A 72,089-nucleotide genomic window follows, 5' to 3' on the forward strand; every position below is an offset into this window, starting at 1 on the left:
AAAGATTAATGACCTTAGACGTGATGCTTTCTGACTCTATTCCGTGCCAGGCATCTCTTTGTCAGCTGGGGTCATCTCCCTAGTGTAAGACACAGGAAGGTAGTTTTCCACAAGGCAATACATTTGGTTTGATGGGACCCCATCAATATTTCCTATGCAGATTGCCAGTATATGTAATTTGATTTCCACTTCAATTATAGGTACTTAGTGACTGTAACCTTTGGTATGATAGAAGATCACTGGGATTGAAAAGGACTGTGGATATGACCCTCATGCTTCACTTTTAACAGAGACTGAATAACAAACCGTAAACTAATGGAATGTAAAGAATACAGTGGGCCAGAATAAATTTCCCTACCCAGTAACCAAAGTGACGCACCTAGAATCGAAGATGTGCAAGTTGGGTTTTTCATATGTAGAGCAATTTTTCCACAAAACAAGACTGGGTCTGCTGACCATCCAGTATGCCGTAGCACTGTCATTGCTTGAAGGGGGGAAAAATCTGAGCTGTTTAGAGGATGAGCCATATGGTGGGGAGTAAGATAAAATCAAATACGCATTTCCTAAGGGCTTTATCTAGCAATGGGCTATACACCTCCTGTAAGGCACTAAGCAACCTTGATTCTCATTGAAGTCAGTGTGGAATTGAGGGTGCCCAGAAACTTGCAGCATCACATCCTAAGTGATCCGTGGAAGTAGAGGAGGAAGACAGACTATTACATACTTGTTGCTCTTTGTCTATGAGAAACTTATTTCCAGTGAACTATATATGTGAGCCAGATCCCCATCTGGTGTAAATCAGCCTACTTCCTGAAGCTAGTGGCGGTACAGCAGTTACATCAGTTGAAGATCTGGCCTTGTTATTGCTCTTCATATAGTTTCAGCATTCCCGTTATTCAGAAAATAATTAAAGGCCATTCTAAGAGAAGTGCCTGGAGCAACTGCTCAAGCAAATTTTCAAGATTGCTCTCTAGCTGACTGTTCAGCACTTCAGAAACCCAAGAGCTGGTTTTCAGCAGGAGTCGTAGATGATCATCATTTCTGAAAACAGGTCTTACTGGAGGGGTGTATAAATTAGGACATCTGAAAATTGAAAATGTGGCTATAGTTTAAGCACAATCCTTTGTTGCTTTATTGTGTTAACAGCTTTGTCTGATACAACATGTTTTAATTAGGCTGCAGTCTATCTAGGAAAGGAGGAGGCAAACAGGACTTTTTGGAAGAACCACTGTGGATCCTATGCTTGGAGGAAGGAACGTGACTATGGCATGTGTGTCTGTGGCTGGTGTCTGTCTGTGAAGGTTATGTGGTTGGTGTATTACTGTTTATGGCAAGGGCCATGTGGCGGAGCTCTCTGGTCTGATCAGACCTTCGATCGGGCCCTGTATGTGTTCTCTCTGGCCATGTGACCCCCTCCCGTTAGCAACTGGGTTGGTGCCAACTCAGGTAGGCTAGCTATGTAAGCAGCTGAAAAGCGAATTTGGGAGCAGGTGAACAAAAGACAGCAAATAGGGGAGTTTTTACAGGAAGTTTGGGGAAGGGAGTGTTTTGTTTTTTCTCTCTCTGACAATTGGAGGCCAGGGACCTTTATGCATTGGGTGAGGGTCAGGCAGGAAAGGATTCTATAAATTGTGGAAATGGGACTGAGTCACTCTGAAATTTGTGATCCGATATATGGCCCTTGCCCCCATACACACCATACCATACCATGGGTATCTGACCATGGCACAGCAGAGGCATGTACATACCCACACCCCTCATGCATGCTAGCTTTTTCACTGTGCTCCTTCATGCATGGGCTTTAGTGGTTCAGATGTGGACAATAGAGGGGTTATGGCACAATAACACACATAGGCATGTACAGTCACTAGGGTAGACATAGCTTCAAAGAGATGCTGTAGTTCAAACAGGAATTAATTCCGGGAAGTTCTATGGCAAGTCATCCAGGACAGTGGCTCTCAACCTTTCCAGACTACTGTACCCCTTTCAGGAGTCTGATTTGTCTTGTGTACCTGCAAGTTTCACCTCATTTAAAGGTTTCAGAGTAATAACCGTGTTAGTCTGTATTCGCAAAAAGAAAAGGAGTACTTGTGGCACCTTAGAGACTAACGCATTTATTTGAGCATAAGCTTTCGTGAGCTACAGCTCACTTGATCGGATGAAGCATAAGCTTTCGTGAGCTACAGCTCACTTCACCCGATGAAGTGAGCTGTAGCTCACGAAAGCTTATGCTCAAACAAATTGGTTAGTCTCTAAGGTGCCACAAGTACTCCTTTTCTTTTTACCTCATTTAAAAACTGCTTGCTTACAAAATCAGACATAAAAATACAAAAGTGTCACAGCACACTATTACTGGAAGTTTGCTTACTTTCTCATTTTTACCCTATAATTATAAAATAAATCAGCTGGAATATAAATATTGTACTTACATTTCAGTGTATAGTATATAGAGAAGTATAAACAAGTCATTTTTTGCATGAAATTTTAGTTTGTACTGACTTTGCTAGTGCTTTTTATGTAGCCTGTTGTAAAACTAGGCAAATATCTAGATACTCTGTAGTATCTGGCTGATGAATCTTGCCCATATGCTCAGGGTTTAGCTGATCGCCATATTTGGGGTCGGGAAGGAATTTTCCTCCAGGGCAGATTGGAAGAGGCCCTGGAGGTTTTTCGCCTTCCTCTGTAGCATGGGGCACGGGTCACTTGCTGGAGGATTCTCTGCTCCTTGAGGTCTTTAAACTACAATTTGAGGACTTCAATAGCACAGATATAGGTGTGAGGTTTTTTTTGTAGGAGTGGTGGGTGAAATTCTGTGGCCTGCGTTGTGCAGGAGGTCAGACTAGATGATCATAATGGTCCCTTCTGACCTAAATATCTATGAATCTATGAATCTATGAGTTGATGTACCACCGGAAGACCTCTGTGTTCCCCCAGGGGTACACATACCCCTGGTTGAGAACCACTGATGCAGGAGATCAGATTAGATGATCACAGTTGTCCCTTATGGCCTTAGAAGCTATGGATAGGAACAAGATCTAAATTCTTTCCAATTAGCTGCTCCTTCCCTGGTGGTGACATGAGCTTCTTGTGTTTATAAATACCTGAGTAATTCTGCGTTCACAGTGTTGTTGTAACCATGTTGGTCACAGAATATTATAGAAACAAGGTGGGGGAGGTAATATCTCTTATTGGGTCAGAGTCTGTTGGTGAGAGAAGCAAGCTTCATAATCATTGCGAATTAGCTTAGTTCATCTATCGCTGCAGCAGTCAAAAAGTTAAAATGCTACTAATTTGGTTGGGGTCCGTTAGCTTTGACTGTGAAGATTTATTATGTATATATTTTTGAGATACAGGAAGTCAGGTATATGGTGTGATAATAGATTTTCACCTGCATTTTAACAGGGTGTAATGGATAAAGAGAAAGTTTTTTCCTTTTGTTTTGTTATCTGGGCTTGAAAACCTCAGCTGGGCTTGCTTCCTCAGCTGTTCTTAAGGTTTTGCCAACAAAATGGAATGTAGGTAGCTGTAAGTTATGAGTGAGAATGAAAGTATTCCAAGAAAGCATGTCATGTCTAATTGAAACATAACGAGAACATGGCAACGGAGGTATTATTTAATCTGGTAGATTCAGAACAAAGGGATATTTTGGAAAGAACACTCTAGCTTATAACTAGGAGCAAGTTGTTTTAACAGAAACTATTCAGATTTTAACCTTTTTAACTTTACTCTACATTGCATCAGCTGAAGCCCATATTTCTGTAAATGTCTGATATATTTACTCTGCCCTCTCTAGAATACTTTGATCAAAAGCTATTTTACCTTGGCTCACAAGGTATCAATATATATCAACAGTTACCAAACAGAGGTCTAAAGTAGATAATCATTTACAAATGCTATACTGTAGAAAACTATATTTTGCTGTAGGGCTTCATGTCATTGCAGGGAAATAGTTCTTATAAGACAAAATAAGTGAATGGACTTTTTACTGAACAGTTAATTGTGTACTCAAATGCAGGTGCATGGGGGTCTGAAATGGCTCACAGTATTTTTGGAAGTATTGGCATTGTTTGATTTCCAGGCTGTGTTTTGGTTAGTCATTCAAACACTGTACTGTACAATACAAAACTCATCCATTACCAGACACAGAGATTGTATTCTAAGAATTATTTTCGAGCAACAATAGTTTCTCATTTCCAATAGATCTTCAAAACAGTTCTCTATAGAACTGGTTTATTCATGATTTGTTCTCATATTGGTTTTTATTCTTATAGCATTATTCAGAGAATTTGATCACTCTAAAATGACTTGCATGCCTAATAATATCTTACCTTCAGAACCCTTTAGAATTGCATCAATATTATGAAATGAGGCAGGACAAACCGTTGTAAATATAGCCAGAAACTAAGAATTATAATGGAAAATGTGTGTACATACTATTCATTATCAAGAATGCACCAAAGAACAAACCAAAAAACTAGCCAAATCTGGAAAAAAGATGACATGTTCCATGGAAATGAGGCAGAAGGCAAAGTTTGTGCACACAGTAGATTAAAGGAATCCCTTGACACACAACAATATTGGTTGATGTTTTTTATTTTGAAGAGAAAACTGAAGCCAGGTGTTCAAGCATTCTTAGGCAATATTGGGTGCACTGCAGGAAAAGAACTTTATTGTGGAACAGAATCTAAGCAATCTCCTCTGAAACAACTTTCCACAGAAAAGCAGAGAGGAACATGAGAGCATATCTCAGGAGCAAATTGTGATAATTCATTTCCAGAAAGAAATGAAAAAAACTAATAGCACTTTTGGAGAATATGAGGCTCTTACTGCAGATCTAAAATTATCGACAGAGAAAAAACATATAGGACCAGATCCTCAGCTGGTGAAAATTAATATAGCTCCACTGAAGCTAATGGATCTATGCCAATGTCCACCATCTGGAGATATGGCCCACAGGACTTCTAGAAGATTACTTACATGGCAACACAGATAAATGAACAAAAATGCTTCAATTTAGTTGGAAAAGAAAAGTAATCTATGTTCTGTCTACAGGAAAAGTATTTTCCATCATATGTTTGTCAATAATTTAATATTTACACTTATCACAACAAAGGTGCCTCAGATCCTCAGAATTTCCCTGAGGAAATTTTATATTTTATACCCCAATCATACACCATTGTAATCAATTGTAGCTTTACCAAAAAGAAAAGGAGTCCTTGTGGCACCTTAGAGACTAACCAATTTATTTGTTTAATTTAGTCTCTAAGGTGCCACAAGGACTCCTTTTCTTTTTGCGAATACAGACTAACACGGCTGTTACTCTGAAACCTGTAGCTTTACCATTGATTGTAGCTTCACCTGTTCAGTCACAACAGGATAAGGCTTTATATTACTAGGTATTTTCTTTAATAACAGTAAGAGCAGAACTTTGAAAGCCTTTCTGATCTCTGTTTTCATGCCCTTCTGTGAACCTTCTCTTAGTCTGGTTTACAAGATGTATTTTTTATATCTTACATATTTAGCCTTTAAAATATCATTTATGCTTAATTTTCTTAAGACAATAGACATTACTGATGATTAGAATGAATCTGTTTATAACCCAATTTATGTGGTTAAAGATACCAAAGCAGGACTAATCCACTTCTTTGGGGGGGCTGGGGTAACTAGATATGTACATTGAAGTCCTGGCCTATTAAAGTCATTGGGAGATTTATCATTGACTTTGCTGGGGTTAGGGTTTCACTCATAAACTTATTTGTGATATATAATAGACAGATTTCTTCCTCTCCCTCCCGCCCCTTCTTTCTTGTTTGTTTTGTTTTGTTTGGCTTGAAGTGCTGTTATAGCTGTGTTGATCCCAGGTTTTTAGAGTGACCAGGATGGTTTGATAGGAACAACTTCTGTTGGTGAAAGAGACAAGCTTTCAGGCTACATCTGTATAGTTCAAAAGCTTGTCTCTTTCACCAACAGAACTTGGTCCACTAAAAGATATTACCTCAAACACCTTGTCTGACATTTTTATGTCATTCCACCTTCTCTGGTTTAAATGTGTGTGATACAGAACCTCAATTCTGCATCTAGAGTGGAGAAAACACCAAACACAGCATAACACGGTCATGGGAACTATGAATTTGAATAGAATAGAAATGCTCAAATAAAAGATTTGCAGGTCTCTCTGGCTGGTAGGGTACTCCTGCCATATCACTTATATTTGACTTTCCTGTATACTTGACCTGTTGCCTTCAAGCCAAAGGTATTTTTGAAGAGACTCATGGAAATCCTATTCGGTGTTTCTATTGTTCACAGCACAGTCTGATATTTAATGGTTTCTGTATGAACTTCAAACACAACATGTTCCCAAGACAGTGGGCTGATATCTGAGAGAAGGCTATACAAGTATCATTTTAAACTTTCCTTCAGTGTATGCATAATACTGTGCCAACTAGAATTGCTCTGCCTCTCTTCTCCTCTATCACCCTCACCTTAGCTGAACCTTTGGAAGCAAGTGAAAAGATAGCTTGTCTACTTATATCATTTTATTGAAAGGGAATATTATTGTTGCTGGCATTGAATGACAAATGGCATTGACAAAGCTGGTAAAACCATTCGAGATTTGATATAAATGTAGGTGGTTCACACAATGAATGCAATCAAGAAGTTAATTCTTCTTCTCTAAATTTACTGGCATATAGGATTTATTGACATAGAAAATGTACATTGGCACAAATAGTACCCATACTTTTTCTGAAGACTTGACAAATCCAACCAAAACCGAGAGATATCTTCTCTCACCATCCAATCAGGGAATGAGATATCAGATTTTATCGGGCACGTAGGAATGAAATCAGAGGGCCAAATCACACCTGGAGCTGCAGCCAGCAAGAGATGTCAAGAGTAACAAGAAGGGTTTCTTCAGGTATGTTGGCAACAAGAAGAAAGCCAAGGAAAGTGTGGGCCCCTTACTGAATGAGGGAGGCAACCTAGTGACAGAGGATGTGGAAAAAGCTAATGTACTCAATGCTTTTTTTGCCTCTCTCTTCGCTAACAAGGTCAGCTCCCAGACTGCTGCGCTGGGCATCACAACATGGGGAGTAGATGGCCAGCCCTCTGTGGAGAAAGAAGTGGTTAGGGACTATTTAGAAAAGCTGGATGTGCACAAGTCCATGGGGCCGGACGAGTTGCATCCGAGAGTGCTAAAGGAATTGGCGGCTGTGATTGCAGAGCCATTGGCCATTATCTTTGAAAACTCATGGCGGATGGGGGAAGTCCCAGATGACTGGAAAAAGGCTAATGTAGTGCCAATCTTTAAAAAAGGGAAGAAGGAGGATCCTGGGAACTACAGGCCAGTCAGCCTCACCTCAGTCCCCAGAAAAATCATGGAGCAGGTCCTCAAAGAATCAATCCTGAAGCACTTACATGAGAGGAAAGCGATCAGGAACAGTGAGCATGGATTCACCAAGGGAAGGTCATGCCTGACTAATCTAATCGCCTTCTATGATGAGATTACTGGTTTTGTGGATGAAGGGAAAGCAGTGGATGTATTGTTTCTTGACTTTAGCAAAGCTTTTGACACGGTCTCCCACAGTATTCTTGTCAGCAAGTTAAAGAAGTATGGGCTGGATGAATGCACTATAAGGTGGGTAGAAAGTTGGCTAGATTGTCGGGCTCAACGGGTAGTGATCAATGGCTCCATGTCTAGTTGGCAGCCGGTGTCAAGTGGAGTCGGTCCTGGGGCCGGTTTTGTTCAATATCTTCATAAATGATCTGGAAGATGGTGTGGATTGCACTCTCAGCAAATTTGCGGATGATACTAAACTAGGAGGAGCGGTAGATATGCTGGAGGGCAGGGATAGGATACAGAGGGACCTAGACAAATTGGAGGATTGGGCCAAAAGAAATCTGATGAGGTTCAATAAGGATAAGTGCAGGGTCCTGCACTTAGGACGGAAGAACCCAATGCACAGCTACAGACTAGGGACCCAATGGCTAGGCAGCAGTTCTGCGGAAAAGGACCTAGGGGTGACAGTGGATGAGAAGCTGGATATGAGTCAGCAGTGTGCCCTTGTTGCCAAGAAGGCCAATGGCATTTTGGGATGTATAAGTAGGGGCATAGCGAGCAGATCGAGGGACGTGATCGTCCCCCTCTATTCGACATTGATGAGGCCTCATCTGGAGTACTGTGTCCAGTTTTGGGCCCCACGCTACAAGAAGGATGTGGATAAATTGGAGAGAGTCCAGCGAAGGGCAACAAAAATGATTAGGGTTCTGGAACACATGACTTATGAGGAGAGGTTGTGGGAACTGGGATTGTTTAGTTTGCAGAAGAGAAGAATGAGGGGGGATTTGATAGCTGCTTTCAACTACGTGAGAGGTGGTTCCAGAGAGGATGGTTTTAGACTATTCTCAGTGGTAGAAGAGGACAGGACAAGGAGTAATGGTCTCAAGTTGCAGTGGGGGAGGTTTAGGTTGGATATTAGGAAAAACTTTTTCACTATGAGGGTGGTCAAACACTGGAATGCGTTATCTAGGGAGGTGGTAGAATCTCCTTCCTTAGAAGTTTTTAAGGTCATGATTTAATTGGGGATTGGTCCTGCTTTGAGCAGGGGGTTGGACTAGATGACCTCGTGAGGTCCCTTCCAACCCTGATATTCTATGATTCTATGATTCTGAGTTCATGCAACTGGGACTGGAAGTTTCCAGTTTCTTTGTGCAACACATGTTGTCACGCCAGCTGGTGTAAGACAAATTAGGTCCGAACTGTTGGTACAGCCATCTTGGTGCATAGCTTGAATACCAATTGGGTTGCTCTAGTTAGCAACTTACCTCTCTGTAAGTCGCTTTCCACGGGCCCCTTGTAGTGTATCCCTTGGCCAACTTTTCCATTAAACCTGCGCAAGTTTTAATTTCTCCAACAACATTCTGCTAGCTGCTGAAATGTCTAGTTAAAGTTCACATAATTTATATGAAGTCAGTCCATATTTCTTTAAACTTGTTTTAACAATCCATTCTACAGTCTGGCAGTCCAGAACAGCTGTATAAATCTTCCATTTCTGTTTTCCTTGTTTTAACAACAAAGGTGGGACTTTGGTGGGTATGCCTGAACTGAGTCTCTGCATTATTAATCAAACTGTTACTTTTCTTATTATTCCACTCTGTGGTCAAGTGTCCTTATAAACATGGTATTTGGTTTCAGTTCCTTTTTCCTGCCTTTTTTAGCACAGGTGTATTTTGTTAACTTGATAGCATAAGCATGCTCAGTTGGAAACATTAGCTGTATTTCTTCACTTTATCACTTAAACTAAAAGAAATCAATATGAATCAATATGAATCCTTTTCTTTCCTTATAGGGGTGCTCATGAGGTAAACCTTGTCATTAAAATTTATAATATTTTGCCCAAATCTATCATTTATAGCTAACTTCCCTTTTACACTCATTTTAATTATAACATTAGAGTCCAAGTTCCCAATTTTATTACTGTACCTGACACATCATACAATATCAATTTGATATTAATTTAATAAGATTAAGGGGAAAAATGGGAAATCTTTTTTTTAGCCGCACCAGCTGTACACTCTTGCAAAAAGCAGCAACTCTAGTTTCCTCAGACTTTTGAAGAAATCTAGCCATTAGACCTTGGGCTTTTATTCTTTTAGCCCTCCATTCTAGCTTTTCTAAAAAGGCCTTGATCTCTGGGCAATTTTTAAATAGTAATAACTCATAATTTTAGACCCTTAGTTGCTACACAAATATGGAGAAGTTCTTTCATTCATTTCTCCTGTTATGGACAAGCACTTGTTTTTCTCTGACTTTGAAGTATCCTTAAATTGTTTGAGGTCCATTAATAGATTCTAAGGTCAGAAGGGACCATTATGATCATCTAGTCTGATCTCCTGTATAACACAGGCCATATAACTTCCATAAAGAAATTTCTAAAGCTTATGTTTTAGAAAAACATCCTGTCTTGATTTGATCGAGTTCTGTATCAGCCACTCCATTATCTTGTCCAGGATTAATGTCAGGATGACAGGCCTCAAATTACGCAGGTCATAATGTTTACCCTTTTAAAAAAAATTGGCCCAACATTATCTTTCTTCCAGTCTTCTGGAACTCCCCCAGTGTTCCAAGACTTATTAAAAATCAGCATTAATGATCCAGCAAGCCCTTGTTCTAGCTCTTTTAAAACTCTTGGATCCAAGTTATCTGGACCTGCTGATTTTAAAATGTTTAACTTTAGTAGCTTCTGTTTACCATTCTTAGTGGACTGGAAAGAGTGTACTGTCACCACATAATGAGACTATACTATCTTTTTTTCCCAAATGCAGAACAGAAATATCTATTGAACACTTCTGCCTTTTCTACTATTTCCATATGTCAGGATTTTTTTTGTTCCTATTATATTTAAACAACTCCTTCTCATTGTCCTTAACTCTGCTGGCCATAGATTTCTCCTTGTGTCCCTTGGCTTCCCTTATCATTTTTCAACAGTTCCTAACTTTTGCTTTACTTCATTACTATCAACTTTCCCTTTCTTCCATTTGTTACATATTATTTATTTTTTACAGCTATCTTCACTTTTTAACCAGTTTTTTAACCAGCACATCCACCTTCCTCAATCATGGGATTGTGGGTTTGGGGGTATCTGGTAAGGTTTTCTTAAATAATTCACAACTATCATTCACATTTTTCTGATTTAATTCTTCCTCCCAGCTGACTTGGCTCATAATTGTTTTCAGCTTTGTGAAATTGGCCCTATTAAAACACCAAGTATATATATTACTGTTCTGGACTTTATTCTGCTTGTACAGAAGAAATTTGATCAAGTCATGATCACTTGTACCCAATTCTGTGATCAGTTCTTCTTTATCTGGTAGGACAAGGTCTAATATAGAATTCCCCCATGCTGGCTGCAACACTATTTGCATTAGGAAATGGTCATCTATTAAGGAATTCCAATTATCAAGTTAATGTTTTTGTGGGTGAGTTAGACTGTTGATCATCTCTAATGATCTTCAGTTACATTTCTTGATGGTGGGGAAAGACATCCACCCTAAAGCAATCCATTTTATTTAGTTAATTGAAATATGTCATTGCTGGGTCAGTGTTTTAGTTTGAGAGATTGAACTAGGCTCAACCAGAGCTAGCAAGGTGCTTCAGCTAGCAAGCTCCCATTGAGACACTGCCACAGTAGCTGTTTCTGAACCTGTTATAAGTTTTCAATGAGGGAAAACAGTCCTGCGGGTTCCACACATTAAACATCTGAGATAATTAGAGCTTGGAGGACTGGGGGAGAAAGGCCTTAAAATAAAAGTTAAAGACAGCCCTGTGGACACAGTAGCTGATCAACGCAGGACCAAAAGATGTGTCCACTGCACAGCTAGGTCCCTGTACCTGTACTATACTGGATATAGGCTACAGATTTCCTATCTCACCAGAAATTGAGAAGACCAGTTAACTATTAAGCCAAGGGCTGGAATGCTGTTAGCTGTAAGGATCTGCAGATTTCTGCTTGCTGATTAGGCTCTGTGTTTAGAAAACAATAGAGATGCTGCCATTCTTCTCAAGCTCTGAAAATTCCAGGGAACACACACTACATATTATGGACATGCTATAGAAATGGAGAAATCATCTCTGAAAGAAGAACCAAGTGGAACATGTTAATATGTATGCACTAAAAATATACATTTAAATATATGCAACAGCCACAAAGTGGGTAAGTCTGTATAGGGAGAAGGACCAGTAGATCTGCTACCTAATAGTTTTGTTTAAAAGTAATTAAGTTTTCTAAATAGTATTTATAATGCTTGTGTGTGCATTAAATGTTTGTTTCATAAGGCCAGGTCTACACTTGGAAAGCTTTGACAGTATGGCCGTACTGGCATTCTATACTGGCAAAGTGCTCCTAGTGTGGCCACAGCCTACACAACTTTTGGCCTCCCTCCCTGCTGAAGTGAAGTAACCTATACGAGGAACAGTATTCCTATACAAGATGGCATAGGGACAGAGAATCGAAACCACATGAAGCAGATACAAATAAACCAGAGGTAGTAGGCATCTAAAAATACGACACCTCATCTTTTCCTGCCTCTGATGTCTAGAAGACGTAATAGCAATACCAGCCCATACCAAAGTGTGTGTGAGTGTGTGAGACAGAGATGTAGTAGGAAAGAGACTGGCTGCAGGGAAATGTAACCTGTAACTCTTTACCATTATAGTAACTGTTTTAAATCCAAATCTTTCATCTGTCCATGCTGGCATCACTCAGTAGCTGAATCTCAGCAATTTAATAATTATGTTCAAATAAAGTGGGCTCCATAGGCATTTTGTTGACTATTCCCCCAGCTGTGAAAATGCAGACATTGTCTGACGCGCAAGTAAATTATCCTAATAGGCTTTATTATCTCTTTATCTAAGTTTGTCATAGTGTTTCAGCAGATGCATTCAACCATCTGTTCTTTGGACCCATGCCCTAAATGACTTTTAAGAGTGTACTAATTTTATTAGAGCAATCATTTATGCAATCATGAGGTTGTTTGTTCTGGTATAGCCCCAACATCTATTAAGAAACAGTTATTTATTTGTTTTTGAAAAGCCTCCTTTTTTGGCTGATGATCCTGTTCACTTTCATTCAATTTCTAACTTGCTGCTGTTAAGAAAGATACCAGGGAAGGTACTAAGGGGTTTTGGCTCAGTGATATGCAAATAGGATATACAGTAAAGTTTAATCAGACTTTCATTTGGGGAGCACAATCAAAACTGCCGTGCCTGAACTCAAGTATAAAGTAATGTCGTTCATTTGGCTAATAGTGGAGCAGAGTCCATGTTGGCACTTTTGGATCTCCCAACAGGTTTTGAGACCCTGGATTATGAAGTCCCAGTGGAACAACTTGAATATCTGTGATGTTTTCTAATGTTTAGACGTCTTTGTGAATTCCTGGGCAGGGTGGATAAAAATCAATTATTTAAAAATAAAAAAAAATAGATTTTTTTATTTAAATCGGATTCTTTTGATAAAATGCCTTTTGAGGAAAAAACCTATCTAAATATAGTTTTAATTAAGAGACATTATAGCTCAAAGATATCTTATCATGGAACAGGGATTATAAATTCTAATTCTATAGTATGAGACAATATATTCATGTAATGTTTAAGATGGGTTTTGTAAATGAGTTCCAATAGTTCATAGATTAGGGACCTAATCATATGGGGTTCCAGGGACTTCTCTATAGATTTTTTTAGGTTAATCTTTCGATCTACCCAGTGGGACTCAGTGCTCAGGCTAGAAGATACCATCAGAGATGCTTAGTTTTGCAGTTCTCAAACTGTGGATTTGTCTCTCCAGAGATAATATGCTTGTTAACAGAAAAAATGTTTTAAATAAATAAATATCTAGAGGTGAGAAATAACAGACCTCAACCCTATTGTCCCTCTGCAAATTTGTTTACACAGAGTCAATCCCTTACCTCTCTCTAAAAGTGCAAAGTTTCAACAGGTTCAATGAATAGAAGATTGTTGGGGGCGGAATAGATCTGACAAGGAGAAGAAGTCTGGAGATAAATGTGAGAAGGGAGGGACAGGCAGTAGAAACAAAAGTGAAACTGTTTGAGCAGCATATTCCAGAAGTCTTGAGGTCTTTCTGAGTGTAGCCTTCATTAATTTGAGATCTACCATGCCATTCTCTCACTAGAAGGGAAAACCTATAATGGCAGCAGGCCGTAAAAGAGACCTAGTTTGGGAATATTTTAATGAAGTTCTTCTACCTGTGGGTAAGACAGGCATGTGTGCAAAATACAAACAGAGCAACAAAGAAGTGCAAGGCCTGGTTGCCCAAATGAAATAACATCATGAGAACTGTGTTGAAGATGACGAAAGGAACATGTCTGAACATGCAGGATCTTCAGGTTGGTAAACTTTTTTATTTCATACTTCTTTCTTAAGGACTGCCTGTCTTCCTTCTGGACTATTCTTGAATTCTCATGTTTGAGCAAAAAATATAGTTGTTACTCTATGGTACTATCATTTTAGATGCAGTTGTAATAAAAAAGAAATAGCTGAAATAGGCAGATCTTCCTATTACAATTTCATCTTTAAAATAGTACTGAGTGTCAGTGAATGCAATGAGTAATAGTAAATGAGCAGTAAGGTAATAATAATTAAATAACTGCATTGACTTATTTTGTTTAGGAGAATCCATCCTCAACATACAGGATTCTGAAGACTATCCACCTTCAAGATCACCATCACTTTCTATAGCTTCAGAGTTATCTGCCAATGATAGTGTTTCAGTCACATAGCCACAGTATATTTACCTGTAGCAAAAAGGAAAAAAAAAATCTCCATCATCCAGAAACAACCATAGATAAGTTTGTGATAAGAACCAGCAGATTATAAAAAAAGGTAATTGATGAAAAAATTGTTGTTTATGCAACAAACTCTCCTTTCCATATGATTGAAAACTCACACTTAACATGGTTCAGTCATTAAGACCAGGAGACAATCCACCCAATAGAGCAGATGTCGCAGGCAAATTGCTGGATAAAGTGTATGAAAGAGAAATTGAGCAGTGTGCAAAAGGTCTAGATTGTAAAATTGTTAACCTGAGTCTTGATGGATGGAGCGATGTCCACAATGATCCTGTTGTATGTGCTTGTGTGACAACAGAAGAAGGGAATGTCTTCCTTACAGAAACAATTGATACATCAGGAAATGCAAACACAGCAGAATACTTACAAGAAGTAGCAGTAAAAGCTACAACAAACTGTGAAAAAAAATTCAAATGTCTAGTATGCAGTTTGGTCACAGACAATGCTGCAAATCTATCCAAGATGAGAAGAAATTATTTAGAATAGAGCTAAGAGAGTCCCAAGCTAATAACATACAGTTGCAGTGCTCATTTGATGCACCTCCTAGCCAAAGACTCCAGTGTTCCAGAAATAAAAGCTAATGTTGTTGAAATTGCAAAATACTTCCGTAACAACCACTTTTCAGCAGCTGCTCTGAAAAAAGTGGGAGGAACCAAGCTAACTCTCCCACAAGACATGGAATGGAACTCAGGAGTGGACTGTTTTGAGCACTATATCAAGAACTGGCCTAATCTGATGACAGTTTGTGAACAAAATCGTGAAAAAATAGATGGTACTGTCACAGCCAATGTTCTCAACATTGGGCTTCAGAGAAATGTTGAACACATGCTGAGTACCCTGAAGCCTATTTCTGTAGCCTTGAACACAATGCAGGGAAATAGCTGTTTTATTGCTGACGCTGTTGAAATTTGGAAGGAACTGAATGAGATCTTAAAAAGAGACATATGCAATGACCGAGTTAAATTACAAGCATTATAAAAACGAATGGGACAAGCACTATCTCCAGCTCATTTTCTTGCAAATATTCTCAATATTCGGTACCAGGGTCAAACCTTAACTGCTGAAGAAGAGGAGCTGGCTATGACATGGACATCCAGCTATCATCCCTCCATAATGTGAACTATAATAAACTTCAGAGCTAAGAGTGAACCACTGAAGAAATATATGTTTGCTGATGATGTTTTAAAGAAAGACACACCAGTGAACTGGTGGAAGTCACGTAAGCACTTGGATTCAGAGACTGTTGAAGTGATAATCTCACTTTTAACAGCAGTAGCTTGTTCTGCTAGTGTAGAAAGAATATTTTCTTCCTTTGGACTAATTCATTCCAAACTGAGAAATCGTTTGGGACCTGAAGAAGCAGGAAAGCTTGTTTTTCGTTTTCAGATTATGAACAAACAGGAAAATGAAGGTGAAGACAACTGTGGTAGCTGCAGAAGCCAATATTTTAAGTTTCTCATGTTGACCTGGCTGATGTAGTAGATTTAATTTTTGTTTTGTTTTTTAAAATATTTCATTTAACTATTTTAGATAAAATAAATTTTAACAAAAACAAACCTGATTTTAAAAAACTTGAACATTTAACTACATTCAAAAATTCATATGCTTGTTTTGTTAAAATATTATATGTTCACTGTTGAAGAAAAAAATCCAGAATACATAACATTGTTGTTTTAGTTAAATAAAACAATTTAAATGTTTCTCTGGTGATGTTCTCCTCCTAATACAGCATGGCAAGAAAATCCTCCAAATATTAATGATTACCCTGTTGAATTGGAGATAGTTCACCTCCCAATGACTTCATAAATATCTACTTCAATCTGGTAAATGAAATAACCAAACAATCATTCATTTTCTGATATAGCTGTAAAACTAATCTGAAAAGTTTTCAAAATAAATCACTTTAAAAATGTATAGTGTGTACCTTCTAAAAATGAAACCTACATCTATCTCTGAGTTGCAAAGGATATGTATTAAGGTTATAACAACCAACAAGAATGAATTTTATGTAGAAATCCATGATTAAATCTAGTCTTCCTGACTAGTGATTTAAATCAAATTCACCCTGTTCCTGGGTACTTGGATGCCTGTGGCAAAACTGTCTTTCATATGGCTTTTGGTTCCTGCTATGTTCAACTTGCTAAAATGTCCTTCAGAGCTCAAAAGTAGGTTGTTAATCTTCTCAGTTTATGTGCTGGCTGTTATCTTTATTTTTCATTATTGCGTACCATTGCTCTGATGCTGATATTCAGCTCTCCAAGTTACCTTTCTCCAGAAGCCTACACTTCATATTTTTTGTTTTTTGTTATTTTGTTTAAAATGCCTGGTGCAGTTGCAAGATTTGATGACTCAGAATGCTTTTTAATGGATGTTGAACTAGACTAGAATATTAAGGGTTTCTTTACCACATTATTATTGAACATATTTATTATGGCAGTGCCTTAGGGCCAGCCAAGACTGGGTTCCCATGGTGCTAAACACAGTAAAAACACAACAGTAGATGGTCCCTGCCCCAAAGAGTTTGCAATCTGAATAGACAAGACAGATACAGGATGGGGAAAGGGGTTGAATGCACAAGCAATGTGAAAAATGTGATGGCAGCAAATGGTATGTTAGTTCCACGATTTATTTGTGTGTGTGGATTTAGTTAGGAAGGGGAAGGGAAGGGAAGTTAGGGGACAGGGCAAGGGAGAACTGGATAAAAGGGCATGCATGGAGTGAAGCTAAGGTGAAGCTTCTGTGAACTGTGAGGGGTGGGGAGCAAGAGTGTTGGAATGAAAAGCCAGTCAGTACAGGGTAGAGAAAGTCCAGTCATAAGTATAAAAATTCTCTGAATCTCCCAGGGAGCAAAGGTCCCTCGTTTGGCTGCTTCTGCCCCTACCAGCTGGAGTATCTGACTGGCTCCTCTCTGCAATTTTCTCTCAAGCCCACATGGTGGGGAGAGGAAAGGGAGGCATCACCTCTTGCCCATGATTATTTGATTATTTCTTTAGTTCTCCAACAACTTAAACATCCAAGGTGAGAGCCGTAGCTGCAGTAAATCAGCATAGCTCCTTTGAAGCGAATGGAACTATGCTGGAACTATCTTCTGAAGATCTGGTCCACACTTTTGATCCAGACTTCCTAACTGACAAACAACAATAAATTACACTTCTGGTATATAACCACAGAAAGGTCCATCTAATCCATTGCCACATGCTGAGGCAGGATTAAATATACCTAGCCTCACAGGTGTTCATCTGTGTTCATTAAATGCTTCAATGATGGGCATTCTACAACCTCCCTAGGTTGCCTGTTCCAGTGCTGAACTATCCTTAGAGTTAGAAAGATTTTCCCTAATAGCTAACCTGAATCTCCCTTGCTGAAAACTAAGCCAATTACTACTTGTTCTCCATGTCCACCACGGGTAGGACAATTCATCACAGTCCTCTTTATGTTCCATTCTATGCATCCGATGAAGTGAGCTGTAGCCCATGAAAGCTTATGCTCAAATAAATTTGTTAGTCTCTAAGGTGCCACAAGTACTCCTGTTTTTTTGGTTTTTTTTTTTTTTTTTTGCGGCTGCAGACTAACATGGCTGCTACTTTGAAACCAGTCCTCTTTATGTAATTTTTTTTACATATTTGTTATCAGGTCTCTTCTCTAAACTAAACATGCTCAATTTGTTTAATTTTTAGGTTATGTTTTCTAAACCCCCTTATTGTTGTTGCTGTCCTCTGGCTTCTCTCCAATTAGTTTGGATATTTCTTAAAGTGTGATGCCCAGATTGAACACTGTACTCCAGCTGAGGCCTCACAGGTGCCCAGTAGAGCAGACCAATTACCTCCTATGTCTTACATATGATATTCCTGTTAATACACCCCAGAATGACATTTCCCTTTTTTGCAGCTAAATCACACTGGCCCATTCCATTTGTGATCTACTATAACCCCCAGATCCTCTTCTGTGGTACTGCTGCCAAATAAGTTATTCCCCATTTTGTGGATTTGATTTTTCTTTCCTGAATGTAATATTTTGCACTTATATTTTTTGAATTTTGCTATGGTCACTATCAAGGTCATTTTGAATTTTAATCCTGTCCTCTATAGGGCTAGCAACCCCTCCTAGCTTGGTTTCACCTGAAAAATGTATAAGCATACTCTCCACCTCATCATCCAAATAATTAATGAAAATATTGAATGGTACTAGACCCAGGACAGGCCCATGAGAGACCCCATTTTATATGTCCTTCCACTTTGACAGGGACCCACTGAAAAGGGTGTTTAAAACAGTTGTGAATTGAAGCCTATAGCCATGATACTTGCTTATGTTTGTATAGAAATGTTGAAACGTAAGTAGGCCCAAAAATCTATTTATAAAAAATAGGCTTGACTGGAATCAAGTGAGACTTGGTAAAATATGAGTAAAATAAAGTAAAACAATTCAGAGGCAAGTTGAAGAAAAGTTAGGACGTAACCCTAGGACATGTTGTAGACATGTTTTGGTCCTAACTGGTTTTTACAAATGTTTGAAATAAAATGTTAACGTTTTGGAAAATGCTATCTATATTGATAGTGATTGGTATGGCATTTGTGCATATTAAGTAAGATGATGCTTAATGTTAACTAGCCAATAAGAAATGAGAAAATATGTGTCGTAAAAGAGGTGGATTTAATATTAATTAATTAAAGTGCATTATTATAATTGATTATAAAAATGATACTACACTAATTTTAGCTTAGGCTCACCTGTCCACCATCAAAGTGCCTTTAGAGGAAAGATTATATCCATTCTCCTCATCTAGGGACTGATCACCCCAAAATGCATCGTTTAATCTGAGAATTGAGTATAAATGCAATATATGGTCATATTTTAAAGCCTGTTTGCTTAGCTAACTATTTTATATTAAATAAAGCCTTTAATTTTATCACTCGTGTCATTCATAGTCCTCCACTAAATTAAACTATCTGCAACCTCCCTGGAGGCTTGAACATTAAAGAATTCTGTTGGATTGTATTTCTTATTTTTAAATTACTAGTTGGGAACACATAAAGCAAAGGTTACAGCATCCACCTTAAAGCAATGTACTGTATTGCAAACTGCAGTAAAATTATGAACTATTATTTTAATGCTCAGGGGTTTCCCAGTCCTGCTTGCGGGATAGGGGCTCTATAGGAAAGCATGTGATCTGGGTCTAGCAGCAGTCTGCAGTCAATGTGCTCTCTCTCTCTCTGTTTTTTGGGTTCTTGTCTGTTAGAGTTCTGAATTCTAAGAAATAAAGTAGTGTTACATTGCGACCTTTCAGCAAAGAGTATTTTATGTTTTTATCTGTGTATATGCCGTGAACATAAAAAGTAATTTCATCTAGACCATATTTCCCTAGTTTATCAGAATGTCATATAAGACTGTACGAAAAGCCTTACTAAAGTCCAGAGATATCACATCTTTTTCGTCCCCCTTACCCACTAGTCCTGTTACCTTGTCAAAAAGAAAATGAGATTAGTCTGGCATGATTTGTTCTTGACAAATCCATGCTGGTTATGACTTATTACCTTATCCTCTAGGATTGAACAAACTGATTGTTTAATAATTTGTTCCAGTATCTTTCCAGGTATTGAAGTTATGCTAACTGGTCTATAATTTTCCAGGTGCTCCTTTTATTCCCTTTTTGAAGAAAGGTACTATGCTTTTTTCCCTTTTCCAGTCCTCTGGGGCCTTACTCATCCATGAGTTCTCAAAAATATCTGTTAATGGCTTGGATATTGCTTCAGCTATTTCCTTAAGTACTCTAGGGTACATTTTGTGAGGCCCTGATGTCTTGAATACATCTATCATATCCACGTATTCATTAACCTGTTCTTTCCCTATTCTGGTCTGAGCGCTTTCCTCCTTGTTGTTAAAATACTATTTATTCGTTATGATACACTAATAAAATAATATACTAACACAGAAGCTGGTGAAATACAGACTTTATTGGGAGTTGCTTCTGTTTAACCCAGAGAAAAAAGTGACCTAATTTGTTTATAAAGTTGCAGCAGGTCTGCATTTTTTAAAAAATTGAATTTTTATTTATTGTTTTCTATAGAAAAATAGACATTATCCATGATTAGACAGTACCATATGAGTACAAAGTAAAACAAACATGGCCATTATATAAATCAATAGATCATCCCCAAAGGGAATAGAAAGTAAACAGCTAAGTAGCTGTATCTTTCGAAAAAATCACAGTACATGATACCTGACTGGCTTCCTACATTGACTTCTAAAGGCTAAATTATTGTACAATATAGTTAAAGTTGTGGGAGCAAAATATGTCCCAATACTTCAAATTGAACAAATTCTTGGGCACCCTTAGGTATGCACAGAATCTCATTTAATATAATAGAGCTCAGGGAATGCAGAGGTCCACAACCCACAGGATTGTGCCTTTGTGTCGTGGTACACAGAAAAGTGCTTGAGAAACCCTCATTTGTGCATAGAAATCAGCTAATTACACGTGCTCATGTACATACACCGTTACCCAGTTTGTGAATACAAATATAGATTCTGAGGACACAGCTTATAAGAGCACACTTTTCATGATGGCAATTTAGATTGTTAGTTAAAAATTTAGCACTTGAAAGTTTAATTTTAACCTTTAAATAATAGGGGGTCAAATCTTTAAAAAACAAAAACAAAAAACCATTAAGTTAGGTGTGCAAAATATGGAGCATCACAGAGAAAACAGACAATGAGCAGCTGGCCTAGGGTTATGCATCTGCAAAATAACTGCATATACAATCATCTGTTTATGTGCACAGTTACATGTTTTGCATGTGCGAGAGCACATTTTCCATGTATAGCGCAAATCTGAAATTTTTTATAGTTTCCACTCATCAAATAGTGTTTTAGTTGAGCTGAAATGACAGTTTATTGAAAAGTAGTCTGTCTGGCTTGTATTTTGATATGATCTTTAATTGGATAAAAATGGAACTGTGTTTGCTATTAGTTTCCTTTAAAACTCAGGGACTTTTCAGGATCTTGTTTGATTCAGCACTGAATGTGGAACATAGACCTATTTCTTATATTAATGACTTCTATTCACTCTCTACAGAAAAATAAATGATCTTTCAAATCTTCATCCTCTGACTTATTCTTAGTCCAAAGATTTTCCTGTGAAATGCTTGCCTGTCATGCATCACACCTTGAGAACTTTATCCCTCTTGACATCCATGGATTGAGCCACTGACTTCTTAAATCAAGAGTAAAGATGATCTGTTTGCTATGCCTGTTCCTGTTGATTTGAGATAAGCTGGTTTTATTTAATTTGTGAAGTGCCTTGCATTACATTGATGTAAAGTATGGTTGCATTAGTACAGCTTTATATAGTGCACACACTCACCTGCTGACATTCTCCTGAACTCAGCAAAATGGCAAAATTCAACAGTAAAAAACTTTTAGTTTATGAGGACAGTCAAAAAATTATTGTAATGAATGCAAAACAGTGTTTTACACAGCAGCAAAGGACATGTTAGCCCTTATTGCCCCATGTCCTCAATAATGAGTAATAGTTGGGCTGGTTGGGGAGGATGATGGAAGAGCTGTGAGCCTGCTTAGTGGTTAAGAGACCTGTCACTACTCAGAGGCACTAGAAGCTCATATCATTGAGTAGCCAGTATCCCTACACAGCCCTACGCAGCTCTTAACCCCCAGTGTGTTGTGATGTCAGTAGCCAGTGTTGCTGAGTAAGCAGCCTGCTACATTTTGAACTAACTGTAGTTTTAAAGGCTGTCAGTTTTATTCCAAGGTACAGTGTATTGTGCTAATTTCAGATTGTGCTGTGGTAACTTTTCAGACTAGAGATAAGGAGTAAATTTGTAAAAGTGAGGGTAATTAACCACTGGAACAATTTAACAAGGGTTTTGGTAGATTCTCCATCACTGGCAATTTTTATACCTTTCTTCTGAAAGATATGTTGTAGTTCAAACAGGAAAAAAAAACCTGGGGGAAAACTGTGTTTTATACAGGAGGTCAGAATAGATTATCAAAATGGTCCCTTCCAGCCTTAAGATCTATGAAATTCAGTAAGTGTTGCCATTTATTTTAATGGTAACCACTTGTAATATTGTCATTTAATCCACAGCAAAAATTTTATCATGCTTTTAATAGTGCTTTACATTTCCTTCTTGTGAAGTCATCACGAAAGTTCCATAATCAAAATCTGACTTGCTTTATGAATCAAGGCAACAGTCTTCAACAAACAACTCAGGCTAAAATAAAATTAGATTCATGTCACCATCATTACATATTTAATAACCATTGCAGTTCATCCCATTTGTAAGCAGTTTCATTATTCACTAACCAGTGAACTTTCAAAGACCCTGTACTCTTTCATGTTTGGCCATGGGAGGAAATACAGGGGATGAATTATTCACTTGTAACAGCTGAGGAAGCATTTAGTGCCTCCCAAGAGAAGTGTTGAACAGAGGGCAAGTTTAGGTAGACTGGTTTCTGACATATCCTTTACATCTGAGGACTTTACACTTTGTTCCAGTTTGAGTTTTTATCATTGTAATCCCATCTGATCACCTACTAACTTTGTAACCTTAAGAAGATTTCAGAGATGAAAGTGGATAAATATAGGTTAATTAATATTAGCAACTCTATGGGCCAGATTTTCAGAGCTAGGAATATGCAGATATTTGCGTGTATGTCTAACTTCTGGATTCAAATACTAAATGCACATATGCCAATCAGGTATTTGTGCATGGACTTAACCAGTTATGGAATTAACTTGTCATGTTTATGCATGCAAATATTTATTCACTCAAACACATCTGGTACACATGAGAATGAGTCAGATGTGCACAAGTGCTTGTCTGCACCTAATTTTGAAAATCTGGACCAATTTTTTTTAAAGATGGCACAATATGCCTGTGTTCTGTTACTTCCACCTGAGATTCAGTTTGCCATCAATACCGGTTTTGAATGTACATGGTGGTTCTAAACTTCATTCAGTTGGCTTCACTTAGTGTGTTCCAAATTCTCTGTCCTGCTTGAAAAAGTTATAACTTGGTTTTATTTGGCCTAGACAGGGTTTTTCCAATCATGGCAAGTAAAAACTATTGAAGGACCTGTGGGAGAGGAGGAAGGGGAGAGAAATCACACGAGACAACAAGACTGGCACTTTTAGAAATTGAACTGACATATAATCAAAAGTCATTATCAATAGCAACTTGGCAATGAAGGGCTATTAAAATGTTAACAAGGTTAACAACATAGGTGTAAAGTCCAGCAGCCAAAGTCATTAATTTTACATGGTATGTTTCCTGCCAGATATAAGCATTGAGACATTTAGGCCAGAGTACAGTGTAATATTATGTAGTATTAAAAACATCCTATGAAAAGAAACATTTCATTTCCTTGATCTACTACCTTTTATTTAATCTAACAATACTCTTTCAAATTATCTTCCTGCTTTATAGATTATTGTCTTGGTAAAAAATGTCAGCTGATTGTTACTGTTAAAAGAGGAAAGGTACAGATGATACCACCTCACTGACAGTTTCTGTTATATACACAACATAATTGGTGATGGTCAGATTATCATAGAATCATAGAATATCAGGGTTGGAAAGGACCTCAGGAGGTCATCTAGTCCAACTCCCTGCTCAAAGCAGGACCAATCCCCAACTAAATCATCCCAGCCAGGGCTCTGTCAAGCCTGACCTTAAAAACTCCTAAGGAAGGAGATTCTATCACCTCCCTAGGTAACGCATTCCAGTGTTTCACCACCCTCCTAGTAAAAAAGTTTTTCCTAATATCCAACCTAAACCTCCCCCACTGCAACTTGAGACCATTACTCCTTGTCCTGTCCTCTTCTGCCCACTGAGAATAGTCTAAAACCATCCTCTCTGGAACCACCTCTCATGTAGTTGAAAGCAGCTATCAAATCCCCCCTCATTCTTCTCTTCTGCAGACTAAACAATCTCAGTTCCCTCAGCCTCTCCTCATAAGTCACGTGTTCCAGACCCCTAATCATTTTTGTTGCCCTTCGCTGGACTCTCTCCAATTTATCCACATCCTTCTTGTAGTGTGGGGCCCAAAACTGGACACAGTACTCCAGATGAGGCCTCACCAATGTCGAATAGAGGGGGACGATCACGTCCCTCGATCTGCTCGCTATGCCCCTACTTATACATCCCAAAATGCCATTGGCCTTCTTGGCAACAAGGGCACACTGCTGACTCATATCCAGCTTCTCATCCACTGTTACCCCTAGGTCCTTTTCCGCAGAACTGCTGCCTAGCCATTCGGTCCCTAGTCTGTAGTGGTGCATTGGGTTCGTCCGTCCTAAGTGCAGGACCCTGCACTTATCCTTATTGAACCTCATCAGATTTCTTTTGGCCCAATCCTCCAATTTGTCTAGGTCCCTCTGTATCCTATCCCTACCTGCCACTGTATCTACCACTCCTCCCAGTTTAGTATCTTCCGCAAATTTGCTGAGAGTGCAATCCACACCATCCTCCAGATCATTTATGAAGATATTGAACAAAACCGGCCCCAGGACCGACCCCTGGGGCACTCCACTTGACACCAGCTGCCAACTAGACATGGAGCCATTGATCACTACCCGTTGAGCCCAACAATCTAGCCAACTTTCTACCCACCTTATAGTGCATTCATCCAGCCCATACTTCTTTAACTTGCTGACAAGAATACTGTGGGAGACCGTGTCAAAAGCTTTGCTAAACTCAAGAAACAATACATCCACTGCTTTCCCTTCATCCACAGAACCAGTAATCTCATCATAGAAGGCGATTAGATTAGTCAGGCATGACCTTCCCTTGGTGAATCCATGCTCACTGTTCCTGATCGCTTTCCTCTCATGTAAGTGCTTCAGGATTGATTCTTTGAGGACCTGCTCCATGATTTTTCTGGGGACTGAGGTGAGGCTGACTGGCCTGTAGTTCCCAGGATCCTCCTTCTTCCCTTTTTTAGAGATTGGCACTTCATTAGCCTTTTTCCAGTCATCCGGGACTTCCCCCGTTCGCCATGAGTTTTCAAAGATAATGGCCAATGGATCTGCAATCACAGCCGCCAATTCCTTTAGCGCTCTCGGATGCAACTCGTCCGGCCCCATGGACTTGAATACAACAGTAAACTCACTTCCTCCTCTCCTCATTGCTGATAATTTGATCATTTTATTTGTGGAATATTTTGGACCAAATTGAAGAAATTTCAACTGCTCTTACTTCCTGTATTACATATGTATTTTAGTATATTCAGTAACTTGTTTCGTTTAACTTTGAAATAGTATAAATTAAAATAAAGTATTACACTTTCTTTCGTGATATTTTCACAAATACAAATATACACTTGTGTCAGCTTAGTGTAGAGCTGGAATGACTGTTCAGTCTATACCGCTGTAAAAGAATTCCCACAATTTTATGACTGTTATTCTAGACATTTAATACTTGCTTCTTTTTTCCCTTCAGAGAAAGATAACCTTTTACAGGATTTCAGCTAAGCACTTTTGTGATTGTTCAGGACATTACTGGATTTCCCCCCCCCCTCCCTTTTTGCTGAGATAAAATCAGAAGAAAAAACCCTAAAGATTTTAGGGTATCCTTTTGGCAGTGGGCATGGAAAATTGAGCAGATCCATGCACCAGTTGCCTCTGTCTTCCCAATTGCCTAAACTCTTACTGTTGCATTTCTTCTTATTTAGGACAAATACTTATGAATAATCAGAAATATGTTTGTAATAAATTGTCTAATTCATTTCTGTACACTTATGATGACACAGTGGAAGCCTGAGAGCCAACTGCCTTTGCATTCCATTTGCTATTACCATAACTGTATGCACAAATCATGTAAATGCATACAGAAATGGCTAAAGTTAGACTTCTTTGTACCTGCATACAAACCCTATTTACTCATGCAAATACAAGAGTGCTTTTTCATATTTACCTGAGTCCCTACCTTTTGAAAAATCTGCTCTGGTAAGTCACTTGAGATGACCGTTGAATGGTAACTGACAGTAATAAAATGTCACTGGAACAATGCTTTTATAGCATACTTGGACAGTTTTCTGTTGCTTGTAGAACCACTCAAGCATGCAAAAGTGGAGTCCCACTGAGTTGTAGCCTTCTGCTTGAGGTTAGGTTAGTAAGTTCATTGGCTGTGAAAGCTATTTCAGAATGTTTCAGACTGTCACTAAGTGGCACTAAAAGCTTCCACAGAGTTTATGCACCAAGCAATATTTTCTCAAAACTCAATATGGCAATTTTCAAGTGAGTCAGTAATGAACAAACTAAAGCAATAAAGAAAGCATGGATGTATGTATTGCCATTAAATGACCAATTGACCACTTCATTTATAAACTGGAGACCTTTCTCCTACCTTTTGTCAGTTTGTCTTTCAGACGGTCAGCATTTCTGAGGCATAGTCAAGACCAGAATAACTATATTGTTTAGGTTTGGGTAAAATCACTACATTTGTTGTAGCGGCAAAGAGCCCTGTGGCACCTTATAGACTAACAGACGTATTGGAGCATAATCTTTCATGGGTGAATACCCACTTCGTCAGATGCATGTGTGTATTTGTTGTGTAGACTAGTCTTGTGGCAGGGATCATGTGTTCTTTTTATAGTTGGGAAGAGACCAGCACATTATGGGGGAAAATAATAATAAATGGATTACTTCTCACATTTGGTGACATTTGCCCCAACCCTGGCTCTCCCTTCATTCCCACTGTAACTGTGTCTCAGTCAGTCACCACTGAGGGTGCCAAATTCAGGACAAACTGCTGAGAAATAGGGCAAACACAACCCAAAACTGTTGGTTATTCTTCCATAAGATATACCAAACGAGCAACAAAAGTAAACTTCTGTTTCACCACACTGGCTAACAAGAAGTCATAAAAGCAGTTTCCTTAGGCATTCCAGTTCTTATATCACCACCAAAACCACTGGATTTAGAGATGAGTGGCTCTCTAAAACTAATCTCTTCAAATAAAAGATTCTTCTAATCCCAAAGGACCAGCCACACACCCCGGTCAATATATAACTTATCTTACCCCAAAATCATGCTGATGCCAATCCTTTAGTATCTAAAATCTAAAGGTTTATTCATAAAAAGAAAGAAAGAAAAGGGAGAGAGGATTGGTTAAAAGAACAGTATACATACAGACATGAGTCAGTCTTGAGATTCAGATTCATAGAAGAGATGGTGAGCTTTGTAGATGCGAAGAGTTCTTTTAGAATTGAGTCCATAGGTTATAGTCCAGTGTTTGTATTCAGGAAGGTCCAGTCAGAACTGGGATCTCAGTCCTTATGGCTTAGGCTTTCCTTGCATGAAACCTCAAGCAGAGGTTCTTGCTGTGCACAGATGCTTCTAATGTGGGGTTGAGATCTGTGGTGATGCAGGATGGGGAAGGAGGTAAAAGACACCCAATTGCATATCTAAGCAAAAAATTGACACCTACTGAACAACACTGTGCTATTATAGAGAAAGAATGCTATGCAATTGTATGGGCAGTAAAGCAACTCAAACCCTATTTGTATAACAAGAAGTTTACCGTGTTCAGTGATCATGCTCCCTTGATGTGGTTACACAAAGCAAAAGGAACCAATTCTAGGTTATTCCATTGGAGTTTGACCTTGCAAGAGTTTGATATGGACATAATTCCTATCAAAGGAAAAGAGAATCTTGTGGCTGATGTCTTGTCGAGGTTGGGAGATCCTTGAGGTGTATCCAGGAGCTCTAATAGCTCCCTTCCACACCAGTCTCGTGTTAGGGGTGTGATGCATGACCAGAAAGGGTTAAGCATCCTGCAGGATAAATTACTCAAATTCAATCCTTAAGAACATATGGGGAGATAATGTTTGTGTTTTTGTGTATTTACATATATATTGGTAATGGTCAACAATGTAATCAAACAGTCCCTGTCTGTGCTGTATTCTGTTAATTCAGAGATTTAAAGACTATCTTAACATTTAAATGAACTGTAAACATAGGATATTACTGTATTCATCTCTCTTTGAAATGTATAGCAAATCATCTGTGAATGTTAGTCTGTGTGGATAATTACTGGTGATGATCAGGAAATGAGTGTCTGTTCGCTGAGGGACTCCAACCTGTCACCAGAAGGCCCAAAACTCTACTCTATGAGTATAAAAATGGCTTATTTCCCCACATGGGTACTGTAGTTTTAAAAATGCTTGATAAAGATTTTGTAGGTGTTTGTCTGAGGGAGTGGAGGAAATGCTGTTGTATCTTAGGGCTTGGCTGTAGACAATGGATCGTGTGATGTGTCCTGGATGGAAGCTGGAGGCATGTAGGTAAGTATAGAGGTCAGTAGGTTTCTGGTATAGGGTGGTGGTTATGTGACCATCACTTATTTGCACTATAGTGTCCAGGAAGTGGATCACTCGTGTGGACTGGTCCAGGCTGAGGTTGATGGTGGGGTGGAAATTGTTGAAATCCAGGTGGAATTCTTCAAGGGCCTCCTTCCTGAGGGTTCATATGATGAAGATGTCATCAATGTAGCACAAGTAGAGGAGAGGCACTAGGGGATGAGAGCTGAGGAAGCGTTGTTCTAAGTCAGCCATAAAAATGTTGGCATACTATGGGACCATTCAGGTACCCATAGAGGTGCCGTTGACTTGAAGGTATAAGTTGTCCCCAAATCTGAAATGGCTGTGGGTGAGGACAATGTCACAAAGTTCATCCACCAGGTGATACCTCACCAGGGATACTGTTCCTGACATCTTGTAGTCCATCCTCATGTGGAATATTGGTGTAAAGAGCTTCTACATCCATGGTGGCCAGGATGGTGTTTTCAGGAAGATCACCAATTCATTGTAGTTTCCTCAGGAAGTCGGTGGTGTCTCAAAGATAGCTAGGAGTGCTGGTAGTGTAGGGTCTGAGGAGAGAGTCCAAATAGCCAGATAATCCTGCTGTAAGAAGGCCAATGCCTGAGATGATGGGACGTCCAGGATTTCCAGGGTTATGGATCTTGGGTAGCAGATAGAATAACTCTGGTCAGGGGTCTAGGGTTATGTCTGTGTAGATTTGTTCCTGTGCTATAGCAGGGAGTTGATTGAGCAGATGGTGTAGTTTATTTTGGTACTCCTCAGTGGGATCAGAGGATAGTGGCCTGTAGAATGTGGTGTTGGAGAATTGCCTGGCAGCTTCCTTTTCATAATCCGACGTGTTCATGATGACTACAGCACCTCCTTTGTCAGGCCCTTTGATTATAATGTCAGAGTTGTTTATGAGGCTGTGGATGGCATTGTGTTCTGTACGTCTGAGGTTATGGGGCAAGTGATGCTGTTTGTTCACAATTTCAGCCTGTGCACGTCTGCGGAAGCACTCTATGTAGAAGTCCAGTCTGTCATTTCAACCATAAGGAGGAGTCCACGCAGAATTCTTCTTGTAATGTTGGTAGGAGGGTTCCTGTGGGTCAGTGCACTGTTCAGTGGTGTGTTGAAAATATTCCTTGAGTCGGAGATGGCGAAAGTAGGCTTCCAGATCACCGCAGAACTGTATCATGTGCATGGGGGTGGTGGGGCGGAAAGGGAGTCCCCGAGATAGGACAGACTCTTCTGCTGGGCTAAGTATGTGGTTGGATAGATTAGCAATATTGTTGGGTGAGTTAAGGGTACCACCGTTGTAGCCCCCTGTGGCATGTAGGAGTTTAGATAGTTTACTGTCCTTTTTCCTCTGTAGAGAAGTAAAGTGTGTGTTGTAAATGGCTTGTCTCATTTTTGTAAAGTCCAGCCATGTGGAAGTTTGTGTGGAAGGTTGGTTTTGTATGAGCGTCTCCAGTTTTGAGAGCTCATTCTTGATCTTCTCCTGTTTGCTGTACAGGATGCTGATCAGGTGGTTCCTCAATTTCTTTGAGAGTATGTGGCGCAATTTCCCACCATAGTCACTGTAGTATGTTGATTGCAATGGATTTTTTAACTTCAGTCCATTTGATATGATATCCATCTGTTTGCACTTGGAGAGGAAGATGATGTCTGTCTGTATCTGTGCAAGTTTGTTTCATGAAGTTGATGGATTTCCACTTCATATGGCTAAATTCAGTGCCTTGCATGATGCCAAGTATCAGAGGGGTAGCCACGTTAGTCTGTAACAGACTAACGTGGCTACCCCTCTGATACTTGGCATCTCTGCTATGAATCTCAAGAATTGTATTCATGTCTGTATGTACCCTGATCTTTTAACCAACACAGTCTACCTTTTCATTTTAAATAAATGTTAGTTTAGTTAATAAGAATTGGCTGTAAGCATGTATTGGGGAAAGGTCTGGAATATTCATTAACTTGGGAGGGTCCTTTGCGATTGGTAGAAACTTTTTGATATGATGAATAAGATTTTCAGAAATCCTCATCAGACCTGACTTTGGTGTCTAGATGGAGGTCTGTGGCTGGGTTACTTTAAGGGAACTGGGTTGCTGACTTCTGAGTAATCAGTGAGATATAATAGAAGCTGCTTTGTGCTGTCCTGGTAAATCTAAGTATTGGAATATCCACCAGCTTTGGGGATTGCCTGGCCCATTCTTTGCAGTTCACCTAACTGAGTGACCTCAGCTAGCTCCCCTGGGATTCCAGTCACACCCATCCTCCCCACATATGTCATCCAATCCATCCCTGCCACCACCTCAGCCCTTCTGGTGCCTCCATTCCTAATTTCACTTATATCCCCCCACCCCTCTCCCCTTCTCTTGCCATCTATGGAACTCCTACTCCATCTCTAAAATGCCATATACCATCTTCATATATCGCTCCCTCCAGCTCTTGGCTGTCACAAAAACCTCTGCAAGTGCCTTCTCTTTCACAGGCCTCTCCTTTTCTTACACCCCCAGACCCTGCATGAGACCATGGTGGGGCTGTTGGACTTCTCTCACATTCCTACCACTTCCAACCCTGCCTCCCTCCTCCCCCTTCCCACTCTTTCACCTATTTTGAACAGCACTGCATCCTTATTCTTCTCTCTCCCTGTGAGGCAGTACCTCAGCACAACAGCATCCTCTCTGGCTAAGTGTAGCACACAGTGCCTGGGTTCACATAGCCTAGTGGGGCTGTCTGTCTATCCCTGGTGTTCAGGAGTCTTGAAAACCCTTTTTTCACTTCCAAATCCATCAGGCGGTCAGTAGAGCAACCCAGGCTGCTCACTACACTGGGTTCCTGCTCAGGGCCCTTAAGCTAAATAAGACTGCCAATCCGCAGTGGCCAGTTGCTGGGCTAGCGTTCGATACATACACATCATGACACTCCTCTTCCATATTTCTGTCATCTATTGTCCCCCCAACTCCCCTCTTTTGACTTTGACTCCTGGTTCTCTCTTTCTCTCTCACTCTCTCTTCACATTCTCCCACATTCGTTGTTGGGTGCCTTCAGCTTCCATGTTGATAACCTATCTGATGCCTTAGCTGGACATTTTCTCACCCTCACCTCTTCATTTGACTTACAGCCCTAGTTCAACTCACCCACTCATCAAAAGGGCTTTTCACTTGACTTCATCTTCACCAGGCACTACTCGCTCACTCTCTCTGATCTTTGTGATCATCATCCTTTCTGATCATCATCTGGCCTCTTTCAGCATCACCCATCAGCCATTGCTCTCTTGCGTTATCACTCAGCCCTTCTGTGAGTTCCAGTCCATCAGCACATATGATGTCTGGGCTGCTCTCTTCTATTTATTTCATTGAGATAGTTGTTGATTCTTTCCATGGTTCATTTGCCTCCAACTTCTTGCCCTTCTCTCTCATTGTAAGGTCCATTATTTTAACTTCAACACCAATATTTCAACTAGTGTCAACTACCTGTTGACTATTATTTTCTACTACTACAGACATCTACTACTGTGAGGGTCATATCCTAAGGTCCTTGTTCAGTTTTCTGAGGGCTTAATCAGGCAAACTCCTATTGGAGAAAACTCTCATTGAAGCAATTCTCATCATACTGGGGCCATAGATTATAAATCATCACTGTAAGGAATAATAGACACAATAAACATTTTTGGTTCTTGACAGAAAAACCACTTAAAATATTTTCTACTTCTCATTGCTTTTATTTTTCTTAAATCTTTGACAGTTACTAATGGGTGGGTTGGTGTTGGCTTTAGGCCTTGTGGTTATTCTTTATATAATTGTTAGTCTTTCTGATATTATGGATGCCAGCTTTGTCATGTGTAATTGGCTTCATTTTACAAATAAAAAATGAGTTAGATAAATATCGAGTCAGATTTTTTTTTTTTTTGCTATGGTAATGTCATGTCCTTTAACAGTAATAGAGACATTTTGCTGAGGGAGATTTAAACATGAGCACTAATAATGTACCCTTCTTGGTCAATTTCTGTCTTTTTTGACATGAACAATAAACATTTTGTAGCTGTGCTTCAGAATGACCACTCCAAAAGAAGGGTAAAAACACTGGGGTGAGATCCTGTCTGTTTGAAATCAGTGTGGTTTAGCCATTGACTTCACCAGGTATTTCAAGTGGAAAAAAATTAATACTTTGGGATACTATGACCTAAAAGAAAAGGAGGACTTGTGGCACCTTAGAGACTAACAAATTTATTTGAGCATAAGCTTTTGTGAGCTACAGCTCACTTCATCGGATGCATTCAGACTAACACGGCTGCTACTCTATGACCTAAAAGTAACTTTTACAAACCACACTCGTGAATTAGGGTATGTGTAGCATAGATAGATTACTGGAGCCAGAGGGAAAAAAAATTCTTACTGAAATTCTGTCCCTAAAAAAGAGTGAGATGTGAAACTCATGAGGACTGGCATTCTATTTTGGTTTTGAGAAGCATCCACAGGCCCAGTACTGAGCTATCCTCACCTCTTAAGTCTGTAGAATTATTTGGAAATATCTGAAGAACATGCTTTTCCAGAAGATTTATGATCCTTTGTGTTTCTGGTCACAGCAGAAATACTGTAGTCTTACTCATTATATTTTGGCACTTTTGCTTCTGGTGTGTAATCATTGCTTCATTGAAGTAGATAGATAGATCTCTTCCATATCATATCCCCTCTAGGAAAACTGCAGCTAAGGTGAGGTCATGTAACAACCTTCTGAGGAAACTGGCCAGCACTTAATGGGGAGCAAAATGCTCACACTCTCTGAACATCAAGTTTAGCCCTCAGTTACTCCGCAACAGAATACTGTGCTCTGATCTGACTCCCTTCGTCTCACATCCAGTTGGTTGACACACAACTATATTAAACTATTCGCATTGTAACTGGGATGATTTGACATACACCAGTACCATAGCTCCAGTGTTAAGCAGCATCACTCCTCCACGCATTTGTCGAGGATGCTACAGCCAGAAAGGTTGAGAAGACCAGGGCAAATCTGACCTAACAGTATACAGAGACATCTTCAACCACCCAAGAGTGTGCTTGTCGTCAAGGCACCTATTGTGGGCGCACTTGCCGTGCCCAGATTTCTCTGGGATGTCTATGTGGCAGGAAGAATGGTCTGCAGCTGATGTCAGAAACCAATCTCTTATAACTGACCTGACCATGTTTGTACCCAGCATTGATGCTGCTCCTGGGTGCTCCTGAACAGATTTAGAAGGGGCCAGGGTCAATGGGCAGCCATCCTTAACACCTGGGCCAATGAGAGGATCCCACATACGGCTGTGGCCAAAGACAGACAATGTCTCACATCACTGTTGACTGCCCTCTGCTTAGATCTGATGGTGGTCTGAGGGCTCTGCACTTTGCTGAGAAGGCTGCTGCAAATTCACTTGGCAAGATCTGTATCTGATAAGATGAATTGAAGTCACTGGGGATTTTACCTTGACTTCAACAGGTCCAGGATTTCACCCATGATCTCAGTCATAACATAGAAATAAAGAGGCCACAGAAAAAAATGGAAAATAATGGAAAAAAAGCAGACAACTGAACCTTAAAGAACTGAGAAAGTTGGATTAGATCTGTAGGTAAATGACTTTGAGGAAGTTATTTAACTTCTCCTTACACAAATGCATGGTATTTGGTTTAAAATAACAAACAACCTGCAGATATAGAATACTCCACCGTCTAGGAGAAATTACTTAAATATATCATATTGACTTGTTTTGTTTCTATAAAATAAAAATCAGATCTCTACAAGATTGAACATTCTGGGAATGGCTACTCAGTTTTTATTTACTTATGTATTTTGTGTTGCTAAAATCATTAAAAATATTTCATGAGCTCATGTCATATGATATGGAGCGCTCACAATCTTTATTTGTGTTTATGTGTAGAGAAATTTGGGGGATTAAAAATTATTTGCTCTGAGTGCTAGTTTTTGATATTATTATTCCGCTGAGGGCTATTCGACTTAATTATATTGTAGATGCTTAGTGGTTCCACTATAGTTATTGAACCAACTCCTCTGTGTTACTTAGGATTACTGACCCAATCCTGCAAACACAAACACACAGGCTTGACTTCAGTGGGACTAGTCACATACTGAAAGTTAAGCAAGTAGGTAAGTATTTACTGGGGGGAAGGAGAACAAATAAGCACAAATAGTCCCCATTCTAATGTTGTTTAGGTCTACCAAAAAGCAACCATCTAAAGTATTGAGAAATTACTTAGCTTAACCTTGTTCTGTAGTAACATTTCACCAGATTTTATGTGGATAGTTGAAGTCACCCACTGTTACTATTTTATTCGACAGTGTGCACTCAATATCCTTTGCCTGATCAGGAAGCTAGTGCAGTAAACTTATTGGTATACTTGTACAATTGCAACTTGGATTTTATATTCATACAGATTCTGCTTATTGTCCACTTCACTCCGTAATTTTATCTTAGATTTTATATACTCTTTTTTGAATATCAAGATACTGTTTGATCTCTCTTATCTAATCTTCCCTTTCTGTATATTTTGTAGCAAGGTATTATAATATCATATTAATTGCTATTTTGCTATGTTTCAGCAAAGCCTTTTATGTCAAGATCTTCTCCCATTGCCAGGAGTTCTAGTTCACCTGTTTTTGTGTTTTAAAAGTTCTCACATTGGCATATAATGTGGTACCAGGCATATTTTATTGTTTTAGTTGATTGTTAGGATTTTCTCTACTTTACTCCAACTGCTACTCACTTAGGAGCCTGCTCCTCCTCAGTACAAGATTCCCACTCAGTTTTAACATCTTTGTGCACACTTTCTCAGTGCCCCCCTCAAACTATGCCTGGGGTTAAAGGCAGGATATGTAGGTTCCAGTGACTTAAATGAGAATCTATTGGTTTCAAGGAATATGAGCCCATTTCTATTAAAATGTTTTGTCTGGAGAGCTGATTAATTAAATGTTAGATTAATTAAACTCTAGCTGGTTTCATTAGACTTAATTAAGCATTTGTCAGGCAGACCTGAGGTCTTTAATATTGTTCCATGCGCTCTAGAACAATTAAATGAAATCACAAATTCCTTCTTTCCCTCCTTCCAAGAGTGACTAAAATGCAAGTACAATCTTATTTTTAAAATAGTTTACACTTTTATACTTTTATAATTTATTTGAATTATATTTATATGAACCCGTGCATTCCTCAAGAGGAATGTCATCTCCTATAATGTATTAGGTTTTGTAATAAATAAATAAAATAAAGGATTCATAAATATCTTACAGGAGAAAGCAAGAGAATGTCACTCAGGCAAACAGACATGGAGCAGGAGGGGAGGTTGCCTGGATAAGGGATGAGTGAAAGCTGAATAAGAACTTCATGATTTTGCCCAATATGTATAGATGTGTTTTTTCATTAATTTTTCACTCAAAATTATTTTGTCTTTAAGCGTACCCCTACAGTACATGCCCTCTAAGCATTACCGAACTGTGTTAGCATAAAAGAGCAGGAATGCAAAAGTGATTCAAGGCTTGTTACAAACAGAAATGGAACTTACTGTTCTATTTCCATTGTTGTTTTAGCAGCATTGGTCCTGGGATATTAGAGAGACAAGGTTGGTGAGGTAATATCATATCTTGGACCAACTTCTGCTGGTGAAAGAGACAGACTTTTGAGTTACACAGAGCTCTTTCACCAACAGAAGTTGGTCCAAGAAAAGATATTACCTCATCAACCTTGTCTGTTCTTTTTTCATTATCCGGGGGGAAGAAAAAGTAAACAGCATGCATTAGGTTTTTTTTTATGTGACATCAGTTTTGGATTCTAAGGTCTGATTACTATGTAACAGATCCTGATCACTTCTATGACCTGTGTGTGGAGAGGACTCTATACATTGATATCCCACACATGTACAGAAAAGGAGCCCAGATGCATTTGTGGCAGAATCCCCTCTTGGCATGTTATGAGGTGGTGTTTGTATGCTTGGGTATAACCAGGTGTGTGTGCTCCGTGAGATAATAGGACCAAATTCCATGGCAACAGTCCCTCAATTCCATAGCAATGTTCAATTATTCTATTACTGTGAAATACCCTTTTGTCCCATCCCTCATCCTCCATATTTACTGCTTCATAGTAAAAAAAAAATAAAATAAATTCATGGATGTAAAATTGGTCAGTGATGATTTTCAAGGACACTTGTATAGCACAGTACGATGGTGCTGCACAATCTGCTAATCTGCACACAGCCCTGGAGGGAGGAAAGTCCTACTACGCAGAGTTTACAGATGAGAACTGGATCACTAAGAGACTACATGATTTTCCCAAGGAAGTCTATAGCAGATCTGGGAATTAAACCCAGGTCTCCCAAGTCCTAGGCTAATACCCTAACCATTGAACCTTCCCTCCTCCTCCCTATGCTGCTCATTTCCAGGCTGCCAGGAGATATAAGTGCTACAGGGGCAAGAAGTGTGGGGAAGACCATTCCTTGCACTGAGCTCTAATGACTGACTGATGCACAAAGCAGTACTGAAGTGCTCTGGAGAGAGCTAAATCTTGCTTTCCCTTACAGGATGGAGCATAATTGTAATATAGAGCCATTAAGATAAAAATTAAGGCAATACTTGGGGGGAATATTTAAAAAATGAAATATTAAACTGCATATAGAAGCCCCTGTAATCTTTGGATTAATTTCAATGTGGACTAGATAAAGTATTGGAGGAGATGCAGTCGGGAACTATCCTGTACTGGCCCCAAGGGAACAGATGTGATAGCCCAATACGTCTTTTCCATCTCTAATTTCTGTGGCTAAATTGAAAGATGGTCCTTGGATTTTTTTTAATTGGATTTTTTCCCCCAAGGATGCTTACAAGATTTTTACGTGATCAAGATTAATGTCAATTAAAGACACCGTATATATTACTGCGAAACTGTGCTGCCTCAGATCATGCACAGTTGCTTTCTGCTTTTTTTACTAATGTTCCGATTACTGTAGCAATAAAAGGGAATCTGATAAAAACAGGCCTCTTTTATGCTCTTTCCTTGATGGAGCTGTTCAGTGGTGTATTGTGTCTGCTTTGTGACTCTTTCTCACTCGAACCCATCCCTGATTTGCTGTAATGAATACTCAATAACAAAACGAGTAAAAAGAAAAGGAGGACTTGTGGCACCTTAGAGACTAACCAATTTATTTGAGCATACGCTTTTGTGAGCTACAGCATTCCACTGAATGCATCCGATGAAGTGAGCTGTAGCCCACGAAAGCTTATGCTCAGATAAATTGGTTAGTCTCTAAGGTGCCTCCTTTTCTTTTTGCGGATACAGACTAACACGGCTGCTACTCTGACACCTAACAAAATGAGTGTTTCAGTTTTTCTGTGCTTTCTCCTCCAGCCACTTATCCAGCACTGAAGTATTTGGTTTCAGTTTCTCTTTCATGGTGTTTTTCTTTCTTTGCATGCTAGGAGAAATGGTGGAAGTCCCATCATTGCGTTGTGATAAAGTGGCCTAGATGAAGCATTGGAGAATATATAGCAGGGAAAAATCCTGTACAAATATCTAGGAGATAGACTAAATAACCTTTTCCATCTCAGTGTGCTAGGGCTTTCTTATTTCTAAACAGCAATGGCATATTTCCCATCACATAAAATGTGGCTATCTAATGTACTGAGATTTCCAGAATGCTCAGGACACATTCAGTGAGTATCCATTTCTGAAACATTTCACTCAGACACTGGGATGCTTTTCCCATAAGCAATATATTTCTGACATTCCAAATGAAAGGTCCTCCCTTCTTGGCATTCTGACATTTTAATGCCACCTCTTGTCCATAGGTATTAGCCCCCATCTCTCAATTTTATAAGGTGTGTGTTAGAATTTTAAATTGTACATTTTGAAAACAACAGACCCCATCAAAGTCCGATGTAATTGTGATGGAGCTTGTGTGAGTCAGAGTACTTTACTCATTGTTTTCTGTGAGATTTGCAATTTTGTCTTCCTTTCCCAAAGTACTCTGGAGGAAGAGTTATCATTTTCATTTGTAACATAAGATTTATATGCCTTTGATATTAGATATGTACAAATCCTGTCTTTAAATCAGGGATTTTTCCATCTATTTTATTTTCAGTTTTCAAAGGTTTGGACTTTCCTGCCAGTACCTTGTAGCTACGTTTGATTTTTCCACATGATAACTTCTCTTAAAATTGATCATGTAGGCTTAATAATACATCCTCCTGGTATACATTATTGGACTTGTATACCCAGGGTCCCCCTCACTTTTAAAAATCTATTTGGAAACAACTAGGATAATCTAAATACTCCAAATCTTAGACTGTGTAAAAAAAATTTTGTTTAACTTCTGCTCTCTTTACTACTTGTCACATTTTCAAAGGCACATAAGAAGAGTGAGCATGCAAAATGCATGTGCATCTTCTGCGCCTGTGATATCCCATGTTTGGGTGAGCAAATATTTAGCTGTTTGTGCAGGTACCCAGTTTGCCCATGCTAACAAAAGTTTGCAGGCATCAATACAGGGCTTCCATCTAAGATACTGATATGGCCCTCATTACGGAGAACCTCACAATCTTTTATGTATTGTCACAAGATCTGTGCGAGGTACTGTTATCCCCATTTTACAGATGGGGAGCTAGGGTATAGGGGGGCAACGTGACCTGCCCAAAGTCACACAGGAAGTCCATGATGGAGCGGGGAATTTAACCTGGATTTCCCAAGTCCTAGGCTAGTGCCCTAACCCACTTTCCTTCATCTCAACTTTTGTGGGTTCACTAGCTATATGTACAATTTAGGCTCTTGCACAGCTCTTTGAAATCTTGTCTTCATACATTCAAGTTCCTGCTCACTGTTATTTTCAGGAAGTTTGGGGGAAATGGTGAGAAGTGTTTTCTTCTGGAATTTGCTCAAATTACTTTTAGACTTGTCCTGAAGGAGGTTCAAATGTACTTGACTTGTCCCTTACCATGGGGTCTGGGTGAACTCTAAAATAATGAGGGAGCATTTTCATTTTAGATACACAGTACTGGCATTGAATTTATAATTGAAATCGTTGATTCCCCTGTTGTCTAGCAGCAGAATCAGCTTGCTTCTGTTAATTCCTGCTGCTTTGTGATTCCATATAAAAGGAATACAACGAGTAAAGGTTTTAAGGAAAAAGTTCTATGCTGGATCTTCTCCCAATCAGAATGGGAATGAATTATGCTAATGGCTTTGAGGAAAAGAATATACACCATTGATTTACCCCCTTTTAGGCTTTATATCACAAACACAGTTTTTGCTAGCTGCTGCCCTTAAAGTAGCTGCTCACACTCTCTCTCTCTTGAGTTCAGCTTTTGACCCCCATACTGAGATATAATTAGTTGATGAATTTTTATTATCTTAATAATCCAAATACACATTGCAAATAAAAACAAAAACAAAACCCCAAACCAACCAAAGCCTGCCTCTCCTGGCTTACAAAGATGTAAATTTCATTTCTCTGTGGCAGTCAGGTTTGTGGTACCCCACTAAGGACTTATAAGAGGGAGAGAGGCATATAGTGACCTCTCAGGGCTTTCTCCAGGGATGAGGATTCACTGTGTTCCTCAGCCACCTTTACCACACCCCTTTCATCCCTTTGCACTGTGGGGGCAGGCTTTGCTGAGCAACTGCAGTCTCTTCTCAATATAAGTTACAATATTAATAAATAAGTCCATAATACATCTAAATCTGACTCTTATTTTTAAATTATTTTTATAAAGTAATTTTATTCTTTTTAAAGACTTCTATCTGGTAGCCCATCTTCCGAACTCAAAATTCCTATGGACTTTACTGGCACTTTCACAGTTAAAACAGCTACAGGATGGATCACACCTATTACACTGAGTTGTCTCGTTCTCTGAGCCAACTTGTGTCTGGCCCGAGTGCAGGTACAAAGGGGAAAAGAAGCAAGGAGCCTTTCTGCCTGTGCCTTGAACCTCCTGTGCAATACCCAAGGACAACTGTAGTCCCTGCATTTAGGGAGCCCAGGAATGGATTCTTCCTAGCATCCCTGGGGAACACAAATAACTCTACAGGGAGAACTGGAGGGCCAGGCTCACAGTTCCATCCCTTCTCACTAGCCTGAAGAGCTAGCTGGTTATGCTGTGGGGGCAGCATTCTGCATTGTCCAAATGGATGGTGCAGCACATGTCTATTTCTTGAATGTGGGCACACACTGTCAGGAATCAGGGCCTGTAACAGAGCCAGTCTCTGGTTAGCACAGCTGGCCTGTAGTAGGCTGCCTGATTGGCTATGCTGGCTGACTAATGGGAAGAGTCAGCAGCAGTGACAGATTAGCCACTGGGCCAATGGGATCCATGGCCAGGGGCCCCGACCAATTGTGGGACCCTTGAAAAATGAGCATCCCCATACTCCCGCCAGGGAGTGGGGTTGGGCTGCGGGGGCTTGCCCTGCTCCACCCACCTGCCATGCTTTGGGGGTGGGTGGAGCAGGGCAAGCCCCTGTACCCTGACCCACTTCCTGCCAGAAACTCCGGGTGGGTGGAGCAAGCCCCCACTCCCAGGCCCCAGGAGCGCAACACCTTACTCTGTCCCTGGTTAGTAGGCCAGGTCTTAAGCTCAGCAGGAGCAGCACTTTGGTGGCTACTCAAAGCGTATACCCACAGCTGCAATAGTGCCTGCCTCTGCCTTGGTCCCAGCCCTCCTCCTGCCTTCCCTCACTCCAGGTAGCCTGGCTCTGACCCATGGTTCTGATTCCTGACTTTGGTTCTGACCCCTCAGATCTGGCCTCTGACTTTGGGCTCCTATTCCTGGCTACTGACTTGTGCTCTGGCCAGTAGGTATGATTCCCGCTCCAGCCACTAGGCATGATCACCGAAGTTCAGGTTTCTGGCACAAAGAAAGGGTTTCTTTGCCATTGGAGACCCAATCCCTCTGGAACTCCACCAAGGGTAGAGGTGACTTTGCAGTGCGCCAGTGAAGGCCATTGTATACATAACAGTCTGGCCCAGTCTCTCATACAGGTGGTGGAAAACCTAGAGTGGTATATCTTTTTCTTGTTGTTGAAACAGAACCACCTTTTCACAGAGCCTGTCTCTTCTTCTGTATGAGATTGTTTCAGTTTGCTGAATGCTGCTTCATGGCCTTCTCACCCAAACTGCTTATAGGATATGACACTCTAATACAACAAGAAAGAAGATTTGGTGAGAGAATGAACATATAACTACACTCCACCATCACTGCATTACAATCATTCCCTTGCATCGGTAGAAAAATGTCTCTAATAGGAATAACATGGCACTGCCTGGCACCAATGAATGCCCATCCTAATGTGTTGATTCCAAACTTAGGTGTTCCTGCCTTAACAGTGCAGTCAGTAACAAATATGTTTTGAGTAAAATACGATCATTTAAGAACTCAAACATAATTTTTGCCACATAATGCCTTGTGTAGCATGAAACCTTAGGTTATGTAGAGGGATGTTTTCTATGGGAGATTAGCAGCACGGTGTTGTGTGGGAACACAAGGCACGCTTTGATACTGGAACCTGACTCCTCATCTAGTTGGAGGCCCCTTTCATTCATGAGCACCCAGCCTATTGCATTTGTTGCCTCATTAAGATGACAAGGGCTGGCCAAGATAAAGGCAAGGGTATTATCTCTCTGCTGTAATATCAGTGTTATGTTTAATATTTAGGGACTGAGGATTAGCTTCATCTTCCAAAAAGGGATTAATATAATAAGGTTTTTGTTCTTTTGTGTTCACTGTAATGTGGAATTAATTTCAGCCTGGATGCACAAAGGTCCCTGCTGGCTGGTGTCACAGTAAGGTGAGTATTGGCAGAAAGCCAGCAGGCTTCACACAATAGAGTCAGGCAGCCTTGGCTGAGCATGGCTGGCTTACCGGATTTTTTTAAAAAGCACTGGACATTTCTTCACCATATGAGTGTGAATGTTTAATGTGACTTGATTTTTTATTATTTTAATAGGATGATAATCTATGTTCAGTAAAACCCTCTACAGCAGGTTTCCCTCCCCCTCATAATGCAGGCAGCTTCCTGGCAAAAAATAAAAAAAACTCTACATCATAAAATGATGGGAAAAGAGTGAAGTGAGATGGGTTGGGGAATAAAATGGGTCTTTGCATAGTCCCTGACACACTTTAGATAAGTGAAGATTGTAATGTAGGCAAATGTGAAATGTTAGAAATGAGGAAAGCACACACGTGTATGACAGAGACAGATGGAGAGAAGAAAAAGGATAATATTATGCAGCACTGGAGTACACTATTCCTTATAAGGCTATCACTCCACTGAGGGAGTGTAGAAAACTCATGCACAGAGATATTCATGTCCTTGTCCATGTGATTACCACCACAATGTGAGAGCGGGGCTTGATTCACCTGTTTTTCATTGGTGTTGTCCTAGTGGATTCAACAGAGTTCCACTGGCATCAAATTGCAGAAGTAAAATGGAGAATCAGACCCATACCATACAATATATTGTTCATAGATTTCAAGGCCGGCAAGGACCATTGTCATCATTTAGTGTGACATCTTGCATAACATGGGACTTAGAACTTCACCCAGAAAATTCTGCAATAATTCCTGTTTTAAACTACCAATCGATTACCTCTTACCACATGGTATCTGAATTCCCCTTTTCAGGTACTTTCCCTTCAGTTTTTTCATTTCTTTTCCCACAAATGTTATATTAAGGTTAAATGTTGATACATTTTATGATCCAAAAGGTATAAGACAAAGCACTCAAACCAGCTCAGCTGAAGTTAATGGAAGCCTTTTCATTGACTTCAGGAGGAGCTGGATATATCCCATATGTAATAGCATAGCACACGGGTTCACAACCTTTTTCCTTCTGAGCCCCCCCTGCACCCCCCCCACACATGCTATAAAAACTCCATGGCCCACCTGTGAAGCAAGAACTGTTTTTCTGCATATAAAAGCCAGGGCCAGCGTTAAGGGGTAGCAAGCAGGGCAATTACCTGGGGCACCATGCCAAAGGGGACCCTGCGAAGCCATGTTGCTCAGGCTTCAGACCCAGGCCGTGGGGCTTTGGCTTTCTGCCCCATGCCCCAGGGATAGCACAAGGAAGAACTGGGCCTCCAGAAGCACAATTCCTTCCCCAGCTCCTTGGCATAAGGTAGAAATGGGAGCATAGTATAGTGTAGGATTCTCCATTTTGTGTGACCAGCCAGTGCAGAGGTGGTATGGGGCCACAGATACACATCCATCCCAACCTCTTTGGGTGGGGGTAATTTCCAGAATCAAAGATCCTTCATTCAGGAAACTGTCGCCAGAGATGAATGAAAACAAGAATGAAAATGCACAGTTTAACTATCACAGCTTCCAATTTTTAATAATTGTTATTAATTCATGTGTTATGTCCTCAAAAAAACCCCACAGTAAAGACATTGCCTCTGCCCTAAAAAGCTTGTAATCTAAATATGACAAAATACAACAAATGAGGGTTGTGAATAGTCAAAAAGTGGGGGGGACAACAAAGATGGTATGAAAGGAGGGACAAGGGACCAATAATAAGATCACTTTATTACTCTGTAAGGCATGCATACATCTGTTAACACTGGGTTTTCAGTCCTCCTTTCCTGTCAGTGAGATGGCAGAAGTGAGTTTTTAGGATGGATTTGAATGAGTCAAGGTTAGCGGCTCAGTAATAAAGGAGGGTGTTCATCTGGGGCAATTTGGAAGAAAATATGGCGAGTGAAAGAAAGGAACAAAGAAGAGAAAGTTTTTCACCATTTGTGGAAAACAGATGACAAGGAGACTTGACAGAAGATAAGGTCAGAGATACAGGCATTATAATATTTCACTATTTCTATTATTACCACATTTCTTGGCCCTTGTTTCTATCAGTGTGGTTTGCATATTAACTGATGGACTGAAGCTGATGAAATCTGGATCTGGATCTCAACCTCACACAAATCAGGTGTTCAGGGTTTTAGTGTAGCCTGTCATAAAATTGCAAATGTTGAATTCAGATCTAGGTTCAGATTAGGGATAAAATCAATATTCTGAAGACCTCCAAAATAAGTTCTAGGGGTCTCTTTTTTGTGGTTATTTAACTTTTACAGCATATATAATCTCAGTAGTAAATCTTTCCTTTTCCTTGCTAGTGATTCATTAAGAGTCTATTGAGTCAAATCAGCAGCTAGAGTAAATTGGCTTCTCTCTGTTGAAGTAAAGAACTCTATGCCGATTTACACTAGTTGAGTTTCTGTCCCAACTAAATGTCCAGTGGACAGGAAGTAGAAAAATGGAAGCCTTGTACAGAGAGAGAGAGAGTAAGTAAGAAATCAACAAAAATCAACAAATTAACAGGGTTACTGGGGAAGCTTAAGGAGAAATTAAAAAGAAAAGAAAAGTGAAATAAGGTGGGAGAGAAAATAAGTGAAAGAAAGGGTGGAACAGAAATGAACAAGCAGCACTGTAAGTCAAAACTGCATGAGATCACCATATAAGTAGCACTGCCTTGACTTTGCAACTTACATGGCATTATTTATTAAGAAGGTTTAAAAACAAAGAGCCTCCTGTGGCTCTGAAAGCCCCCCTGTGTGCCTCTGGGACCCACTGCAGCTAGAGTAACTAGTAATTAAAACAACTGATATGGTGCACACTGCTGCATTTCTTACCTCTCCCAGACCTGAAGAAGAGCTCTGTGTGGCTCAAAAGCTTGTCTCTTTTACCAACAGAAGTTGGTCCAATAAAAGATATTACCTCACCCACCTTGCCTCTCTGTTTTCCTACAGGAGACAGGGCTTGTCTTTTCTATCAGGCTTGGTTTATTTGACTTTCCTAAGGAAGAAATTAATTTGTTTCCAGATTTTCTTTGCAAGTGACTTGCATTCCACTTCTTTACCTTAATGCAAACTGAAAGTGACACTGACGTGGCTTTTGTCAGTCTATCTAAAGTATCTAGTCTACCCAAAGCTCCAGGAAGCAGTGGGGAGCCATGATTTTAACACCTCTATGTTTAGACAAGGTGTTATACTGTCAGGTAAGAGAGAATCCCAAAGGAATGCTGGTTAACCTTTATGCCACACCATATCATCATTAACTCTTTATATCAGTGGTTTTCAAACTTTTTTTCTGGACACCCAGTTGAAGAAAATTGTTGATGCCCGTGACCCAACGGAGCTGGGGATGAAGGTTTTGGTCTGTGGGAGGGGCTCAGGGATGGGGCAGAGGGTTGGAGTGTGGGGATGAGAGCTGCCGGGCAAGCCCAGGGATGAGGGGTTTGGGGTGCAGGAGGGAGCCTGATTTGGGGGGCTCAGGGCTGGGGCAAGGGGTTGGGGTACAGGTGGGGGTCAGGGCTCTGGCCTGGGGGTGCAGGCTCTGGGGTGGGGATGAGGGGTTTGGGGTGCAGGAGGGGGCTCCGGGATTGGGGGGGCTCAGGGCTGGGGCAGGGGATTGGGGCGCGGGGTTCGGGCACGGACTTACCTCGGGCGGCTCCTGGTCAGTGGCGCAGTGGGGGTGCTAAGGCAGGCTTCCTGCCTGCCCTGGCACTGCGTCCCGCGCTGTGCCCCGGAAGCAGCCAGCAGCAGGTCCGGCTCCTAGGCGGAGGTGCACAAGTGGCTCCACGCAGCTCTCGCCCGCAGGCACCACCCCGCCAGCTAGCTCCCATTGGCCAGTGTCAGCACCACGGCGTCAGAACAGGTAGGGACTAGCCTGCCTTAGCACTGCTGATGGGACTTTTAACGGCCCGGTTGGGGGTGCTAACCAGAGCCACCGCAACCCAGTGCCTTATATTCTGCAACCCAGTACTGGGTCGCGACCTGCAGTTTGAAAACCACTGCTGTACATCTCTTATGTTACTGAAAAACTATTTTAGAAATGTTTTTAAATCATTTTTTTAAAAATCTAACGGAGACTATTTTTGTAACCCTATTCCTGTAAAGCGTCAGTCTGAGTCTGATAACGCTGAAACACCTCTAAAGAATTACCTAAAATAGTCTTTCTGTACCTAAAAATGTCATGATTCCAAAGCCCCACAGTTGCATGTGAGTGGTGGATCCCATTGGGAAGTGCAGAATCTTTCCTTTTTGCAGTTGCTTCTAAACAGATGACATCATGTACTTCAGAAAGCATGGTAGTGCATGGTTACCACCCTATACCGGAAACCTACTGACCGCTATTCCTACCTACATGCCTCCAGCTTTCATCCAGACCACACCACATGATCCATTGTCTACAGCCAAGCTCTACGGTACAACCACATTTGTTCCAACCACTCAGACAGAGACAAACACCTGCAAGATCTCTATCAAGCATTCTTACAACTACAATACCCACCTGCGGAAGTGAAGAAACAGATTGACAGAGCCAGAAGAGTACCCAGAAGTCACCTACTACAGGACAGGCCCAACAAAGAAAATAACAGAATGCCACCAGCCATCACCTTCAGCCCCCAACTAAAACCTCTCCAACGCATCATGAAGGATTTACAACCTATCCTGAAGGACGACCCATCACTCTCACAGATCTTGGGAGACAGGCCAGTCCTTGCTTACAGACAGTCCCCCAACCTGAAGCAAATACTCACCAGCAACCACATACCACACAACAGAACCCTAACCCAGGAACCTATCCTTGCAACAAAGCCCATTGCCAACTGTGTCCACATATCTATTCAGGGGACACCATCATAGGGCCTAATCACATCAGCCACACTATCAGAGGCTCGTTCACCTGCACATCCACCAATGTGATATATGCCACCATGTGCCAGCAATGCCCCTCTGCCATGTACAAACTGGATAGTCTCTACGTAAAAGAATAAATGGACACAAATCAGATGTCAAGAATTATAACATTCATAAACCAGTCGGAGAACACTTCAGTCTCTTTGGTCACTCAATTACAGACCTAGAAGTGGCAATTCTTCAACAAAAAGACTTCAAAAACAGACTCCAACGAGAGACTGCTGAATTGGAATTAATTTGCAAACTGGATACAATTAACTTAGGCTTGAATAAGGACTGGGAGTGGACGGGTCATTACACAAAGTAAAACTATTTCCCCATGTTTATTCCTCCCACCCCCCACTGTTCCTCAGACTTCTTGTTAACTGCTGGAAATGGCCCGTCTTGATTATCACTACAAAAGGTTCCTCCCACCCCCACCCCCGCTCTACTGCTGGTAATAGCTCACCTTAAGTGATCACTCTTGTTACAGTGTATATGGTAACACCCATTGTTTCATGTTCTCTATGTATATAAATCTCCCCACTGTATTTTCCACTGAATGCATCTGATGAAGTGAGCTGTAGCTCACGAAAGCTTATGCTCAAATAAATTTGTTCGTCTCTAAGGTGCCACAAGTACTCCTTTTCTTTTTGCGAATACAGACTAACACGGCTGCTACTCTGAAACCTATCCTCAAAAATGTTTTCACTTATCCCAGACACAGCACTCCTTCATTTCTATCATTTCAAGTGTTGCTTCCATTAACCAAGTTTCATTTTCATTTTACAAAAACCTTTGCTGTTTTTTGTTGTGGACAAAAAAAGAGAGAGATTTTTGTAACAATTATGGGGCCTACACAGGAACTATAAGGACCCCCACAAACCTCACCATCTTCCACTCCAAGTGCACGGCACATTTCTTCAAGCTCGTCTTCACTATGAACACATTTAAAAAAAACCCCAAAACACTACCAAAACAAAACACTGCACACCACACACAATTTTCATGTTGCTGAGAGAGAATGAACCACATGTGATAGACATGATAGATGTAAGTCATGAGAAACCACTATTAAAATAAACTCAGATACTAGGGTGATGAAGGGGTATAAGATCCTATATAGAACGGAAAAGAACAGAATCATGACACAACTTGTCTCTGAAATAGTTTCAACATGATTCCACAGTTAATATACTATAAAATTAACACTGAGGATCAGTTGTTTTTTTCTTCCCATTTTACCCCATTGCCTCACAGGATTTTACCATGAAATTCAAGAAACTTCCCAATGCTATTTACTGAATTAGGCTGATAAAGACCATGGGGGTGATTGGGATGGTTCCAGTAATCTGCAGAAGGTCACATTAACTGAAACAATTGCCACAACTTCACTCTTTCAAACAGAAGGTTGATATAATCCCTTTTGCATTTCTATTTTGGCTTCTTGGGCTGGGTTACTCGTATGTGTGTGCGCGTGTGTGTGCACGTACATACATAAGCAATTTGTATAGGTTTGTCCCTGTGGCACTACATCAGTTTTCTAATGTCTGTAAAACAAATCCACCAACAAGACCAAGAAAATGGAGGAGGTAGGAGAAGGAAGTGAACTGTATCAAGCCTGAGAGAGGTTCCTGGCAAAATTATTAATCTTTTATGAGCTTTGCAGCTGTGATTTATATGGTAAAACTTGGACTGAATTTTCATATGTACAGTAAACTTAAGTAGTTCAACTGAAAAAAAATTAATGTTACAATAATTACTAACTTAGCTTGTGTCATATCTATCATTAAAATGTAACGAACACTCTCATTCACTGTGAATGCCCACTTGGAGAATAAGTTTACCAAGCAGTGAGGTAACAAGATGAATCCTACTATAAAGCCATATAGATTGTAAATAGCCAAGAATCCAGGTGGTGGGAGGTAGCAAATTGGAGGACATATGTAAAGGGAAATTTGGAAACTATACATGAGTCTGGTGGGACACTGGATATTGCGGGAAGGTGAATGGAGATCGGAATAATTTTTAGGGAGGCCTGAACCTAATGATGGCTAAAACTGGGGGAATCTGGGAGGAGGAAACTCTGGCAAGTCTAAAGGGGGCAATTCTATGGGTGCAGTGAGTAGGAAAGTAAAAGATGAGTGAAGAAAGGGACTGGGGAAAAAGAGAGTACGGGAGAACAAAAGGGAAGGGGAGCTAGAGATAGGGAGAGTTGGGGGGAGGGGCAGATCCTGTTCCACAACTCCTCTGTCCTGCCCATTTTGTAAAACTGACTAGACACAAAATGTGGTTCAATACACAAAGTAAACAAATCCAAAAAGTATTTTTTTAAATCTTTCAGTAAGAAGCCTCCAGTAAACCTCTGTGGCAGGATTTTCTCAGGTGGGCAAAGGTGGCTTTGAATTATCCTTATACCACCCACAATTCTAGGACATGCCATGGACCAGTGCAGTCCCCAGGGTAACTTAGAGCAGCCTCTGGTTTTGGGGATGGGTGGTGTACACAACTATGGTGGGTATTTGAAGCACGATGATTTGTCAGTTCAGTGTGAATGCCCAGGTAGCCAGCTAAACTGGCATTACAGATAAATCAGCCACAGTGGGTACAAGAATCTTGCTCCTTGTTTTATTTATCCCAGTGATGTACAACATATATTACTGTCTTTGTTGTAAAGATAAGATTTACTGTACTGTCATTTGCCAGAAACTGCAGTACTAATTGGTGCTTTCAAACATTTGTACTTAGGCTGGAAATAGCATTGAATTTTGATGCTTTAAAGATGTGTGCAATCCTCAGAAGTTAGGCAGCTATTTTTTAAAATAATAGTCTGTTCATCTCTGACCAAAGCCAAGACGACTGATTCGTCATGCTCTTTATTTTCTCATTTGCTGTCACATTCATTCTGAAGAGCTTTCCTTTCAAACAGATTTCCATCATTTGCATCTGATTTTGTGCTATCAGGAAGCAAATGTTTCTTAAAGGGAAAAGCTTTGAGAAATTAAAAACACACTACCAGCATCTTGGGGTTGGTAATTAAAAGGCTGAGTAATATACACAGTTTTCCCCACATATCACCGATGTAGAACTTAAATAACTAGGACAACTGTGAACTTTGTGGTTTGCTTATGAAATACATTGTGCACAGGTGCAGAGTAGTAAATTGGACCCTAGGTATGTGACTTATTAGCTCCAGTCAGCTGTCTCAGTACTCTTGACTAGGGACTGTCTCCCCTCTAGTGGCTGCTGAATCCCCAGTGAGTCAGCTGCATGGGATTCAACCAATGGTGAGAATGTATTTCTAATCCCCAGCATTTTGTGTAATTTACTGTGTTGAAAGAAGAACTCAAGCTTTTATAAGAAAGATGATTACACTGCATTGTGTTTGGAGAAGCAGATTGATTATCACTGCCAGCTTTGTATATACCATTTTGATCTTTCACAGTACCCCAATCTTTTAAGAATAATTCTCAGCATATTTTCAGTATGGTAAGTTAATAGCCATTCCGACCAACCAAAAATGTTCAGCACAAGCCGAGATGCTTCTTGCTGCTACATAAGAAAGGAGACGTAATGTAAATTAAAGCAGGTGAGAGTGGTATGAAAGGGGAGGAATCTCTTTAAGTATCTGTGCTTGGGAAACCTGCCTACTGGAAAACTGTAGAGAATAACTTAATTTCAAAGGAAGAGTCTGAGGGAAGCTTAATATTTCTTCTACTACTTTAATTGGTTTTATAATGCTTCTTTCCCCACATTATTTATTTAGTGTCCTTGGAGAGATTTCTGGCACAGCAAGCCTGCTTCCCCTAATTTTTTAGAATGAACACGAATAACATCTTTGGGGGGGGGGTCAGTGCAATAGAGAAATACTATCGCATTCTGTGAAAGATAAGTTCAATTATTCAATTTTCTATTTTTTTGTCTAAATCTCTGCCCTTGCCAATAGCAAAATAAGATTTATTTTATCTTTTTTTTTCTTTCCTGACCTGTACTGAGCATTTTTGTTTCAATTTGATAGTCTGCACTGCAGACTAGCATTATCAAAAGGGTCTTGGAGTCTGTATTTTTCTTGTTTAAATTAAGACAGGTGACACAGTGGGGCTCCTGTGATTAATGCTTGAGGAGAAGGGAGATGCTTCCTTTGTGAGCGTTTGCAGCAAAACTATAGAAAGGTCATTGTGTCATAAAGCAGTTTTTCATGTCTGAACTGACAGGTCTTTCCTTCCTATTTACTTCATCAAAGGATATGAATTTAATATTACCCATAAAGACTTCCTGGGCTTATTATGTTATGCCTTAAGACCTACTTGTCTCCTTTAAAAACCCAGTTGTAATTCTTTTAAGTAGTCTTTACAATAAAAATGTGGAGGGCTCCAAATATTTTCTAGGCAAGGGTTAGAATGGAAGATGCAACAATTGCACCAGCAATTCTTGCTCAAGACTATCCCTATAAGAACTTTGAATAGCTATACTGAAACTTTGTCCAATCATCCTTTCCAAGGGAGAAATGTCATTTGCAGAAGTATTGCTTTCAGTGGCAGTACTTCAGGGGATAAAAGTTAAACATCACAGTCACTTCTGATCAAGGGACAATGGGCATAAAAGCATCTTTCTTGTCCAAGGGCCTTTTAGTGTAATCTTCTATTTCTTGGGGGTACCTGCATTTTTAAAAGCTATATATACACATCTTTTGGGAAGTAACAGAAGCAGAGAAAGCATGTTGGGTGATGTTACAGAGCAACCACAAATTACGAGAAGTGTATACATGGGTGTAGCAGAGAGGGTGAGATGTTAGGAATTTAGGCTTGGATCATGCAAAGTGCAGAGCACTGTGGCTCCAGTCCAGCTAAACACTTGACTACGAGTTTAATTTTAATAGAGCCAGAGAAGTGAGCAATTGTAGGATTGTACCTATAAAGACAACTATGCAGTCTGCTAGTACATTAAAAGAAACCGCTACCTGTATTATAAAAAAAAAGCAATCCAATGTATCCTGACTCTTAGTTGTTTTTGAAGGATGATTTTTCCCATATTCTAAGAAAGGAAACTAAATTGTATAGCAATCACAGGGTGTATTTCTGTATTTTCAGTGAACTTTTGTATAAGTGTAACCCCAACCTTTTCAAACCAATGAATTGTGTTGGGGGGGGGGGGTCAGGGTTCCTTCTCCACTCTGAACTCTAGGGTACAGATGAAAGACCCCCTAAGCTTATTCTTACCAGCTTAGGTTAAAAACTTCCCCAACATACAAACTTTGCCTTGGCCTTGAACAGTATGCTGCCACCACCAAGCGTTTTAAACAAAGAACATGGAAAGAGACCACTTGGAGATGTCTTTCCCCAAAATATCCCCCCAAGCCCTACACCCCTTTTCCTGGGGAAGGCTTGATAATAATCCTCATCAATTTGTACAGGTGAACACAGACCCAAACCCTTGGATCTTAAGAACAAGGAAAAAATCAATCAGGTTCTTAAAAGAAGAATTTTAATTAAAGAAAAGGTAAAAGAATCACCTCTGTAAAATCAGGATGGAAAATACTTTACAGGGTATTCAGATTCAAAACACAGAGGATCCCCCTCTGGGCAAAACCGTAAAGTTACAGAAAACAGGAATAAACCTCTCTCTTAATACAGGGAAAATTCACATAAAACAAAAGATAAACTAATCTGCCTTGCCTGGCTTACCTATACTGGTTGCAGTATTGGAGACATGGATTCGGATGGGTTGGAGAAAATGGATTTCTGTCTGGCCTCTCTCAGTCCCAAGAGAGAACAACCCCATAAACAAAGAGCACAAACAAAAGCCTTCTCTCCCCCCAGCAAGATTTGAAAGTATCTTGTTCCCTTATTGGTCCTTTTGGTCAGGTGCCAGCCAGGTAAGCTGAGCTTCTTAACCCTTTACAGGTAACACGATGTTGCCTCTGGCCAGGAGGGATTTTATAGCACTGTATACAGAAAGGTGGTTACCCTTCCCTTTATATTTATGACAGGGGGAGTCTCTCTTTTTCCAGTGCTAAGAAGCACCTTGTTCCTACCAAGAAATCAGAAATAAGCTTACAGGTTTTGACTACCTACCTTTTAATGAACCTCTTTTGTCTTCCTTCGATAATTTATTGTGTGTGTGTGTTGAGGGGGGGCGGGGGATTGCACTCTACTTTTTCTTGCTTTATGATTTATTTATTTTTGCTAACTTTAATGTGTAACTCAACAACATTTGCACAATGCAGTCTAATGAAAAGATCGAGAGAGCAAGTTTAAAAAAATCTCAACTTTTGTTTTAACTGTATTATTTACCCAACACAGCCCCTACCCCCAATATAACTGCCGTCAAAAAAAGCGCCAAAAAAAAAAAAAGATTAAATATACTCAGTTACAAGTTCAGAAAACATGCCTGACTAACCTAATTGCCTTCTATGATGAGATAACAGGCTCTGTGGATGAGGGGAATGCAGTGGACATGTTATTTCTTGACTTTAGCAAAGCTTTTGATACGGTCTCCCGCAGTATTCTTGCCAGCAAGTTAAAGAAGTATGGGCTGGATGAATGGACTATAAGGTGGATAAAAAGCTGGCTAGATCATCGGGCTCAACGGGTAGTGATCAATGGCTCCACATCTAGTTGGCAGCCAGTACCAAGAGGAGTGACCCAAGGGTCGGTCCTACGGCCAGTTTTGTTTAAGATCTTCATTCATTATCTGGAGGATTGTGTGAACTGCACCCTCAGCAAGTTTGCAAATGACACTAAACTGGAGGGTAGGGATAGGATACAGAGGGCCCTAGACAAATTAGAGGATTGAGCCAAAAGAAATCTGATGAGGTTCAACAAGGACAAGTGCAGAGTCCTGCACTTAGGACAGAAGAATCCCATGCACTGCTACAGACAAGGGACCAAGCAGCTAGGCAGCAGTTCTGCAAAAAAGGACCTAGGGAATACAGTGGACGAGAAGCTGGATATGAGTCAGTGTGCCCTTGTTGTCAAGAAGATTAACAGCATTTTGGGCTGTGTAAGTAGGAGCACTGCCAGCGGATCGAGGGACATGATCATTCCCCTCTATTCGGCATTGGTGAGGCCTTATCTGGAGTACTGTGTCCAGTTTTGGGCCCCACACTACAAGAAGGATGTGGAAAAATTGGAAAGAGTCCAGCGGAGGGCATCAAAAATGATTAGGGGTCTGGAGCACATGACTTATAAGGAGAGGCTGAGGGAACTGGGATTATTTAGTCTGCAGAAGAGAAGAATGAGGGAGGATTTGATAGCTGCTTTTAACTACCTGAAAGGGGGTCCGGAGAGGATGGATCTAGACTATTCTCAGTGATAGCAGATGACAGGACAAGGAGTAATGGTCTCAAGTTGCAGTGGGGGAGATTTAGGTTGGATATTAGGAAAAACTTTTTCACTAGGAGAGTGGTGAAACACTGGAATGCATTACCTAGGGAGGTGGTGGAATCCCCTTCCTTAGAAGTTTTTAAGGTCAGGCTTGACAAAGCCCTGGCTGGGATCGTTTAGTTGAGGATTAGTCCTGCTTTGAGCAGGGTGTTGGACTAGATGACCTCCTGAGGTCCCTTCCGACCCTGATATTCTATGAAAACTCATGCAGGGGCCAGAGTTTGTTATTTACCTTCAGCATCTACTCCATGTCTCCTGATTTTCATCCTCGTGTAACTGTACAACCTTATTTTTAGTCAGGCAGACTCCGTAACAACTGCATCACTTAAAACAAAACAACTAAGTATCACAAATACCTGGTAAGTGCACCAACATACAAAAGGAGTTCAGCAAAAGAATTGTCACATTATACTTGGTCACTGTGGATGAAACAAAACGTGGGGAACCTCTAGAGTTTTCAATAATGGTCACGATTAGCAAAGCTCTTAAGCAGATGCCTAACTCTGGAAATATGCTGAAGTGCTTTTTTTGAATGAGGATGGACTTAATTGTGTGTTTGTGTGCTTTGTTGAACTGTGTCCAGAGTGAGCAACTTGTCACTGACTGTGGATATATTATTATTTATTATTTAGTATGCACTGTTTGTATTACCATGGAGCCTAGGAGTTGTGGTCATGGACCACGGCCCCATTAGGCGAGGTGCTGTAAAAATACAGAACTGGTTTTATTTTGACAATAATAGATTCTGTATAATTTTGTAGCAAACATTCTGTGTACACATAAAGGGGACATCATGTATTAAATCATACATATTACATCAGTTGACAATGCATCTTAGGTTGTAAGATACCCTAAAACTCATCAAAGCGTTCAGAATAGATGAATTTTTCATCCACCTCACCACAAAGCCCAACTAAATGGGCTTTTTGTGGGGTTGTCTGAAAGAATTGCAAGGAGATAGATTCCCTGATTTGTGTGTTTGTGTATAGATATAAGGTGCATATTAATATTTTCCATGGGAATATATGGAATGAAATGAGTTCGGTCAAATGTCTTGTTTTATCTTTAACACAAATTATATTAGACATTACAAAAATCGTAATACTCACCAAGTGTTATTGTCCCATTTAGTTTTCATATACATGCAGTATGTTTAGATATAATAAATGTATGGAAAATTATTCTTTGTCTGCTGAAATTGGGACTGTAATGATTGACTAGGGGCAGATGTGCAACCTGCAGAAATATGAAAAAAAAAAATCACATTTCTTTATGGAAAAACTCAGCTTTCCAAACTGTAGGGGCCCAACCCTGTCAACACTTATTCATATGAATAGTCTGTATTCACATGATTAGTTCCACAAGTATTGAATTGGAGTAGATATAGTTGCTCAAATGTGCAGAGATCACTCATCTAAGTAAAGTTTTGTAGGATGAGGCCCTAAGCTTGTCTCACCAGGAAAATCAGACTGATATTTTCAGCTGCCTGCTAGTTGTGGGAAAACAAATGACTAAAATATAGGGAAATGGCTGGAAGAGTGGAACTGTGCTGTGTGATGGCTGACTTAATAAGGTGAATACTAGCATAATATACTATTCAAAACATTTAACATGTTACTGAAAGCAGTGGCCTCCAAACATTTTTGATCGCACACCCCTATTAGTAAAAAATTTTTGAGCACGCACCCCCAATATATGTATATTTATTTATGTATAAATTATATACATGTACTATGGTACTACTATATTGTGTAAATTATAAAACATACACAAAAAACAGAAATTAAAAAACGATGAGATAAAGATGAAATAAACAATATTTAAAAAAATATTTTATGTATTAATGGTACAAAAAACCTTTTTGCTCTCACTACAAAAAGTTATTATATTATTAATATTTTTAGTGAGAGCAATGTGATGGAATATGCTTTATTATTTTTGAAAATCTTGGTTTCACACTTTGTGATACAGCGGGCGCTCAGGGTGGGGTGCGGGGTCTGGGAGGGAGTTGGGGTGCAGGAGGGCGCTCAGGGTGGGGGTGCGGGAGGAGGCTCAGGGCTGGGGCAGGCAGGCGGTGCAGAGCACTTACCTGGGGCAGCTCCTGTTTGGTGCAGGGGGTGTGCAGGTGGCTCTGCGCAGCGCAGCACCACCCCCATGGCCACGATTCTGGGGGCCGCGATTCTGGGAGCTGCTCCCCCACCCCCGGCAGGCAGGGCCCCCCGGAACGCAGGGGCTTTAGGGGCTTCAGGGCCCTGGGCTAAGGGGGCCCCGGGGCCCTGGCCTGCTGCTCTAAAGCCCCTTTCGGAACGCGGCCCTGCGAGCACCGGCCGGGGGACTCAGGAGGAGCAGGGGCAGCCGCGCAGCCAGCGGCCGGAGAGAAGCCGCACTTTCCCCGTCAAAGCGCCGCTTCTCTCTGGCCGGCTTTGAAAGGGAAAGTGCCGCTTCTCTCCGGCAGCTGCCTGCGCTGCTGCCTCTGCTCCTCCACGGACCGGAGGACTCAGGGCCGCCCTTTCCCCCCGCCCTCGCCCCCTGCGGCGGTGCTGGTCCTGCCGCGCCGCCCTTTTGCTCCGGGGGCGCTCCTCCTGCTGCGCCCCCCAATCGATCGTCTTGCGCACCCCACTTTGGAGACCACTGCCCTAAAGTACACTATGCAACCCAACGCTCAACAAATTCTGCAGGAATACATCCCTGCGGAAAAATAAACTGGTTCCTCTTTCTTCCACTGACATGGAGAACAAACATAATTTCTATTAAAACTATGAAGCCTTCTCCACAACATGCAGCGTTGGAGAGAGAGAGAGGGAGAGAGTATGCTAGGAAAGAGTGAGCGGCATGTGTTCAACTAATACCTGTGTCTCAAAGCAGAGACTGAGGGTGGCGTGTAGTCCTACTCACACGTCTCTGTTCCTGCACCACTTTCCTGCTCTGAATGATGATAGTCGAGACAAGGAGGCCTTATTTCATACTAATGCACCCCCATAATTTTCCTCTCAGAAAACAAGGTCTGTGGGTGGTACAGGTAAATTTGGCTGGCTGTAAAATTAGCCATGGAATGAGAAACAGCTGAGAGGCATAACTCTGAGAGGAATTGATTCCAGTTTCAATAGCTTTAATAAAAAAAAAATACCTCAGTGCTGTGGCTAACACACATTGACAGAAATTACTGCTAACCAGACACAGCAAACGCTCCTAACTGCACCAGGTGATGAGGTGTTTGGGAATGCTAAATGTTTGGGTGATGCAGTCATTTCATTTGTTAAATAATTTTAGGTCTAGAGCAAATTATTTTTATGTTCTTTTTCCAAAGTTCAGATTGCAGAACATTCCGACAAAACCCCAATTCATTCTTTCAGGCTTTCCTCCAAATAAGGCCCCATTTTAAATCCCCGGTAGCTAATGGATAGTGGAACACCTGTGGAGGAGTTCACATGACATTCCCCCAAACTTAGGAAGTAGACATCCAGTGTTAATATTTAGGGTGGAAACATTTTTGTCTTCACCTGGCCAACAAAGCTCACAAAATATAGCTGAAGAGATAAAATGGTATTCTGCAGAATGGCAGGGAAGTAAGCTTTATCTATTCAGCTATGCAGGACCACGGCTGCAGCTGTCTGAATAGAGACTACTTTCCAAGTTATGTGGTAATGAACATATTCTAGGAGAGAAATTTAGAAATTTGATCCAGGATAAAAATTTGCCATTTTGCTCACTTCAAACATGGCCAGATTTCACAGGGTGTCAAAAGAATCCCCTCCCCCGCCCCCCGCCAATTTTTCCCCTCAGGATGAAATTTTGCCTTTTAAAAAAATACTGGGTTTTTTCCGCAGTGAAATTTTTCACTTGTGGCGAGACACAGATGTGTTTCTTTTTTATGTGTACATGGGGGAGGAATATTTGCAGATTTCATGGAATTGTGAAAATGTAAATTTTTTTCTGGTAGTGAGAATTGTTCTCACAGACTCAGCGAAGAGAAGACTGCTGTAACCACTGGCATGTGGAGAGCATTCCACAATTCCTCATCTACAGGGTTACATTACATCATTGAGTATAGTGCAACCTTTAGTGAAGTGTTTCACTGGAGGTTTCAGGAAGCTCTTTCCCTCACCCTTTGGATATTGCAAGCATGTACACGAAGACGTGTCCTCCTAAAGATTTATATGGCTACCAGCCAGGAAAATGCCAACATTTTAGGTGAAAAAGATGGCTAAAAGGCAAATGCCCATTAAAACCAAAATGTCCCCAGCCGTGAGCTAACGAGGAATTTTCTGTTGGAATAATTTTCATTTTCTACTGGGAAAATTGAAATGAAGTAATTCGTTTTGGGTTGGTTTGACCCATATTGCATTTTTTTGAATTGACCTGAAATGTTTCCTTTTGAATCAGATCAAGAAAACATTAAATTTCATTTCCCTTTTGTGGCACATAGCCATGCAGGAATTTTAGTTCTGGCCACCTTATGGGTCAGGGTCCCTGGAGGACTACATCTCCCGTACGCAATGTGTTGATTTCCTTCTGACTCAGCTGTGTGGTGGTGCATTGTGGAAGTCACATAATTCTGGATGCATTATGGGAGATATAGTCTGGCCAGGAAGCAGGCCATTTCAGAGATGAAAGGTGGAATTACTGGATGGACTAGAACTCAATTACTGGATTTTTTTTTTTTTTTTACTGATCACTTACTCCAAGATGTTTTTCACATGTGACTTTTTTATGAGTGCAAATCACTCCTCTAGGAAGCAGGTATAGCTCTTATCAAGGCATTCTAGATGTGCAAAGGTGTTCTTGTTTAAGGTAAGTGATGCCAAACAGTGGTAAATACTATCCCAGAGCATCCAAACTGGCATATCTTATAAACTTGATGGAACTCTACTAGGCTCCTGGCTCGTAAGCTTGGAACATAGTTTGTGTGTACGGATGGTTAAAATAAAGGCTAACCAAAGAGATGAAAGCTCATTCAGATTTAAAGGGTTTTTATAGCATTCCGTATCTCCATTCCCCCCTTGCAGTTTTATTTTTTGATCAAGACAACTAGAGGTTTTTTCCATCTACTGCACTATGTGAAAAATGTTAAAATTAACATATGTGAAGAACTGGAATATATACAGAAGGGCAAAATATATTTTAAATGAAAAGTGCTCTTTTCTAAGAACTTGATTCTGCCACCCTTATTCACATAGAGAATCACTTAACGTCACAAATAGTGCTAGCGATTTCAGTGATCTGCTCCTAGAGTTAAGACCAGTATGGCATTTAGTTGATTACATTTGAAATCAATAGGATTGCTAGAGGCATTAAATACAACTCAGCAGGCACTAGGGTGGCAGAATCAGGCCCTCATGTCTTAAGAAAAAACACATGAATTTATCACTGACAACTGACACTTTGGGCCAGAATCACTGGCTTGCTCCATCTGCTTTTTGCCATTCTGAGAAGTTGCCATTTGGTGTAGGGGTTGCATAATTGACTCCTATGCTAATCTCATGTGGGCCTCACTTTAGAGGGCATGGGAGGCTGGGTAGAGAGGCATGGTTAGAGCGAGAGGCATGGTTAGAGCATGTTGTGCTCCACCAATCTCCATCTGGTACATGGGAGCCATAGCCAACTAGTATAGATTAGAGCATATCTAGATGAGGGCAGCATAGAAGCAGGCCCAGGATCAGGAAGATGCAGCTGTATGTCAGAAGTATAAATGAAAGGAAAGAGAGTGATCTCATGTAGTATTTCTGAACTGAAATAACTTTCCTGTGTTTCATCAAAATCTTTCGCCATGGATACCATTATCTCTGCAACCCACACACGTCCTGGAGAAGGGTTACATCTCAATACTCAAAAAGAATGTACCCCAGGAATTGAAGTGACCCAAACTCCTCAGTGCTTTTATTTGGGAGAATATTCATGACTCAAGTTTTCCCCCCAGCTCTAACTATTGCAGTATATGTAAGGATCTGAATTTTCCACAATCTTGTGGCCTCAAAACTGGCCACATGCACAGACCAGTCTTTTGCTTGCTGGAAGAGGGGTCACAGGGGGGGTGGGGGGAAGGAGGAATTTACACTGCTGGCCCCATCCTAAGTAGAGGCAGAATTTCATAAATATTCATGCAGACAGCAAGAACCAAAAAAAGTTTTCAAGACAGCACTATAAGGATGGAACTGCTAATCTTCAGCATTTAACTACTTTATTTAGAATTTTAACAAGCAGATATTCAGCTTTCCAGGCTTAACATGTCCAAAATTGAACCAGAACACAATATTTTTTAAAAAACCAAAACCTATCCCAAATCCTGCAGAATCCAACAAGTTTTCCAGAACTAGGGCTGTGACATATTTGAAATCACAATTTCTCCACTGGACAACCCATCACCAGAGAGCTCAGACTTTGTTTGTTATTGTGAATAACAATTACATGTGCATTCATTGCCTGCCTGTTCTTTGGTGAGTAGTCAGGTTATTAAAAATTACAACACCCATGTTCTCCAAACTCATAGGCAGACAGGCAGATTGGAGGGATGACTATAGTGGAAAGATGCATTTAAAGGAAAAAAGGGAAAGAAATGTATGTCATTTCTTGTTTTCGTTATAGTAACGTGAACAAAAAGTATTAATAGTACAAGAGAAACTAAACAATCTAAGAAATGAATTATTCCCTGTTTATTCTTTAAGGGTGAAATTCAACCCTTTGCAGAAGACCCATGTAATGCATAGCTGGTCCCATTTTAAACTCTATTTTGAGGATTTAAGTGGGACTTAAGTAGTGCACAGACTTTGAGAGCCAGCTACTTTTTACTTCATTACATTAAAACAGAGAACTCACAGCAGTCAGCTGCTAATATCAATTCCCACAATTCTGTTTTCATTTTCCATATAAGAAGACTCACTGGGGTGGATGGAATCACTCAGATGCATAGGTCAGCTGAATTTGGCTTTCCAGGACAAACCTTAATGAGAATATACTATTGCCCAGATGCACCTATCAGAATTTGCAGACCATCTATACTAACACAAAGGTGATGAAGGTGCCAGATGTTTGTAGGAAAAACATGATTGGTTGGGTCATTAGAAAACTGCAGTATTAGTAATACAAACAATATCTTTACTTTGCAGAGCTTGAGTCTGCAAGAGTGTTATTATTAAAGCTGGTTGGAAAATGTACTTATTTTCTGTAGAAAATTTCAGTGAAAATGAAAATTTTTGTCAACATTTTTCATCGACAAGTTTGATTTTCATTGAAAAATCAGACACTGAAATAATTCATCTGAAAACCAAAATATTTCAATTTGAAAATGCTACTGTGGTGCCTCATGGGATTTGTAATCTTCAGTTCTGGTGAGGTAGTTGCTGTGACAGATACTGTAACCACATGCAGTATCTTTGTGGGAACATATTATATTAAGTTTATTCACTGTGGCCAGTGATTGTATGTATGATTGTGCCCTACAGAAGTGTTGGAAAGACTTGGCCTACAAGGGACCCATAAGACTGATGGGTGACTTCTGGTAAGCTTTTAGCATGCATATAAGAACTATTGTTTTTCTCTGTAACACTTTTGCCTTAAGAAAAATGTGCTTGCTTAGAAAGAGCTGCATGGTAACTTGTAACTGCTGGCATTACTTTGTTCATAGCCCTTGGAGAGAAAGCAAAGCACAGGCACTGACTGACCTTTACATAGACTGGTCTCTTTGGGATATTGCAGTGTAAGGCACAGAACTGTGCAGCCTTAAAACCTGGGTCAGGAGGGAGAGAGATGCGGCTCTTACCCAGGAGAGGTGATGGCTGAGAGCTGGAAATCTTAAGTGGGTGCCCTTAAGGGATCCTGGAGGGGGAATAGCAGTGCAGTAACCTTGAAATGGTGACAGTTGCAACATAGAAATCCCTGGTCTTGATGCATTAAGGGAGATGTAGTCCCACTGAGGAACCCAAAGAGAATAATAGAGACATGAGGATGCCAGACTACAACTCCCATGAGGCAAAATGGCAGTACAGTGGAATCAAGATATTGTGGCTGACAGGTGTCTGGTTTTTGATGAAAAATTGAAATTTTCCATAGAATGCAGACATTATTCATGAAAATATGTTTGTTCAAAACCCAAATTTTTTGTTAAACAGTTTTGATGGAAAACTTTTGGCTAGCCCTAGTTAATATGTGTTGGTTAAAGATAAAGTTCTAAAACTTTTCTTAATTTCCTTTTAAAGTAAACTGTTCATGTGCAGAATTCTGATTCAGTCCCTGCTTTTGCTTCATTGGATAGGAATGCTATTTGATTAATTCTGTTTTTAATAGAGTATCATACATCTGCCAATCTGTTTGAGGTTAGTAACTCTTTTTTTAAACTGAAATGGAAATAAATATATTATAATCAATCAGTTTAAAAGACAGCCACTTCTAGCACTTCTCCCTAGCTGACGCTCCTCTGCAATGATTTCAGTTAATTGTTCCAGCACCAATGCAATCAAAATAACCTAGCTATTTAGTGGCAGAAATACTGCATGATATGGGACATACAGGACTTTGGACAGAAGTCAGAAAAGAGAAAACTATGATTTTCAGCACAGGTCAAAAAATAAACATGGGGTTTTATTTTGTATTATTAAATTACACCTGACCCCGTCAGCCAAAGTAACAGGGTTTATGCACTTAAAAATGCTAGTGAATTCAAAAAAGTCACAGCAACCCGATTTTTATTGCCAGACACATTTTCAATTTTTATAATTTTTTTTGCTTGGGGGGGAAACTGACTGGAAAATACATGGAAGTGAAGAAGGAGGTAAGAGCTTTGGCTCTGAATTAAGCATTGATCCTACTGTAGAGAAAAAATGAGTGCTAGCAAACAGTGCTCCCACTGCCTTTATCTTGTTCTCTCTGTACCAGAACAATGGCTATCTCCCACTGCCACCAAATAAAAATCTGGCCTATACTAAAAAAAACCTGCAAACATAAAATCAAACAACTGCGTACCAGCTGGGCACACCAGTATGTTTGCCATTGCTAATCCTTTTTTTAGAGACACAAGGCAAGCTTACTTAGGTCTTTTCAACACTAACCAGTCCTGTCTGTCCTGACGGGAACATCTGACCTTAACAGCTCACAGGCATGGTCTTCATACAATATGAAATTCACCCTGACCCAAGGAATGAAGTGACTTTTTGCTGTCTGTCTTCAAAGAGACAAATTACACCCAGAATGTATATAATTCTTTTTACTATTAAAGAAAGTGTTTTTATTTTATTTGGTGATATTTTAGCGTTCCCATGTTCTTACAGTCCCCAATGGAAACATATTTGTGGCACTGTTAGAGATGGACCCCCTCCCTCACCTTTAGCCAGTTCTGGCACCTGATATTTTACTAATGTTAGCCTTACCCATATGTATTGCATTATTTAAGACAATACATTATATAAAAAGCATATGTTAGTTTTGATGAATGGAACAACATGAGGTAGAATTATTTGGTCCAATGAAAGCTGCACTATCTGCACCAGACTGAAAAGTTTCAGCACATTTTATAGACTTCTCTCTCTGCCTCAGAAAGCATCACAGAGGAACTTCAAGCCTCTTTTGGAGAGAGTGGGCTTAAAAAAGGGGTGTGTGTAGTCTTTTTTGAAATCAGAGAGAGGAAGCAACTGAAAAAAAGAAAAAGTTGGCAACAGACTCAGTTTTTCGGATGTTATTCATATGTTGTGCCTCCCTCATAGCAGCTGTCATAGGAATGTGAACAATAGGAAAAATATGGAGTCTCTTCCCTGCAAACATGTGCCCATTAACAATGATGATGCGCAGCAAAAAAACCCAAACAAACCCAAAACAACACGGCAACAAAGAAAACAGTTGTGAACAGCTTGCATTTAGTATAACTAAACTTAAATAGACATGCCCCACACAATGTACCCCCAGATCTCTGGGAAATCTTCTACCTGATCTGATTGTATCCAGTGGGACAGGAAGCTGGCTCTTATTTTTAAGAACTTCTTTTCATTCCTGATACTTTTAGTCTCTGATAAAAATGACCTTATTTATGGACTAAAGACATGGTGGCCTTCTCATTAATTTCAGTCTCCTAGTAGCTCACAGGAATAGTGATAGATATTACTGATTAGAGTTGGGTCGGTACTATATAGAGTATTCACAAACGTTCAGTTGAATTAAACCCATATGTTTGCTAAAATGTGTTTGAATTGCCTGTAATTCACTCTTCTTTGACTTTTTGTTTTAAGGAATGTTCTTGGAAAGCGAAACTTTCACAAATATTCATGTATGCATTAACACAATGCATACTTGTGCAAATGTAGCCATGTGAATGTATGCGCCACAACCACCTTTGTTCTGCTTATAAAACTTTCAGTGGTCAATTAGGGAACAGAAACAACCTCATGTGACTTAAGCGATCAGTCACATAGTGAAAACTGTAGCTTATGAATAGCAAATAATCAAAGAAATAGACTGAATAGTCTCTGAGGCTGACACTTGCTCTCATTTAAAAAAATCCATAACATAATTTTGAACAGTTAACACATTCATAAAAATCTAAGCCTGTTTGTAGAATAAACTGTTAATTGAAAAGAGTTTGCCTTTTGTTTGCACACCAAGAACTAAATCGTCAAGAATCCATTCAATTCCACTTGGATACAATTTGGCTCTTGAACTAAAATATAATGCATATCCCAAACACTATAAAATTCAGCTATGTGCTAAATAAAATCATCTCTGTAGTAGCCTTCATTTCAAAGAAAAGTAGAAGAAAAGACAGAATGTGAATCTTTTTTAATTCTTTTGTTATGTTGCTATATGTGAAAGTTATAGGGTGATAGGGTTCAGAATGCTGGGCTGAAACATAGAAGGCTGTTCATTAAGGAGCTTGGCTAACGCTCATCTCCTCTTCAATAAAGTAGTTGAAACCATGACCCTGAGTAGCTGGTCTGCCTGATCCTAAGGGCACCAGCATAAGTCGGCATTGCACTGTCCAGAGTTTATAGTAGTAAAATTAGAGCTGGTCAAAAATGGTGGTAGTGGTTGATAGGAAATTTTGATTTTTGAACACAAATTTAAATACCAAAAATTTCTGGCCAAAAAACAAATGGAAAAATCCCTGATTTGGAAATGCTGCTATAGTGGGTCATAAACGTTGTAGTTCAGATTCCTCATGATTCCCTATGATGATTTAGGGAATCTGTCTACTTACAATTTGTGTTCTGTTTGAAATTATGAACTCACTGTGTTTAAACCCTTATTGTCTGTACTGTATTCTTGACACACACTTCTTGACCTGAGGAGATGAGTATGTGCTGGCATGTCTGCCTAAGAACAGGTCAGTCCTTAAAGATTATCAGTAGCTGAATAGATCTTGCCTGGGCAGACCAAAGGAGTAACTGCATCCTAGATTGAATCAGTTTTCTCCAACTTCTGTGCAGAGAGCAAGGGTTCACAGCAGTGGAATTTCAGCAGAAGGTGAAACAAAGAAACCATTTAAAAACTCAGAGGGACTCAGAGAAACAAAGATAAGTTTGGGGCAGGAGAAAGGAACAAAGGGGCTTGCTTTTGTAGCAGAAGGGACCTTTTTGACTGTTAAACCAGCCAAGGCTGAAGGCAGCTGGCTGCTGGAAAAGCCATGTGCAGGACAAGGGCATCCTGGATGCTCTAGAAGACTCTGGTCAGATCCCAAAGAATGCTCAACAGTGGCAAGGAAAGTGAGTCTTTGCTTCAACTCTCACATGTCCCTGAAGAGGTGAACTGGAAACCAGAGGGCCCACAAAATTGGAAAGCTACTGGGGAGCTAGCATTAGTCTGAGGGCCTAGAAAGTTGGACTCTGGGGCCTCAGCTCAGAAGAGGGTGCTAGGGAGAAAATCTGTGTCCAAAGAGTGTGCCCAGAAATCCAGAGGAAGTACCTGGACTCTTGTCAAACTCAGGAAAGCTTAAAAGCATGTGAGACCCAAACACAGCAACCTGTGAGTGTTCAGCAGGGGGAGCTAGATAAGGGCTGTGACTCCCAAGCTCCTCTGCAGAAGGAGAAAAAATGTTTCGTCTTTCTGTAGAAAAACATTTTAGCTGGAAAAACTGTGAGCAGTCATAATTAAAATAAATTAATGACAGGAACATAAAAGGTGCTTCAAATAGAGCAAAGAGGGAGCTTTTACATCTTCCAGCCTCATGACACACAATCAGTCCATGAGTAGATATTTATAACAAGTAGGGATATGCCACATTATTTTATCATGTAAGCGCTTCAGTTTGTCTGCAAATTAGAGAGGTCACCAGTTTGCAAACAGCAAAAGGAAATCTGATAGTCAGTCCTCTTCTATGTGATTCAGTAAATCCAGGAAGTGTTCCCACTCAAGCCATCCACACTGCTCAGATTAATTAAAAATCTCTGTCAAAAGCAGGAAGGCACTCTGACAGCCCCTGCCAGGCTTGAGAAGTGCTTGGTAATTGCTGGTTCATAATGTTGGCTAATTTCACTATTGGCTGTCAGACAGGCAACACTAGTAGGAAGATGCATGGAGCGGGGGAGGTAGCAACATAGCGCATAGAAAATCTTCTCCCTAAAGGAACATAAAATAATAAGACTGGAAAAATGTATTGAAAACACAAAAGGAAGCAGAAAAAATTAATGTACTGCATTGTTTATAAGTAATGTTTATGGACTGTGCTGGCTTCCGAGCACTGAGCTTTTACCTAGGTGCTTATCAGCTATGGAAGATCCCCTTCCAAAAGCAATAATAGAACTAAAAGTTAGCTAATGAATGTGGTCTTCTCTTTGTGCTTTATGATTTGTGACTGCTACTGACTGCTGCCTTATTTAGCTACTTCTGGCTGCTCCCATTCTTTCCCCATAGTTAGTATTCAATGAGTTACTTTCTTGGCAGGCAATTGCCAATAAGTAGCACTATTGTAAAAAGGATTTCTGTGGCATTAGTTGTTTTTTTTTAATGTTTGCAAGTTATTTGGTTTGGGTTAATTCAGATTCTAGCAAAGACCTCAAATATCATGTATCTTACCTTTCTTCCCTCTGAGCATACTTCTTCCTTGGCTTAACTAAAAGACAGGAGGAAGGAGCAGGGAATTCCAAGTTTCACTAGGATTTCATTAGTTTCCCTCTAGCTCCGGCCTTGTGGCTAACTTTTCTGTCCATTGGAATGTGGTATCTAACCTATAAAGGAGGAGAAAAAGGGTAATCAAAAGTCAAGGAGAAAGTACAAGACATTTCTGTGGCTTGATGACAAGCATTGAGGCTTCAGGACAGTTAATTTTAATGCAGTATCCTCTCAACCCAGTAAGGAACCCAAGAAAGAATCCACTCACCGTGATTGGTGGGGCTATACGTGGGTGTTCTTTGCAAACTATTTACTCCCAAGCCACAAAAAGAGAAAAGGAATAGATGACCAAGCCACTCCATTTACCTGTAAGGTTTTTTTGTTAAAAACTAGCTCTATTTAAATAAAGAACCTTATCTTTTTTTTACCCTCAAATTGTATCCCTTGCCTCAGTTAAGCAGAACCCAATAAACAGAAATCCAGCTTAGGGGTGTTTACTGTCCACCTGCCATGCCTTACACAAAAGCAAGAAACTCAATAGAGATGAAAGAAAAAGGCTCATGTCTTTATTCTTCCTTCTATAAATTGAAGCACCTAAATACCATATGATCAAGGACTTCTGTGTCTTTGTGTCATATTGCCTACTTGATAGGCCACATTTGGAATGCAGGCAGTTTCGCTTCTTTCTCAATGGCATAATTCTTCCAAGAGAAGGACATAACCTGTAATTATAATTTGTGTGGCCTTGCTAAATTATGTTTGACATGACAGATCATGCTCGGTCGGTGCAACTAGAGGTGCATGAAAACGAGCAGCAAACCAGCTCAGATAAACAAAAACAAACCCGACACTCCTTCTCTTCCTCCTCTCTGAACCCGTGTACACATACACTCGGTTCCCATAAGGTCTACATCACTTGGCTAATCGTAGGGCAGATTTTATTACCAAAGTAGAGTTTGTGTCAAGGAAGAAAGGGTGTGATTTGCAGATCTCATCTCTGTGCCTCACAGCACACTACAAATTGAGGCCCATTAGCCACTCGAGTACACTTATCTCTCTTGCAGCTTTCCTTGAAAAATGGCTCTTCCTATTAGCTGCCACAGAGGCCTCGTGTCAGGCAATGATTTATGAACTGCTTGAGGTGCTGCCGGGGTTGAAGTACTGTTTCAGCCAACAGCCAGCTGTTGCACACTGGTCAAAGGAAGAGCTCTGTGAGCCTTTGCCTTTTATTAGAGCAGAGAAATTATTCTCTGGATAATTTGCATAATATATAATATTGATAATCAGTATTTGCATACTTAAGAGAGATTCATCTAGAGGAGATAGCACTGGAATGCCTATAAATTCTTTCAGGTAAAATTCAAGTTTTTATTATACATTTATATATTTATGCATGTGTAATTTGTAAGTGTATATAATATGTAAGTATAATTTGTACTCTTAAAACACTGTTCTCCTCATTCAATAACACTGCTATTTGTATCACAGGAGCACCTAGGGATTCCAATCATAGACCAAGATCTCATTGGGCTAGGTGCTGTACAAACATATAATGAAGATACCCTGTCCCAAGGAGCTTACACTCTAGGGGTCTGTCTACACTTGGAACTGGGGGTGTGATTCCCAGTTTGGGGAGATGTATCCATGCTAGCTGTCATCATGCTAGCTTGTTAAAAACAGAAGGTAGCTGTGTCAGTGTGACCAGTGGAGCTTGCCACCCAGAGTACCTCTGTAGGCTCTCTGATGGGCTTGTACTCAGGGTGGCTAACTCCTCCTGTCACTTGCGCTGCCACAGCTGCCTTCTAGTTTTAGCATGCTAGCTTAATGAGAGCTCATGTGAATATGTCTTCTCGAGCTAGTAACCACACCCCACATCGCAAAGTGTACACATATCCAAAGTAGTTTGCTTCAAAATGGGCTATACTGTGCCTGGCCCTAGCATGGATGCACAAAAGAACCAGGCACAATGCCAGTCTCTGCTGGGGAGTGTGGGGACTGCTCCTACCATTTGTCCTCAGCGCCATAAATGTGATGAAGGAAGGATTGGCCCATGGAGCTGGCCAACTGCAAAGGGATGGTGAAGCGTGCACATTGCTTTTACATGCTTAAACTTTTCAAGCACAAATCATTTCATAAGATCTCCTTAAGACCAAAGGGTTTGCATCACCTCTAATGTAGGCCTCTGTCTATCTGGCATAGTATGGCCCAAAGAGTATAATGGGCTAACTGACTGTGAAATTGGTTTTAAATAGAGAAAGTCCTCTTAATATGATCTGGCCTGACTTCTAGAATAGGGCGTTTTCATCTTTAATATGGTGACAGCATTGGAAGGCAGTTATGAACGTTCTGGAGAGCTTCTGTAATATGACTAAATGTAAATGTATACATCTAGGAACAAAGAATGTAGGCCATACTTATAGGATGGGTGACTCTATCCTGGGAAACAGGGACTCTGAAAAAGATTAGGGGGTTGTAGTAGATAATCAGCTGAACATGAGCTGACAGTTCAATGCTGTGGCAAAAAGGGTTAATGAGATCCTTGGATGCAAAAACAGGGGAATTTTGAGTAGGAGTAGAGGTGTTATTTTACCTCTGTATGGCACTAGTGTGACTGCTGCTGGAATACTGTGTGCAGTTCTGGTGTTCACAATTAAAGAAAGATGTTGATAAATTGGAGAGGGTTCAGAGAAGAGCCACAAGGATGATAAAAGGAATAGAAAACAGGCGTTATGGTGATAGACTTAAGGAGCTCAATCTATTTAGCTTAATTGGTTACAGTTTATAAGTGGATAAGTGGAACAAATGCTTAATAATGGGCTCTTCAGTCTAGTAGAAAAAGGTATAACACAATCCAATGGCTGGAAGTTGAAGGTAGACAAATTCAGACCAGAAATAAGGCATAATTAACCATTGGAACAATTGACCATGGGTCATGGTGGATTCTCCCTGAGTGACTGAAAGAAATGCTCTAGGAAATATTTTGGGGAGCTTCTATGGCCTGTGTTATACGGGATGATCTCAGACTAGATGATCACAGAGACCCTTCTGGCTTTAGAATCTGTGACTATGAGGTCGGTTTATTGGATTTGACATTTTTGGAATCCAAGCACCAATTGTCCTATATTTTCTTTGGAAAAAGCTCTTTATAAACAATGGCTTTGTAAAGAGGGTGCAGTGTGTATCTTGGTTAATTTTCTAAAATGATTATGTGTAAAGCTTTAGGTGATTTGGTAGGGCAGCATGAGGAAGCTTGCACCTCTGCTGCATATTCTGTACTATGTAGGTTTTTATACCACGCTCATCAGTGTAGAATCTGAGCACCTTCCAGTAGTGCATTAACCAAGATGATTACACATATGTCATGTGTTGTTTATTCTCTCAACCTCTCCCAGAGGGAGAAACGTGCAGTAGAGTGTCTTCTTTGCTAGGGTTTTTGGTGTGGTTTTGTTGCGGTTGTTAGAGAAGGCAAGGTCAAAGGAATATGTGCGCATTGGAAAGTGGTAAGTATTGTGACTGTTGTTAGTTCCTGGAGAAGTTCATTTCATAGTCTCAGACCAAGTCCCGAGAAAGTCCCATCTCCTTCATCGACGAGCCTTACTCTTATTGTTGAGGGTTCCATTGTGCCAGAGGGGCAGACCAGTCGAACATAGATGGTCTGTTAGATATCTTGGGTCTCAGGCCATGGAATGGAGTGCTTTGAAGATAGTGACTGAGACCTTGATTTGATATTCTATGGGACACCACTATTGAGAGCAGAGTACAGGTTTGATATGCTCATAGTATCCTAACTGCTGAGGAGAGATGCTGCAGCATTTTGCACTAGCTAGAGTTTCTTAAATGCTGAAGGCTTCATGCCCAGGTATATCACAATGCTGTAGTCCAGCCATGAAGTAATGAAGGCGTGAATAACTGGGGTCGGAGTATTCTTTTTCTAGGATGAGATGGAGTCTGCTAGCCAGCAGGAGATGGTAGGAAGCATTACTTGTGGTTGCTGCTATGTGAGACTCCAGCATCAGCCCATGTTGTATATTACCTGTTTTGCTGGATAAGTAAAGGGGTTCAGTGTTCGGGGCAGGAAATCCAGCAACTTTCCCAAGCACAAACAGGTAACAAAAAAAGAGAAGGTGGAAAAAGTGTGTTCTGTGATTCTGAACACTGGTCATTCAGATGCAGCTATTGCACTATAATTTACTAAGATTTACATTTACGTAGACATACTGTAATGTTATTAATAGGAGTTTACCAATCTGTCTGAAAAGAAAGAGATTTCTTTGGTAAATGGGTTTTTAATACATTGGAA

This window comes from Eretmochelys imbricata, chromosome 5 (genome assembly GCF_965152235.1).
Source record: "Eretmochelys imbricata isolate rEreImb1 chromosome 5, rEreImb1.hap1, whole genome shotgun sequence".
NCBI classification, from domain to species: domain Eukaryota; kingdom Metazoa; phylum Chordata; order Testudines; family Cheloniidae; genus Eretmochelys; species Eretmochelys imbricata.